The 71,092-nt window shown below is 47.8% G+C and overlaps 3 protein-coding genes, 2 non-coding genes and 1 pseudogene across 5 annotated transcripts; 2 read left to right on the top strand and 4 right to left on the bottom strand.

Annotated features, from left to right (window-relative positions):
• Positions 1-207: 207 nt before the first annotated feature.
• Positions 208-3,802, bottom strand: LOC144174097 (uncharacterized). The gene is made up of 6 exons (XM_077702545.1): positions 3,510-3,802; positions 2,629-2,725; positions 1,731-1,816; positions 1,549-1,650; positions 813-863; positions 208-745 (listed from the first exon to the last, which is right to left on the bottom strand). Exons 1-6 carry the CDS (start codon positions 3,600-3,602, stop codon positions 662-664), a joined length of 513 nt encoding a protein of 170 aa, XP_077558671.1. The 5' UTR covers positions 3,603-3,802; the 3' UTR covers positions 208-661.
• A 254-nt stretch (positions 3,803-4,056) lies between these two features.
• Tfb5 (transcription factor B5) lies at positions 4,057-4,627 on the bottom strand. Its single transcript, XM_077702548.1, has one exon. The coding sequence runs from the start codon at positions 4,481-4,483 to the stop codon at positions 4,268-4,270; it is 216 nt and encodes a 71-aa protein (XP_077558674.1). The 5' UTR covers positions 4,484-4,627; the 3' UTR covers positions 4,057-4,267.
• Positions 4,628-11,017: 6,390 nt separating this feature from the next.
• Positions 11,018-11,090, top strand: Trnat-cgu (transfer RNA threonine (anticodon CGU)). Its single transcript has one exon. It is a non-coding gene; the product is annotated as a tRNA-Thr (tRNA).
• A 16,935-nt stretch (positions 11,091-28,025) lies between these two features.
• Positions 28,026-64,004, top strand: LOC144173188 (homeobox protein Hox-A3-like). The gene is made up of 2 exons (XM_077701694.1): positions 28,026-28,238; positions 62,658-64,004. The coding sequence occupies exon 2, from the start codon at positions 62,807-62,809 to the stop codon at positions 63,155-63,157; it is 351 nt and encodes a 116-aa protein (XP_077557820.1). The 5' UTR covers positions 28,026-28,238; positions 62,658-62,806; the 3' UTR covers positions 63,158-64,004.
• On the bottom strand, positions 59,684-59,781 carry Trnar-ucg (transfer RNA arginine (anticodon UCG)). The gene has a single exon. It is a non-coding gene; the product is annotated as a tRNA-Arg (tRNA).
• Positions 64,005-66,252: 2,248 nt separating the features above from the next.
• On the bottom strand, positions 66,253-67,656 carry LOC144173186 (uncharacterized; annotated as a pseudogene).
• Positions 67,657-71,092: the final 3,436 nt, after the last annotated feature.

The following is a 71,092-nucleotide window of genomic DNA, read 5'->3' as shown; positions in this document are numbered from 1 at the left end:
TGCAATAAAGTGCTTGAATCGCAAAGCCCTAAATGTCATGACTACACATATGTGAGATTCAAAGAGAAAAATGATATTCTTTTTCGGCAGTACAAAAGTTGCTGCCTTCACTTTCCAGAGATTAATTCCAGGGAGCTGATTTGGTCACGCTCAAAGGGGAAGGAGGACAAGAAATTTTTTTTGCTCCCACAATTAAAAAAGAGGTAGTATAGTTCGATCAGATCTGTTAAAGCTTTTTTGGAAGCATTGCAAAGCTTCACCGGTAAGCTTCCAAGAAGTGCTTAGTGTAAGCTGCCAGAATACATTCCTAAAATGTTCTTCAGAAATTGAAAGCAAAGCTCAACCACAGAGGCAATCAAAATGAACTGTGAAAAACGAGTGCTGCACTCACACTGATTGCTAAAAGATTTCATCTCCCGTACACACAATGGACGGAATGGCAATAAGTTGTGGCACCAACCCAACAGCACGAGCAAGACCAAAGGTGAGCATCGCAGTTTCCACACCACCTTTGCATTGTGTAGTGCCTGCGGGTAGCACGGGCTTGGTGCATCGACTACATAGTGCAGTGCACTCTGACCTAACGGTACAGTGGCCTGAAAAGCGGCAGTAATCCTGCCTGCTCAGTTTCGCCTTCAGCTGAGATGGTTGGGGCACAAACTCATGGGTACAGAATCTGGAACTTTGGCTCTTGTAGGTCCCGAACCACTTGGTAGTGCGACACCACACACATGAAGCAGTACACCTGCCAAAGAAGAGTCATCGGGCATCAGCGCCAGCGCTAGGACACGCAATGAAGTAACATGACTCACGTGGACACCGTCGATGCACCACAGGATGATCGCTGCTAACACGGAGTAGAGCTGAAACGGAACAAATGAAGAAGACATTAGTTTCTACACTGTAGTTGCCCAAAACTGGATGTAGAGCTGTTGGTAGATCAGGTCGTTCGTGCCTGCATTACATAAGAAGTGCAACCGACTGCTAGAGAAGAATTTCAACTTCTCTTGCTCGGTAAAAGTCACCTCTATAAAGCTTGATAATGACTGCAACAGAGCATTACTGGGATGGGGAGGTCAATCAGCTGAATAGATGTGCTTGTAACCTCAATTGTACTAGGCAGGGGGAAAGAGTATAGATACTTAGAGTATAGAAAGAGTATAAACAATTGAGGCGACATTGAGAGAAACAATAACATACAATTTTTTCGGACACTAAAACTTCAGATTTACCAAATGTTCAAAAATTTGCAGGACAAAGATCGTTTCCCCGTTTCTTTTTTGCCTCTTATGCAACACTGCGAACTCTTGAGTAGCCAATGGCACTGAATTATAACTGCACCAAAGTGCTGCCGTTTTTTTCCCCCTATAAACGCAGCACAAAAAGTCTGTAGTAATTTTGAGTGTGTACAAGAACCGCCAACTTTTTAACACAAAACTTTCTCTCTTTGTGGCATAACTGAGAACAACCCAAGCACCCTCCAAATTGCGTTGTGGTAGACATCGGCACACACATCTACGGTCGATATAGTATTTCGTGGGCACTCACATTTCTGTAGTAGCGCCCGATGTACCAAAGCCCAATGGCAATCATGAGAAGAATCTCGATGACGACAAATATCATCCAAGGAAAGAAGAGGCAACGGTTGTCCTACAAAAGCAAAATGCAAGGTTTTCCTCAAGATGTCCCATTTTTCAGAAATTGACATTAGAAATTTTTAGTCAACTTACACGTCTGATGCCGAGGACAAGCATCAAGGCGAACATAAGAAATAGGACTCCGAATCCCATGGTGAAACCAGCCGCAACGTGTGTTCCTGAAAATGAACATGAATTTTTAGAATTCGACAGCATCATTTTACTACCCACCTTCCAAGAAATTTAATGAGTGCATCATACACCATATCTTTATAAGCAATTATTAACTTCACTATCACTGAATTCATTAAGGAAACACTGAAGTGAATTGTAAACATTGTTCAATCACTTTGGCAGACTGGAATGCATAGACTTCGTTTCAAGTTATTACGGCTGACTATGTGCATTCTTTTCGACAAAAATAACATGCCTCGAAAACAGTTTTTCTCACACCAACTTCCAGGGAATTTTCTGATGTCGGTGGTGGTGGCACACTGGCGATTCCACAGGGCTAAGCTTAGTTTATTGTTAGAATGTTTATCCCACAATACATAAGCGTGACCACCCAAAAAGTCGATATCAACCATAAAATGGGTGAAAATCATTAGCTTGAAAGCTGAGATGGTATACTTTGCAAGCCAGTGGGATGTCAGTGCGGTACTTGGTGTGGTGGCTGCAATGGTGCATATAGTATGTAGAATGCGCAATAGTATGTGAAAATGCAGAGGGGAAAATTAAGAAGAGTTTCTATAAGCTCCGGTTGCAGCAAAACACCATGACAACACACAATTTGGACCCAATTCAGTAAACATGCATTCAGGATGTCACTACTTATAATGAAATATTATTCATAAAGAATTTTTCTCCGTGTGCAAGACAGAAAAAAAAGGTGGAGGGGAAGAAATACCACACTGGGCGATTTTACATGCTTAGGACCGCAGATTTTCTACGCGATGGTGACAATGCAACCGCACAACCTAAGGGAACTCACCTTTAATGGAAAGCTCAAAGTATGGGCTGAAGAAGTAGTCTGTCCTTCCTCCCGAGACAGCATATATTGCATAGAATATGAACAGAACGTGGAACACCTGTGAATTTAAAAAGAAAAACGTGATTTTTGGGTTGCTGTGCCAATGTGGGCACAGTGCTAGGTAATTTTATGTAACCACCTGTATGTTTAAAGCCGAACTGAAGGAAAAAAGAAAGTTTTACACAGATAAAATGCACGTGCACATAATTAACCAACAAGTGTTTAAACAAGTGCATTCAAGGAAAAAAATAGTTTATTCAGTGAGGTGAACCAGGGCGTTTTGTAGAACCCATCTTTCACATACGAAACATGGGCCGCTTTCTAGATCCTCGTGCAAATTGAAATAGTAACATATTCTACGCACTATAGAGTAACGCATAACCAGGTGCACACGTGTCTGGCGAGTTTCGTTTCTTTCCTGCGTGATAACAGGTGACAAAGTGCCCCTGTTTTCGGGCGTGCTCCCGTTGCCCCAGAACGGGTCATGCGCCAGAGAGCGCGGAGCGCGAGATCAACAACCTGCGGTCGGTTCATGTAACCACACGGATCCGGCTTCGCTTTTGATTTTGTTTGTTTGTGCGCGAGTACCGCGCGCCACAACGCGTGGTGACACCCGCAAACTTTTCTTTGCGAAAAACGCCGATGTATTTTGGAATCAGGCAGCCGCCTAATAAATCACAGTGGCTGGCGACGCACTAACTTCACGCGAACAACGCTTCGGCTCATGGCAACGCCCAAGCGGTTAGTCGAGACGCCACGCATAACGCTTTGATGAACTCGCATCCGCCCAAATGTTAACGGCACAGAAAAGTGATAATATCGCTGATTCAGTTCCTACTTACAGCTGTGTACATCGCGGCGTATAGGCTTCCATAACGAAGGTTGGTCCAGTGATACAGCAGGAAAGGTGTCCAGCAACGGCTTAGAAGGGGCATAATTACGCTTCTGGTACGGTAGACGTTTCCAATGTTTTCTCAAACACCGCGCACCCTGAATGCAGAGACTACGCTTACGACCAGATGGTCGTAGCCACGCATCCGTTGCGGCGTAACATAACACGGGCGATCTTTTGTGGTCCTTTGTTGACGCTCGACTTCGAAATTGTACGCTTCTTGTACACGCCGTCGCTAGAGGCGTTGCCTAGTGTCACTATATACGTGCGTTGCCCATTCCGCATACCTTAGGTCACCTGCTACGAACCAGCCAATCAGAGGCGCCATTGTATACCGGTTACCTGTCCGCAAAATGCTGCTCGCCAAGCCGTTCTTTTCGATCTGCTTGTTTGATTATCGAACCTCACGATGCACTCGCAGCGAGGAACAACACATAAAACCGTCAATTAGGTGAGTGTCCGGAGCAACAAGCTAGTCAAAATAAATGAGATACGCAACGACTACACGCCGTATCACTTTTATTTGGTGATCAAGGTGTAAACGCACTCAGTAACGATGGCCAAACGCCGAAGTTTTTGCAAAATAGTCAGATGACAAAACATGATCACAGAGCCACTGCACCTCAAGTCGCACAACAACATTCAATGCGCGCGGCAAGAGCACTGCATGCCGATGAACCGGCGAGCCGTGCTGCAACACAGTCCGCTCTATTTCTCAGTCAGAGGGAACGAAATCTGGTCCATTATGTCGTCGATTTTGTTCTGCAATGTCTCCAGGATTTCTGCAGTTATGAACACGTGCGTTTCGTCCAAATCTTGGATGATGAACTTCTGTCCGAGAGCATTGGTGTCGTCCAAATGAAGCAGGAACTGCTTCATTGCTGGGTCGCACTCGACAAGGATGCCTTTCATAACGTGCACCATTTTGAGCTCGTAGATGTAGTGACGAAGCTCAATTCGAACTTTTTAAAATCAATAAAATAAAGCTCAAGCTCTTAGACCGTGCACTAGAATCAGCGAAAACGCCGCTTTGTTGACAAGTTCGCAATGACGGCAATGATGATAATAGCCGCACGTTCTAATGGTGTTTTATGGGTTTTATAAATAAATAAGTTAGGCAAAACTAATAAAAGGGATCTCTTCTTTCTCTATGCATACACGATGAAAACAATGAAATTTAATTTCACAAGATATAAATATCAGCTAGCTCAAACATTTGTCAGTTCTCGCCTCCGCCGCTCCCCTGCGCTGCCATTCAACGTTTGCACAGAGCGTCGTCTGCTAGCATGGAAGGAATGTCTGCCAGCGCGTGGCGTTGCTTGGCGAAGAGAAGCAAATTTATCCAAAGCTGCACTACAAAATGCTCCACTTCCTGTCTTATAGCTTGTGTTATCTTTACGCCTTAGCATGATGGAAAAATTACCGAGCGTAGTGAGTATACCGCCACTTTGGCACTCGACCGGGTATTTGTTAACAATTAATACTACCGAAGATGCAGCGAAACGGCGCCTTTGGACTTTGTGCTACTCGGTAACCTGCAATTGACAATTGGACTCACGCCCACAACTGCGCCCTATGCATTTACAATGGGGCATCAGATAGAACGGCCTTCAGGAGGCCTTTGAAACGGCCGTGCAGCCATAGGCGTGTGAAACTGGTGGACCCCTTCAACGCCAGCGGAGGTCCGAAGGCGTTGAAGGGGTCCACATTTGAAGGGGTCCACACCACATTTGCCTGTTTTAAGTTGCCTAATGCATAATAAAATCTTTTCCTGTGCTTTCCAGTCGTGTTGGCTTTCTTGCTGCCTGCGTGACCGTTGTTGTGTAGAAATTCTTTCGCAGTAATTTAGGTAAGACTGTTTGTTCTGCCTAATTTTTTAAATGCGGATGTACTTGCATGTTCATTACCTTCACTCGGAAGCACTTTGCCTTAGTACAATGTTCTTCTTTTGCACTGTACCGTGCGTCCCATCTGGGTACGTAACCCGAGCCCTGAAAAATACTAGCAGAAAATGCAGCAGGAAATCGTATCATTTCAAGCTGGAAATGCAGCCTGGAAGTCCAAGATTTCCAGCTGGATTATGGAACCGGAAATCTCTTCCAGCTAGGAAACATTCCAGCTGGAAATGCGAAATTTCCACCCGGAGTTTCCAGGTGGATTATGGAACCGGAAATTTCTTCCAGCTGGGAAACATTCCAGGTGGAAAGCAAATTTCTAGCTGGGATATTTCCCAGCTGGAAGAGATTTCCAGTTCCATAATCCAGCTGGAAATGGAAACCTTTTTCACCTGGGAGGTTTGCCAGTACGTTTTTCAAGTACAATTTCTCCGCCATCCTTCAAGAGGTCTGTTGTTATCTGCTATGCCCCCATTCATTTCTTTCAAAGCCTTCCTTACTTCTTCGGTCAGGGTACGCCAGAGTACGTTATCAGAGTACGTCAACTATAATCTTGCGGCAAACCCAACTTCGCGGTAAATGCTCTGTAGACTTTAATGTCCGGTGGTGCAAGTTACGCCAGGCGAAGGGGGTGTGCCCGTCACGCCATGTGAAGGTAGATTGCTGGGACACGCTGTTGGGCAAATTGGTGCGTATTTGGTAAAAAGTGCCCATCTCCCCGCGAGGGGGACTCGAGTAAATGCGTCGCATAGGGGGTGGGTGTATTGCGGTAACGTTTAGTGTTTGGGGAGTTGGTGGTAGTGAATGCGTTGTATCAGCAGCTTCTTGACGTAGTTTAAATGGTCAAGGATATAAGGCGCGTTCGTAGCCTTTCATTCTGTGTCGGTTTTGTGGCGCAGTGGGAAGAGCACCATGTACCTTGCGTTCCGCCCGCAGGGTCGTGGGATCGAAACCAGGCGCCGGTAAGTATTATTTTTTTATATAGTGTAGGGGGAGGGGTGCGGACCTGTTGTTGAGAGCGAGGAGGGTAGCGTGATGCGGGAGAGGAGGAGTGGGGGAGAGGGTGCACCTGGAACGGCTGTTGCGGACGCCGAGGCACGCCAACGCCGACAACGCCGGGTGACATCGTGAGTTAAAGAAATGCTCTGCATTTAAAACTTAGAGCGCGACTCAACAAGGATGACAGAAAGTTTGTCGTCTTTCTGTCGTCCTTGCTGAATTGCGCTCGTTACCAAGTACATTGCTGGGCCGACAGATGGCGCCACCGCCTCGACGACCATTCATTGCGCGCAGACGAAGGTACCCTGCTGGGCTGACAGATGGAGCCAACGCCTCGACGGCCGCCCGGTACACGATTTCCGCTCGCGCGCCGAGGTTGAGAGGAGGCGGGGGAGGAAAAGAGAGATTTGGCAGTGCGGCCTTCAGGCGTGCTTTCCCTGCATAGACGCCAAAGGGCTGGACCACGGAGCAAGATGCTCCGTGGGCTGGACAGTTCCAGCAGTCCGAGTGCGCTTGCGGGTGATCTCCCGCTCGGAAACAGCCGACGCAGAAGGGCTAGAACGTCAGCGTTTGGTCGCACGTGAAAGCCCACAGGTCCACTGTTTCATCAGATTTCACGAGCGTGGAACTGGCTTAAATTTTTATACTTCGTTAGCGCCTACCGAGAAGTACTTACGTGCACTAACATGGTTGGGGTATAGTAAAAGCGCAGCAAATCAACGGCCCGTTACCCGATGAGCCATTGTGTTTTGGGGGACTAAGCTTTGTGAAGTACTCCTGAATGGCCATTGGTGCCAAATAGCTGCTCAGAGTGCGCCTTGCGAGGACATACATTCCAACAGAACAATCTAAAAATTCCTCTGGGAGCATTAATTGCAGTCGAGCAACATAGACAAATTCACAGTGTGGGTTTCGATGTCATCGTTACGTTACATGCAGCGGCATCTAATACATGAAGCCAAGCTGGACACTTTTTGAAGTTCTATGACCTGATGAAAAGGTGTCTAGCGTTCTCGTTTTTCATACGTTACAGAAATGGGCATTCGAACGAAACGAAATTCCGATCCTTCCCCTCCTCCCACATTCCCCCCTCAAACTTTGATTATTTCTTTGGTACACTCATGATCACTGCGGGGATTTCTTGCAGCTATAATTTTGTAACTTTTTGCTTGCACATGAATTTTTCAGCGAAGTTGTCTATGGCAATAGGATCCAACAGATCGTCTGCGGCGACAGGCTGAGCGTAGATCAACAATTTCCAGCCTATAAAAAAACTCATAAAAATAATAAAAAAAAATGGCACAGCTTGCACTAGTGGTGCAAGGCTGAAGAAACAGCGGATTTGGCGGTCGATCCAGCTTCTTCAGGTTTTGCTAAGCTTTGCTAGGTTTTGTTAAGAAGTTTTGTTAGGTTTTGCGATGTTCTTGTTAGGCTATAGGCTAAGCGTTGAGGGGTGAGGCAACGTTTAGCCGGATTTTACAAGGCCGTTCCGCTCGGTCCCCCACAGTGACAGCGAATCCCAGGGGGGAAGAAGCTAAGTCGACCCCGCTCCGCTGTTCCTCCAGACTTGCACCACTACTGCAAGCTGCGGCAATTTCTTGCGTTCTAGTAGCTAAAAAAAGGCTATCACCTTTAAAATGATATAGTAAGGGGTGCGCATACGCATATGCCCCTTGTGCTGAGACTCGAGAAGGCGCGAAAGCTGGCTTCACTGTTAAAGTGCCCTATCTGCGGTAATGCACCCTTTACAGGTGGCGCAGTTTTTTTCTTGTTATTTCTTTTCCTAACGCCACCGGGCGAAGCTCGAGCTTAAACAGCTTCGAGGTTAAAAGGTCCAGGGCACTTCATATTTTGATATAGGATGGTTTATATTGCCCCTACAAAATGTTTTCTTGGCAATTCCCTTGTGTTTAGAGGTGAAGCCGACTTAAGACATTGGAGTGAGCTTGGCCACGGTAAGCTGGCGTTCCCACACTGTAAGTTGCACACCGAAGCATGACCATCCGCGGAGTTGTTGATGAACACGTTGATGTCACATTTTAATGCCGATCTAAGGCTGCTGTGAGCAATTATGGTCACAGTGGTTACAGCCCCACTTCATACTCCTCTCCACCGCCACCGCTTTGCTTTAAGGTCATTATGGTGGGAGGGGGGGGGGGGGGAGAGGGAGGAATGGGGCCCGAAACTGTCTGACTGGGAGACTGTCGACACCTTATGCTTCCCGAGTCGTGTATACTGCTTGCCACGCACGGTGTCTTTCTTCCCCCTGCCATTTTTAGGCACGCATTAGGGGCGGGAGCGGGAAGATTGGGAGAGATTGGGAGATTGTAGAGGGGCGTGCACGCGCAGGCAGGCTTCACGCGCTCACCGTTGACATAACCATTCTGCTTGGGTGTAGTAGTAGTAGAAAAAGATATTTTGGCCCAGGATGAGGTCAAGGGAAGAAGAGTGGGGATATCCTCTCTTGTCTTCTTCCCCCTTCAGGCGGCGGCCAGGAATCTTTGGACTATGGCGGCGACTTGAGCCATCCGGACAAGTTGGACTTGCACGTCCGGGTCAGAACTGAGCGGCGCGGTCTCCCACTGCTCCGTGGTTATAGTTTTTAATAAACATTGATCTCTCTTTCTGTCTTCACTCCCGTTTTTAAGCGGGCACGACCAAGACACGTGTTGCAAATCCACCCTGCCTCCACAAATTTTTTATGGGTCCATATAGTCCTTAGCATAGTCCTGAGTAGCAACGGCTGTAGGGCACGGGGTTGGGAAATGTGTTAATCTGGAGAAGCCGCCATGCCACTGACTGCCACCTGGTGAGGGTTCTGTGTGCTGCAGGGTACTTGGCCCTCCCTTGTCTGTCTGTAATGGTCTACTACGTCCCGATCGGACACCAGCCTGTCCCTGCTCGACCTGCGGAACCAGTGACCGCAAATGATGGAAAGGTTGACGTCGTTTCAGTTGGTTAGACCTCGAGCCGAATTGTGCGAGTTCTCATTTTTCGGGAGGCCAGAGTGGGCCGGCGCCCAGACGATCCGGACCACTCTGACTCGGTCTCCGCGGAAACCGGCCAGCAGAATTTTGAACGCTTCGGACGACACGCAGCCCCTCACGAAATTTAGGATGGCCGACTTGGAGCCGCTTGCTAATAATTTGCACTAGGGGGATGCCGTCATTGTCTGGGCAATGGTCGCCTAATCCCCGACTTCCAAGGACGTGGTGAGGATCATGCCGGAAGTGATTGAGTCGCCCTGTTGGTTCACTACTGCAACTGTCATGGCGTCACGGTCACCGTAACCAAGACTGCCAGAACCGAGACTCTCGCAAAGATGTAGCGAATCCGAAAGGGAAATGAGGGGCTCGTTGAATTACTACAGAAATAAGGATAGACAGTCAAGAACGCCAGAAGTCTAGGTTCTGGAAGTCTTGGGACCATACGTAGCTTAAGAGGGTTCAACGCTAGTCGTCCGCTGTCGACATTTCGTAGACGCTCGAGTCACGGCCCTGGGGTAAAAAGAAGGTCCCCTTCATCCCGAGTAGGCGGAGTGGCGCTGGCTACCACGCCCAAGCGCAGGAAACAATTACCTTAAAGGGACAGACAACCGACTTTTGTCGAGTATATATTCTCTATCCCAAATGAAAGGGTATCACTTAAAGCACCTTGACGAGAAACGGTTTTGCTGATGACGCCCTAGAACTTTTTAAATCGAATTTTTTTATCTACGAGCCGTATGTGTCCCTCCCAAAACTAATGCCAGCAACCATGACATCAAGTAGCTCGGCAACATACTTTTGTCTGTATGCGAAATAAAAAACAATATTTAAAAACTTGTTCCCAGCTAAAAAAGTTTGAATCGCAGGCTTTCCTGTTCCTGTATGTGTTTTTTTTAATGCAACGGTCTATTTTGCACGAATGCGCCATCTGTTGGGATAGACGATAGATAGAATCTGGCTTCACGTCGTGGAGGCGGGAAGTTCGATTCTCCCCGGGCGCGACGTTCTTTTTTTTTTTTTTTTTTAAGCTGCCGTTGGCGTATTTGGAAACTGAAATCAAATATTTTGGCAGAACAAACGCCTCTGCCTCAGGCAGAATCGTCAAAGCTCCTTCACCGGGTCTGTTTACTGAACGCTGCCGTTGATTCTGGGCATGGAGGCTCAGTTAGCCACACTGAGAGCAACCCAGCGGCGGCGGGCGGCGTGTCTAAAAAAATTTCAAAATAATGCTAAAAAATACATATGCAATTTAACCTTATACAAATACTTGTGTTAAAAGGTTTTCAATACGTAAATAAACGTTTTAGCAGTTACAGTAGCTGCTAGGTTTGCAGGTCACGTGACAGGGATACATATTGTAGTTCCAAGTTTCGACACTACGAACCGCCACCCTTCCGTTTTCAGGAAGTTTGCTGCCAAATTAAAATTATTTCCGCCAGTTTGTTTAGAAATTGCTTGTGGTTACCGGGCTATATAAAACGCTGGCTTTCATATGAGCTAGAGAACATATACGCGACAAAAATCGGTTGTCTCTCCCTTTAACGTAAATACCTCAGAAAGTGGAGGGGAGCACAGCCCCGCTGGTAGCGCAGTGGTCATCGCTCCAGACGCGTATTCTGGAGGTCGTGGGTTCGGATCCCACCCGGCGGGCATGTTTTTCTCCCCTTTCTTTCTTTCTTTCTTTCTTTCTTTCTTTCTTTCTTTCTATCAATACTCTGTACCTGTTTCAACGATTATAATAGACCTACCACATTCTCCTCTTGTCTTTTCTTGGTGTTCTTGACTGGTTACCCTTATTTATGTAGCAATTCAACGAGCCCCTAATTTCCCCTTCTAATTCGCTACATGCATAGCGAGGGTCTCGGCTCCGGCAGTCTTGGTGCCATGGGTAGCTTAAGAGGGTTCAACGCTGGTCGACCACTCCCGATATGTCGTACACGTTCGATTCATGGCCCGGGGGGTTAAAAATAAGGTCCCCTTCACCCAGAGTAGTCGTAGAGGCACTGGCTACCCACCCAAGCGCAGAAAACAACACTTTTACCTTTATCTTTATCTTTATATTTAGCCTGGTTATGTCCACTGCAGGAGGAAGGCTTCTCCCAAAGGATCTGCAGCCACGCCTATCGAGTGCCTGAATGCCGATAGTGTGATTGAATAATCATTGGGAGGTTGTCAGCCAATGTACTCAACGAGGGTTGATAAATCCTTGTCTGGTGAGGGAATGCTGCTTGCGTCCCAAGGAGCCTCACCTAGCATGGTTGAACCTATCTAGTACAGCCTCCCGTGGTATCCGGTAGCGTTATATACCGGACCAAGCAGTATTTCGAACCTGGAACAACGCTGCAGGACGGCGCTTTGTGGCAGGTGGATTGCAAGGAGAGCAGCAAGGCTTCCTCTGCGCTTACTCTGCCCCGAAGCGTTATGTATAGGCCAAAATTTGGACAAGGTAGCGGCCGGACTCCAGTGCCAGCGTTTCGACAGGAAGTCTTGCGTACTTCATGAAGCTACCATGGTCATCCCCAGTTGGCATGCTCTACAAAGAGGCGGCAGGTCCCCTCAGAGACGGAGTGAGCAAGAAGGGGGCTTTGGCGAGAGAGAAGCAGCGTGCGAAAGCAGAATCTGATTGAGGTGAGTGCTTTATTTAATGACCATGGTTGCCCTAAGGCAGGCAATTCTTGGCGAAACGTCAGCACAGGCACAGGACTGAGGCTGCTACATTGTCCACAGTTTTGCCTCATTCGCCTACCATATTCGTCTTGTTGCATATCATACGGCGTAGACTAGCTAGAGTGAAGACGTTTCTACGCACATGCGTACAGACATACTTCGGGGTGACTCACTCCACGGAAGGGCGCCAGCTCTAAATCACAGAACCATCATTAGATGCCTGACTAAGGAATGCGGGAATCGCGCTCACTCACAATTGCGTTCGTCCCCCCAAAGCGCTCCCATGAAGTCGGCGGGTCCCTAGCTCCGCGCAGCTGCCACGACTACTCCGAGCGCTCACCGATCTGCAGAGAAGGGGCACCTAATGAACGCCGCGGACACAGGCCGCTCCACCTCCAAGAGCCGGGGTGGGTCGCCCCGAGTGTGTGGGTCACTGCGTCCATTCAAGCCCCGGCCGCATCACTCTCTGGCTGGCTCCACCGGCCTTCGGTTGGACGAGTGCAGGTGCGGGCAGTGGGTGTTCTGCGCGGCGTGCGCTGCGTCACCACCACAGCTCCCTGAGCGGATCTGGGGTCGTTGGCAGTCAACAACGGCGGTACTACTGCGTACACGTTCAAGGCGCGAGTAAGATGCGGGCGTGTCGTGTTGGGTTTGCTTTCAGGTCCACTCACGAACTAATTGTTCAACGGCGACAAGTGAGAACATTGTAGAGGTATTATTATTAATATTGATTACAGCAGAGTTGTTTAAGCTTAAGCTTGGTCCGTTCGCGTTAGCAAAAAAAAAAAAAAAACCCAAGGAAAACTCCCCCGGCGCGAGGTACCCGGCACGACGTTCGCGCAGTAGCTTTAGCACAAAAAAAAAAAAAAAAAAAAAACGAGCGCACGTGAGGAGCTTCCGGCGTACCGCAATAGATGAGTGGGAAGGCGTCCAAATGATCTTGACTGTTCTTTCAGGAGGGTTTTGGGTCAGGATTCGTAGGGCTTTTTTGAGTCCTGGACTGAGTCCTGGACTGAAGACTCCGTCCATATACCAGCTCGATCTCACTGTTAAATAAAGGTTTCTCCTCCTCCTCCTCCTACGCCTCCTCCTCCTCCTCCTCCTCAGCATACGGAAAAAGTTATACAACATTAAAGAAAGGTCCAAGGGCCTTCATATTTTAATATGACTGCTTACAGTTCCCCCCAAAATACGTCTTCTCAACAATGCATCTGCGTTCAGAGGTGAAACCACCGCTCAGCAGGTAAAAAACAAGCAAATGCCTGCGCTCGTGTGCGCGTGCCTCGCGGCGACCGCCCAGCGTTACCGGCGAATGTCTGTCAAGCCAAGCATACCCACTTAGGAAGACTGATAAAAAACTCCCACCTCCCCTCGCGGGAACCCCTGTGTAGATGCGACGCATAGGTGGAGCGGCGAAGGGACCGCGTTTTATAGCGCGCATAACGTTGAGGGGACTGCGTAAGCCGGTCCCAGTCGATGACGACGTTGGCGTACTTGTAAAGCGGCGTGGACTCTAGGTGTTTGAGCCAAGCGTGGATGTTGCTTCGCCGGAGAACGGCACACCGGTTATATGCGCAGCGCGCCCGAAGGAGAGGAAACCGCGGAAGAGAGAGTACTGCACATGCGCCGGCCCCAGCGCGTCTGCCGCGGCTATGACGCAACGTGCCGCGGCTATGACGCAACACAATCCAACACAATCCACTTTAATCCAATCCAATCCAATCAAAATCCAAGCCAAGCCAATCCAATCGAATCCAATCCAATGCCCCTCGCGAGATAGTGTTCGCTATCGGAGAGGAGAGGGGGGTGAGCGGCGGAGAGTGCAGCTGGCGTGGCGAGGAGAATGGGGAGGGGTGGACAACGCCGACGACAACTACGACGACGCCGGAGGGACAAGGCGAGTGAATCAGATGCTCTGCATCTAAAACACCAGTGTTCGCCGTAAGCGTGGCAACACTTGCTTGGAACGAGACAGACTCCATCGTTCGCCGTAATAGCGGCAACAATTGCTCAGAACGAGAAAGACACGTCATAGCGCACGCCCCTCCAAGGTGATGTCCAATGATTATCACGTCAAAAAAAAAAAAAATCACGCCATATCCACGGAATGAATGATGATAAGTGGGGCGAAGCTCGAGAGGGGGAGATCATCGGTAACCGTAACTCTCCCGTGAAAGTTCGCCCATTACATCATTAAGAAAGACGTAAGACTGTGTGCGTACATTGTACAAATCAACTTTTATTTTCGGAGTCAATGCTCCCAGGCCCAGACCTGGTGAAAGACCCCGCGCCATCGAGGACCACCCCGCAGCTCCACCACAATTTGTCACGTAGGATGGGGACACAACGGTAAAGAAAGAACTTTTATTTAGGGCGAACTTGTCCCCCCCCCCCCCCCCCCCCCCCCCCCCCCCCACCACCCCCCCCCCCCCCCCCCCCCACCCCCCCCCCCCCCCCCCCCCCCCCACCCCCCCCCCCCCCCCCCCCCCCCCCCACCCCCCCCCAGACAAGAGGAAACGAGCAAAGGTCCTTGCGTCTCGTTCGATCTCCGAGAACGAATGCCTGCGTTCGTGGCGTGTGATCTCCCTCTCGCAGTGCACGTGCGCTCGCGCCTCCGTTGGCGAACGCAGACAAGCTCGCGCTCCCGGTGCCGAGTTTGCGCCGGTTGCAGCCGGTTCTTGCGCGTGCAACGCGGCCCACTTTGCGACATCTCCGAAAGCATGAGGCGGTCACGTACCACGAGACACAAGGGATGGACAGACCCATGGCTTCAGGAGCTTCGCCCCTAAAAAAAAATGAAGAAGGCTGACACCTGCAGCAACAATGATGGAGTAAAGGACGTCGCAGCAGCGAAGAAGAAGCAAATCGGCTGCAGTCGTGACTTAAACAGTCGTGATGGCGGTGAGGGTTGCGTACAGCTTCACTTCCTTCAAGTCGTACACGCTAATGTGAGCTTCCTTCTTTTTTTTATTTTATTATTATTATTTTTTTTCACTTTGTTCTCCACTGCTGGTCTTAACTACGCCTACTCATTTTTCCCTCTCCTTCTTTCACCACAGAGTAGCATGTTGGCGAACTCATGTCGGCGAACCTCTCTACGTTTTCCTCTTCGATAAAGTCTGCCTCTCTCTCTCTCTCTCTCTGGTTACAGCCTCACTTTATACTCATCTCCATCGCCACCACCTCTTTAACGAGTGACTTACACTGCTCGCCAAGCGCGGCGCAGCCAAGCGCATGCCTTCACATGGGGGCATACACGTGCAGGCAGGCTTCTCGTGCTCATCGCTGACGTACCCGTTCTGCTGGGGGGGGGGATTTAAGTGTGGAAGTCTCACGGCCCGATGCGACCTGACTGCTGTCCTATGCGGTCGAGCGGTATAGATGTGTTACACAGACAGTAAGATGCCTACGATGTGGGAGGCAAGCGGACAGCGCGGTGTTTGTCCCCTAGAGTAAAGCTCTAGTCCTCCAAAATTTCATTCCGTTAATTAGCTAGAAAGTAAGTAAGCTCAATCGCAAATTATGAAAACGTGTCTTGTTTCGTGCACGCCTTTGACTGCGCCCAGCTTCGCTGATCACCCTTTTAACAGCAGAGCTGTTTGAGCTCTTGGCTGCGCCGTGCATAAACAAACAAACAAAAAAAAGAACAAGAAAATACCAAGCGCACGTGAGCGTTCACCTGGAATCGTCCAACTCGACCTTCGAGAACACTCTGCCCAGCGTTCGGGGCGTGATCTCTCGCGTACTATTCTCTTCGCCAGTTCACTTGCGTTCGCGCCTGAAGTGGGGAGCACAGAGCAGCTCGCGCTGCAGACACCGAGTTCGCGAAGCCTGTTGCCGCCGGTTCTAGCATCTGCTAACTCCATGCACCGTGCACATGGGGGGATGGGGCGACAAAAGAAGATCCAGACGTCCGACGAAGAGGCGGCCTATCAGGAAGCGCACCGCGCTGCCACGCGAGAATGCAAACGGCGACGACGAGCCGAGGACCCCTAACGGGTGCGTGCCAGTGAGCGTTTGAGCAAACAGCGTAGCCGACAAAACGACCACGGCTACTGAGTCACGGACAACTTTCAGCGTCAGGTCCATCGGTCCCTGGGCGGCGCGAACGGCCGCTTTCAGCGAGAATTCCTGGGCATAGAGTTCGGGAACAGCTGCCGCGTCTGCGACCGGCTTTGGTTCGACGTGAACTTGTCTAGCATAAGCTCCGTGCGCAGCGCTGAGCAAAAGGAGGTGGCCTTGCAAGTTTTACGCGAAGCCTTTCCGTCCGTTCAGAAGTCCGAAGAGATTGACGTGTGCAGGACGTGCCGGGACTCCCTACCGAAAGGCAATTTGCCCCAGTTCAGTACCACGAACGGGTTACTTTACTCTGCGTTTGATTTGTTCTTCTGTCCGAATGCCGCCTGGCAAAAGTATTTAACAATTTTTTGTTAAACAGTTTGACACACCCCTTGATACGGCAGATATTTTAGAAATAGCCCAATCAGCTAGTGAGCAACAGAGCATGTTTCTGTGTCCAATAAACGACCAGGACGTTTTGTCTGCAATCTTAAATAAAAAAAGCAGCGTGTGTGACGTAGACGACATAAAAGTAGCCCCTATCAAATATATTGCTGACGTGATAGCACGTCACCTAGTGCATATATCAAATCTTATACTGTCCTTAGGAGTCTTTCCTAAGAAGTTGAAAATCGGGAAAGGCACGATAACCAACCAGAACTTTAACCAGCTTATCCTAGCCCCCTTCCCCCCCCCCCCCCCCCCCCCCGAAAAAAGAAAACGTTGCAAGGATAATAGCAAATGTGCCATTTAATTTCCAGACGCCCGAACTTTTCAAGAAATTTAAAATGTATGAAGATTGCAATTACTACGAATACCGGTTGGCCCAGTCATATCTTGCAGCTATAAAAAATAACACCCGCTTTCACGAGGGCTTAGCGAAATTAAAGAAAAATATTACAGCATACAACACACGCAATCCAGACACATGGTAAACTCCTACACCCCACAACAACTACGACAGTCAATCTATAATATTCACTTTACCCAAATTGAATAACTTTACAAGTAACTCAGTTGAGATTGGTAAATTTTCTAAATCGGAATTGAAGGAATATTTTTGTAACACGTGTTACATATCTGTTGTATTTTTGTTGTTGTAAGTACCTGTGACATGCACCTGTTGTTCATTTTGCTGCATCTGTTACCCTGCTAACCATGACTTTTTAGCACTTTTTGTTACATTTACTTGACACGTGTTTCAAGCTTTCTTTTTTTTCTTTTTCCTGTTCCCTTTGATCTGTTCGACGACGTTGCTGTCAACCACATGGGGGCTTCCGCTCCGTCAAGCTGTTCCGTGCAGCTTTTTGTGGCTACTCCTGTCCCTGTACCTATCTGTAAGGCAAATAAAGTTGATTTGATTGAGGTATTCATTGATTGTGCTGACGAGCGCCATATTTACACACAGGGTAAATGGTTCTCAGTGACTTATATCACGCTTGTCGAGTTTACATACTGAGATGAACACAGGTCCGCCGTGACAGGCTTGCACCGCTGTGTGAACTGGCTGTGATTGGATTGGATTGGAAAATCCAATTACAGCCAGTTTGCACAGCGGTGCAAGCCTGATTTTTTTTTTTTCATGGAGTCGAAGGGCACTGATTTATTTTGCTTTGTAAATGAATAATATTTGTGCGCCCAAAATAGAAGATGCATGCAACGGACAGTCGAGCCCTTAGCGGCAGATTATGAGCTTTCGGTATATCCGATGGTGCTTCAGCTTCGTCTCAATCACATTTGCGTCTTGCTTGTCATCAACTTCCCCCTCGTCTACGTCGTGCCCCGGCCGCTGGACGAGAGCGTGCGCCTTTCATCCAGCGCACGCGACGCCGAGAAGCTCCTCTTCCCGCGCGCTGCTGCCGTTCGCATTCCCGTCGAGTCGCCTCCCGCTGTCTGCGACGCGTTCTCCCGACTGGACCTTTCACCACCATTAGCTGCCTCTAACCGCAGAGAAAGACTCTCCAACTGTTTGCGCTTTCACTCGGAGCGCTCGGCCGTGTGCTTCGGGGCGCCGCGCGTGATCGCGTGGGTGGACTCCCGCTTTCGTGTGCTGTGGGTGGCAATTATTTGTTTGTTTGTCTGTTTGTCTTGTGGCGTCCCTCGTAGCTTTATCCTCCTTCCCCCTCTCCGTTCACATGTTCTCTTGCGTGGGCCGCTAATGAATTCCACCGCCCTCAAGTGTGTTGTGTACTATGGCGCACTGGTCGCCACTGGGATGCCGCATGGGAAAGTGCTAAGCACGATTTTCTGGCTATGAGTCCGCGCCGATGCGTGAAGGGGGCGGAGTGGGCATTAATGGCGCGTTCATAGCGGGACGGGGGGTCGCCGTCTCTCGCGGCTCGCCGCAGAGCGCGGTTGTGGCGACACCTTCAACGGCAATAGCAGCGCAGAGAAGTAAAACAGGCATTCGCGCACCATTTTATGCAGCGTCATTGCGCTTGATGCAGTTGCGGTGTGATTTAGACACGGCCAAGGCATTGGCGACATTGTTGTTTCCAAGGGTGCGTTCGCATGCATGCGATACTACTGTTACAAAATCAACCAGTCCACCACGCCATTGTGCCGAGAGTGTGATGTGCGTGAAGATCTGAAACACCTAATATGTGACTGTGCGCAATTCAGTACGCAGAGTGCGTCTCGCAGTATCTCTGGGCCGGTCGCTCTCCGTAGGTCTAGAACTAAGGGACGTATTAGGTCTGTGGAATTCTTCCAAACGTGCCTGTCGTGCTACAAGAGCTTTATTGACCTATCTAAAAGCCAAAAGCCTTGAGCAGCCTTTATAAATAGTTAATATCATGTGTGTTCCTCTTCATAATTATAATAATCATTTTCCTACCGCATTCATCTGGCGTAGCAAGCCAGGCGGCTTAGCTCGGCTGACATCGCCAGACTCATTAAAGATTGTTCTCTCTCTCTCCAAGGGTGCGTTGTAAGGAAACGATTAAAAACAAAAATTGTTGCACACCTAAGCGCACTCTATGCGAAAGCATTAGTGGTCAATTGCGAAGCGGATATGGTGGATTGGAGTGCAACGCCATTTTTGTCGGCCTACCACCCACAGTGGAACGATCTTAGAGATTGCTAAGCAGTCCATTCAAACGAGACTGGGGCAGGTGATACCGACTGCATGGGGGAAACACTTAAAGGCAAGCAAGGAATTTTTAACGCGTTCCTCCAGTCTCCGGCCGGAATATTATGTTGTATACTGATCGGACATGAAGTTGTTTACGGTCGAAATCCAAAGTTCAACGCCACCGCCAATTTTAAAGGGGTTATGAAGACGAAATACAAGTTTCTTTTATTCAAAAGCTTTAGTGTTTTTAAAAAGTACCTTCACTTATTTTCCTGCAGCACATGATGCATCCTGCAGCACTGGGAAATTAAACAATTTAGGCCAAAATTTCAATTCTCCCGTTGCATCATACGTTAAGTGACGTCAGTAATGACGCGTCCAGGGCAGGTGCCCTAAATGAAAGTATGGTGACCGGCGCTGCCGCCATCTCACAGACGTCCATTTTGTTGCCTTGTTTATTGTCTGTTTTCATAGATGGCGCAGCGATAGCGTACTGAAACTGCTGTTCGCTTTTTTTTTTCTGACCGGACTTGAATACCTGCGGTATTTTCGTCACGGTTAATAGTAGTCGCTACGTGAAACATCAGGTATGACTAGTCAAACATGGCCACGTAAGTGGCCGTGTCGCTGATTTCAGTAGGACAGTGCCGTGTCAGACAAACCCGGACAAATCAGGAGCCCTCCACTATGGCACGCCTCATCACCTGTGTAGAATCGGCGCGTTAAACATCATCATCAAGATTCATCATCATCATCATGAGCCTACGCAGGTCCACTGCAGTAAAAAGGCCTCTCTCACTGACCTCCAACAGCTCCTGTCCTCGTCAATCATGAGTCAATAACGTCCGTTGGATTTGCAAACCGTTCGCTCACTTTTAGCTAAATTTAGCGTAAAAAAATTAGTTTTTTGATTGGCTGGTTCACTGCGGGGCGTGGTCCCGTCGCTTTGACGGAACGGAAACTTAGAGCTCGGCTTCTCGTCGCCGTCGCACCATCTTCGGCGAGAAATCGCCCGAGAAACCGTCGCCTATGACGGAAGACGGTGACGTGACGGTGACTTGACAGGGTGAAAAACGGCTGTGTGAATGATGGCTTAGGTGTCCCAACAAATGCGAAAAGTGAGCGCAGTCGTTTTCGTTGTCGGCGGCGTCGACACAAATGGTTCTAAAATGGCCGCCGCTGCGAAGTGAAACTAGGTTGGGTTTGTATGGAATTTGAACCCGGGTGGCCAGAGCAGCGGCCGGTTGCACTAATCCGGAACCCTGCCAGATTTGAGCAAGAACCACCCCGATGCGTGTCCGTGACAGGTGCACGGGGAGGCACGTGCGTAGAACGGGTGCGCGCTGAGGACAGCCCTGCCCGGGGTGCGGGAAGCTGCCATGCGAATTGCGGCTGTGGCCTTCCTGTCGGAGAAAGTCGCGTCAAAAGACGAAAAAACTGGTTGATTCCTCTGTCATAGGAATCAGTAAAACTCGAAAGTGAAATGTGCAGCGAAATCTGCAGCTGAGCATGATTTGCGGGCCGGCGGCTGTCTTGTGGATGTGCTTGGCGAGCGACGTCCTGCTGGCGGGTCGCTTCGGCAAAAGTGTACTGGCGTCATTTCTTGCTGTATACCGGCATAAATCTTGGCGTACACCGGCACAAAACGCTTTCTTGTTAAAATATAAAACCCGAAAACGAACAACCATGAGTATAACGTACTCTTTAGTACTAAAGGTTGCTTCCCCGCACGAAGACCCTTTGTACCGAAATGCACCCTGTAAAGGCCGCTTGCTTAGTTATGCAGGCGTCACTTCCGTGACGGATATGACGACAGCGAAATCTTCGTGTATCCGGGAATAAAACACTTTCGTGTTAAAAACAAAAGCGAAAAAAAAAAAGTCCGCGTTTCATTTCGTTGTAAATGTCAAAGAAAGACGATAGTCAGGTGGCGCCCCTGCCAAGTAAAGGCCTCCCTTATCTTTCCTGCTCCCCTCTCATGCTGTTCCTCTCCCGCCTCGTTACCCCCAAGATAACACGCTAGAGGTTTGCTCAAGTCAATTTAAATTTACCGCGTTCCACTGCTCCAACTCGGGTGCTTCGATGCCTGCGCTGCCGTATTGCGGAGACGCGTGTGAATCGAGGTACCCTCCTGCCATGTTGCCCTACCACGTTGCCCTACCACGTTGCCCTACTCCTTTACTCCACGAGCGTTTCAAGCGGAACGTGGAACCTATCTCGTGGAACCTTGCTGTTGCCTTTGATTTCTTAAATGCCACCAGGAGCGGTAGTAGCGCGGGTAACAGCAGGCGACGGTTTTCGCAGTTGATGTAGTATTGCATTTGTTATCGCAAAAACCAAGCATCCATAAATTTTTCAATAGACGACAACTGCAAATATCACTTAGGTATGGATTTTATGTTTTATATCCGTATAATTTCCTGTTCTAGTTCAACAATGTGGACAAGCATAAACATTGAAACCGGACTCAGACATTTAGATTTGGCTGTGGGTATATAAGACTATTGCGCAGCTTCTGTTTCTCTTTGGCCTGGTGGCTGAATCGAGTCACAGACAGACAGAAAACAGACATACACACAGACCAAAATGTATGCATTTAAGTAGCCCAAGAAAGACTACCGTCTGTAAAAAATACGCTAACGCGATGAAGCAGTAAAGACGTCTTGATAATCGCTAGAATTTCGCCTAGCGGTTATTATTTTTTTATTCAACTACTGGCTGTATGAGCAGTACCGAAATGCCTGCGGACACCGGCTTTGTATTCTACCCCAGCAACATCGCGGGCGCCTGGGCGGGAAATCGATCTTACAGCCACGTGCCAAGTACCACAATGCGTTACTCAACGCGGCGGACAGCAGCGGGTAAAAAATCGAAATAGACACGTCGCCGGTTTGTTAAAACCGACCTTATTTTTTACTTTGCGCCAGAAAGCAATGCCAGTGCTCTCCGCGATAGCTTTTATATATAGTGGTGTGCGTTTGGACGGACCAGTGTTTCCGCGCAAATATACCGAGACGCGCTGCTTGGAAACGCTTACCTCAGGAAAAGAGCTCTTTGCCACAAAGGAAAAATAACAGAAAAATGTTGGGCCTCTTTTCGGTTGAAGCAGTCTTCGTCGAAGACACTATAGTATATTCCATCCTTCCCGCTATTCAAGCACTATGCTTAGTTCGGAGGTCGGTCTTTAAGGTGATTTCTGAAAACTTTTTTTTTTAAATCTTGAGTCCCGCGCAAAACAAGAGAAAAGAAAGAAACTGTTAGACCTCTGCCGCAGAGGAAGCTGGCCTACCCTTCTAAAGAATGACCACCGCAAAAGGTCGCACCGAGAACGGGGTAACCATAATGACGCCAAGGGTGCATCAACAAAAAAGTTGATGCTCCCTTTTAGGTTCCTTTCGTCTAGGGTTTTACCACGTGCAATTTCGACTACCCGCATGCCTTCGTATGTTTCTGTTAAATAAACTCTATCATTTGGTTTGTGATCTATCAGTTAGTTTTATACAGTAACGTAAAATAACGACGTTACTTTTTTACAGTAAGTGTAACTGCAACAAGCTACTTTTGGAAACTCGGTAACTAACTCGGTAGAGTTACTTTGTTGGCTGAGGTAACTGTTACCATGACCCTGTTACTTTTTACTGGTCACATGCCCATAACTGGATGCTGGTAGGTCTTAGCTGCGAGTGAATCTTGGCAGCAAGACACTTCCCGTCTGCTTTGGGCGTCGTCCAGTCTTAGTTCGGGACGAAAGCTTGAGGCCTGCCACCCTCTTTCGCGTGTCTCTTCTAGGTCCAAACAAACCCAGGCAGGTGAATGGTAGTCGGAGTCGCTTGCGTGTTGCGAGAGGTGCAAGTGACCTTCAAGGCGCGTCCCATGGTGCATTGCGAGGTGCAGTGTCGCAAGCGCGCAACCACGCCATCGGCGTTGGCGAAACCTGTTGGTGATGTAATGCGAAATGTCTACGCCTTACACGGGTAGCATGAATAAATTCGTCGTCAGAGGATCCGCTCTACCGAGATCATCTCGCAAAGCAGGTGGCTGCGTAAGTTTTCTTTTATGTTTCGTTGGAGACTGGCGTACTTGCGTTATAAACGACTTCGTCAATCCGGTAACGCTCACCGAATTCTCAGTCCGTAAAATGCTGCAAACACGCCGTTACAAACACGGTACGCCTTCCGTCGCGATCTGTTGCTTTGAAAATTTGTGTTCGATGCACGAGGCAACATTGGTAACTTTGCTTATACTTATCTAAGTGCGACTCTTACTCAAGTAACTAAACAGTTGTTGCGTAGCAGACGACAGAAATGCGCTGTGCGAGTGCCTGCCTTCTTATTGTACAAAACAGCTTGCTCCCAGCCATCCATCAAGGGAGGGAGCACGAGTCGTCTCTCCGGCGACTCTTCTCAGCGCAAGCAGCGCTGACACCCGGTCTTCTTCACAGGCGCGACATCTGGTTATCAGCGACAAGTAAGTCGCCGGCGGCACTCAGTGAGCATTCCACGTCTACAGTGCACGTTCCATTCCCTTCTCTTCTTGGCGCTTTGTTGTCCAAATGTCTTCTTTTCTTTATCCCCCCTGCATTACAGTGTGAAAGAGGCAGGCATAACCTTGTTCTCGGCTTCTTTTCTGCACGGCTTTTGTACGAAAATACGTTAACACGAAAGTGTTTTATTCCGGGATACACAAACACTTCACTGACGTCATATCCGTCACGGAACTGGCGCCAATACAACAAAGCAAGCGGCCTGTAAAGGGTGCACCCCTGCACACAGGGTCTTCATGTGGGGAAGCAAGCTTTAGTACTAAAGAGTACGTTATACTTACCTTACTTACCTTTAGAACTAAAGAGTACGTTATACTTACGGTTGTTCGTTTTCGGGTTTTATATTATAACACGAAAGTGTTTTATGCCGGGATACACCAAGGTTTCACTGACGTAATATTCGTCACGGAAATGACGCCAGTACATATTTGCCGAAACGACCCGCCAGCAGGACATCGCTCGCCAAGCACACCTACATGACAGCCGCCGACCCGCAAATCATGCTCAGCTGCAGATTTCGCTGCACATTTTTCTTTCGCTTTTTATTGATTGTTATGACAGAGGAAGGAACCACATTTTTTTAATTTAGCGTAATAACGAGCGTAGTCAGCGGAATCGCCTCAAGCGTTGCACATAGTGCCTATCACCGCCGCCGCCAAGGGCCAGAAGAGAATTAAGAATACGCACTGGCGTATACAGACATTGACATGGCAGATTCTACAGAGTCTACCAATCATAGAGAACTTGGTGAGGTGACGAGAAGAAGCGTTGGTCTTCTGCGTAGTTTTTTTCTTTACTAGCGTGTTGCCTGGTCAACTTGCTTTCACACCATAGTGCATCCGGAGTTTGGTGCACGTCCATTGAAGGTTAAAACGTTGCTTATAATTCGAAAGATGACAGTGCGACTAAAGGGTTAATTTTTCAGCATGGCTTAACGTGTTCGTCAAACGGATCAATAGTAGCACAAAAGAACTTGCCGACCTCACAATTTTCAGTGGTTCTTATTTTATCACACTAATACAAATCCTGCGCGACGGCAGTCCGCGCGAAATCGTCCCGTCGAAGAAATCCCGCCCGCCTCAGGCCACCGGAGCTCCTTTCTTTCTTTCTTTCTTTTACACTGCGGTGGCATGACCGTTGTAATTATTGGCTGACGATGTCTGTTTATCACGCAAGTCTCGCATTTCCAAACGGCTGACTATGGTTAGTGGAAGCGGCACATCGCGCGAACTCACGCTTCGGGGGAACCGTGCATGAATCGCCCACACCTGTCGCCTAATGCTGTCGCCAGGTGAATTAGGTGCACAAGCATGTCGTGTACGCACCATAACACGCATTCATGCCCGGTTCGAAGTAAGCTGCGGAGTCACCACATTGTCATTGACAAAATATAAAAGCCCATGCATGCCGTAATCACGTACTCAGGGTCATTTTGGTATTTCGCCGCCGTCACGTATAGCGTGTATTCACTGGCGAGGGCCGCATGCAGGCAACCATGTGAGTGCGCCGTAACTGGTTACGTCGGGCTCCGCGGGATGGCGGTACTTGTTCGTGCTAAGCACATGATGCGTGTGTGTGATGTTCCAAACTCTACCCCAACGAACGCTAAGTAATGCCTCGAGTCCAATGTGAGTGCGATTAATAACATCTCTGTTGACACTACCGTTGAGAAGCGGGTTGAAACGGAGCAGACGACGCAGGCCGGTGCTTTTTTTTCTTCGGTGTGCGGTCGCAGTGACACAAGCCGCGCACTGTCAGTGGTGCATCGGCCATGTTTGTGGCCGTTTCCAATGTTGCCTAGCGAAGAAATTGACAGCTAAACTTTTCAATGAATACCACCTATACATCTTCTGCAGCTGAGGATAGAACTCTCAGCAACTGAACCGCTGAATGGCAATAGCGAGTAGGGCGGAGTCGCGCGCATGCATGCTCATAATAGCCGCTATTGGCGACCGCATTATCTACCATTTCGGTGCATAGCTTCTCCCTCTTCTGTCTTGAGATTTAAAGCTGCTTATAGGCTTAAAAAAAGGAAGCAATACCTGCACATGATATGACTGCACTAACCACGGCGGACTTGCACCGATTCGTAATAGGCAGGGCTGCCTGCGAACAAAATAATTGAGAAAACAATATCGATAATAGAAAATTAGCTGGGCGCTTGGGAGGTTAATCTGGCATCCGGCAAGGTCCCGCGCTCGAACCGCTTTTCTTTCTAATTTTTATTCATGACATCAATGTCGAAGTGTTCGTGCAGATAAAACGGTTTACTGACGACTGCACCCTATATAAACCGTACGAAAGGATAACGCAGGTTAATGCTTCTCAATTCCGCTCCTATCAAGTTAGACGTATTGTGCTCCACGTGGCAATCGTTTTATTTATGTCTTGTCAGTCAATCCCCACAGACCGGAAAGGAAATTTTAACAATTGATATAAATTAAAGCAGCAAGCCTAGAAAGGGTGGTCGGATTAGTGGTGTTAGGTTCAGAGATTGATGTACTGGAAGCGCGAAACCGGTTGAAGAACAAAAAATTGAGGGTTAAACAAACAAAAACAAAAAGAAACGGGACGTACTTTTGTAACAAACACGAAAACGGCATTCTTCGCACTCTTCATATTCTGTTATTTATCACTGTCTTTAGAGCGTTTAAAATAATAAATATTTGAGCATTATACTCACGGATGACTTAGTTGGAACGAAAAAGTTTTTTAAATAGAAAATAGGCCATGCCTACGGGGCTTCGAGGGCGGCCACTGCAGAGATGTTGCAGGTGGTGGCATACAAATCGGTTATTAGGCCAATCCTTTAACACGCCTCGAGGATCTCTATATAGACGCAAGTATATATTTACACTGCAGAGCGTGAATAGAAAGCCAACCAAGTTTCAGTCGCCTCTATTCCCAGGGTGGCGCTCTTCTCCCGCAGGGCTGCCAAGAATAGCTAGCTGAGCCTGATACCTTGCAAGAAAAGGAGATACGATCAACTCAAATATTTGCATCTGCCTTGTCAGTGTAATCTCTGTTTAGATAAGGCAATTTATGCTACACGTGTTGAACAGCGCTCCGTGGCAGTGTACCAAAATGGCAGGGATTTCAGGCAGAACAAGCGCCTTTTGCAACTAGTTCTATTTTCAATGGGCTATTCGTGGAAGAGACTGCCAGCCTGGCATATTGCCCAACTGCGGCATGTTCTGTGCGGGGCTCAAATAATTTTAAATATCCCATTCAGGATCACATTCTGTCCTTCCTCTTTTTTTTCTGCCGCCATGCTCTTGATATATCATTGCAATGCGATTCATTTTCTTTTAACCGATGGAGCACAGTATGACTCCCCGCATCCACAAACTCCGCGGATCGATATGCACTGTCCTCCTATGTTCTTAGGACGCACGCCGTGTAAGTTACCATACATTACTTATTCAAAGCTTCTTTTTTCCTGATTGTGTTTAGGGGTTCCTGTCTAAACCCGGTCATGCTGTACCTTCCCAGCCACGCGAAGGTATCGCGGGGGTTATTTGCATGAGTTGACAACGTACGGCCTCGATATGTATAGGTTACCTTTTTTGTTGCTATTTTTTTTTTCTGGCGAGGAACGCACGTGTCTTTAGGAGTTCTTATTCCTGCATCTTTGCTCTTGTTTTCGCTCTCCAAGCGGTATTTGTTGTCAACCTTAGCAAGAGCGTAGAAAAAGAAACGGAGGAACCGGCGCTCTCGCCCAGGATGTCAGACAGTGAAAGCTCCTCCGGCTCCTGCTGCCCTTCTGCATGTGCCCACTGTTAAAGCGGAAGTATGGGAGGCGGAGGAAGAAGAAGAACGTAGAAAAAAATTAGCAGTGGCTTAGGTCGGCTATGCCAGGATATACGTAGCGTGAGCTAAGGTTGAGCTGGTTATTCTTAGGTTTCCTGGTTGTCTAGGATTAGCTGTTTATTATGCTTACTACTGCTAAAACGATTTTCAATCCAATTTAATCGGCGGCGGCGGCTCCGGCGCGCCAGCTGTGCACCGTGTGACTTCACTGCTCCTCGCGCATGCGCGGCATGGCTCTCCAGGAGCCACGCGAAACTGCTCAACCTCGGGCAGTGTAGCTCGCGCTACAAAGAGCTGGTCCGTCGCGTCTTTATCTATACGACTTGCATGGTGACGTCGGTGGCGGGTTCTTTCCCTCTCCCGTCCGCTCCCACGGCCTGCGGTCGGCGGCGACGCCATGCTTCAGTGCGTGACCGGGGTCAGTCTCTGCGAGTGGTCCCGCCGGGACATATTAGACTCCGTCGGCGGCCAGTGTTTATCACCTGGATGGCCAGTGTGTCGGGCGTGTGCGCGGGGCAGCCAGTCGCGTCGCCGCTGGGCTATATGCCGACGGCACGCGCGCCCGCCGCCGAAACGGGAGCGCGTCACGAAAACACTTAGCGCGGCGTCCTGGGACCTGCTCCGGCGTCGGCCCCGGATTCGAGCTGTTAAGTGCCCGTTCTTTACACCGCTATCGCTGTGCGGCGGGGGCTGCCGGCGCGGACAACGATGTTTGCCCGGTGCTCATCGCTGATCGCCTGCTAACTTGCGAAATAACGATGATTGCCAGGGCGTCGCTCGTTAGCGGCCCGCCTGACGCCTGAGTCACGGCCAGGTCGTCGGAGCCGAGGCCCACCCAATATTGACGACAGGAGGGGGAGGAAAGGAGGGCTGGTTAGCTGGAGCAGCGTTGTTTATGGTCGTGTCCGCATGCGGTGAAATTGGATTCAGAGTTGGCTTTGGCAGAGTTACGAGATAGCTGTATCCGTGACCTGTCATTGGTTACGGTTCGCAGGTGCTTTGATGCGGCTAGTCACTTTCTACATCAACTTACTGCTCTGAAATCCACGTACTGCCGGAAGGTTAACAAATTGGCCTAATTTTTTCCCTGGGAGCAGGGAAACGTAAAGAATATGAGCGGGAATATGAGCGGGAAAACGTAAAGAACTGAAACTGGACCGTGTGCCACAAATTTTAGGCAAAGCAAATAATAAAATACACATCTACAAAAGGGGTGACTGCCGGATCAAGACTTCTTGTCCACTCAGCGGGAAAATACTATAAAAAAAGCGACACGCAACTCTCGCTCGTGTAATTCTTTTTTCTCGCGCGGGCGACGATCAAACGAGCAAGAGAGTTAGCGTCTATCTTCCTCTCGTTAGCTTCTTTCCGCTCCGTTCGTTGTTCACGGGAGTTCCTTATTCTCCTCCTTGGCCAGTTCCGCTTAGTTTTATTGTCTTGGTACGTCTCCTCTCTTTACTATCTCCCCCCGCAGCAATCGCTTAGCGCCCGGCTCAGGATGCAACGAATCCTAGATAACAAGGGGTAGAGACACTCTGCGTCTTTCTTTCCCGAGATATACCATATGAAAAGGAGCACCCGCATTGCATGAAAAGGTGATTTAGGCGGAGACGATGACCCAGTTCCCCGCAGGCCGTATGATGACGAAGTCGACACTCCGTCTGCCCCTTCATACTGCGGGCCTCCACACAGACGAGCCTCTATCGCGCCGCGTCAATGCCCCGAGTAATCTGAGTAACCGCGCTGCATGCGGGCCTATGTACACATACGCTGGATGCCGCTGCCGCGGTATAGGTAGTCCAGCTGAGACCCGCTGCCTTGATGAGCCCTTTGAAGTATATGACTACTTAGGATCCCCTCAGGCGCCACTTACGGAGGTTACGTAAGCCATGCGAAGCAATATGCGCATCGCCCAAGCGGCACAAACGAATAAGCTATGCTTGATGGCGGCTTTCGGTAGAGTTGGTTTCACGGCGTGCCGCTGATAACGTTATCATCTTGGTAGATTCACGCACTACTACCGAAAAAGAGAGCGTCTTTTAGTCCCACTGACCATGCGAATCAAAGTGTTTAAGTAAACACAAACAAGACAACGAACACGTAAGCATGAATAAAAAGATATAAAGGGCAGGCTACTGACGCGAACCGAGCACGTTCCTTGTTTTTTGATTTGATTGATTGTCGGGTTTAACGCGCCGACGCTTCACAGGCGATGCGGCGGGCCGTATTGGAGGGCTCCGGATTAATTTGGACCCCTTCGAGATCTTTAACGTGCGCCGAAATCTCGAACAGACAGGCGTTTTCGCTTTTCGCCTCCATCAGAAAAGCGGCCGCCGCAGCCGGGAATCGAACCCGCGTCCTCGTGCTCAGTAGCAACAATGCCTTAGCCACTGAGCCACCGCTGCGGGTCATTCCTTCTTTCTGCTTTTTTCGTATAGTGATTTTTCGGTGCGCATTTTTACCCAAGTGATGCAACGTTCTGACAATATTTGAAAGCTGACACAGACCATAAGAAGTACGTAAAAACTATCATCGTTGATGTCAGTGCTTCCGTCATGCTCTTGATTTGATGCGGCGTACTCAATATTGATTTCGTTAGCTTCATTTCTTGTCAGACGTTTGATAACATATTGCTGTCAATAACTGGGAATGGAGACATTTTTCAAAAGCGAGAAAAAAACAGCTGTATTTCTCGCTTATCAATCTAGGCGCCGCGTTGTTCCCTTCTCTGGCGTATGCGAAGCCAAGCGCAGCCTTTACACCCGAGGCAGCCGAATTGCCCTCGAGCACGATTCGACGCACAAGCAGGGAGAGCACTTTACGATTTCACTTTCAGCGATGTTTCAATCCGCTTCAACTTAAGTGCTGCCCACACGGAAGCCACGCGAATGCGGAGAAACAGCGGTAAATAAGAGATATACGAGCCCGTTGAATAACAACTCGGCCGCTTTGTGCGGCCGCAGAGGGGTTTCCTTTCTCTCTCTCTCTCTCTCCTTTCGCCGAGCGAAGAGTACCGTTGTTCGCCGTGGCGTAACACCGGCCACTGGCGCTGCCCCAGCTGACCGGTCAACAACGCGTGAATGTCCTTCCCGGCTTACGGCGGCGACTCGACTGTGCTCGCACAATGCCAGCCGGGCATGCCGTAGGCCAGCGTCAACAACAAGTAGGAACCGCTCGGGAGGTTCTTTGCAACGCTGTGCACGGACGGGAAGTGTTACTTAAACAGGTCGCCAACTGCGGAGCGTTGATTTTGGTTGTACGCAGCTCGGAGGTGGGACATTATTTGTTACAGAATTGAATATACGCTTGCAACCATGGACGAAAATTCACCCGTATACACGTCGTAAAACCTCTCCGCCCAGACTACCTTCAGCACTTTTCATGATTATCAAGCGAACCGGTTAGGTGTCGGGCCTCTCCGAAAAGTGACGAAATTATATTACCATTGTTAGGAATTTTTAACCCTATGCGTTGTTGTTGTTTGATCCAGTTACTGCTGTAAATAAGAAATGAACCGTCGTGTATGTGTGTCCATTCTTTGTGACGTCACAATACCGCTCTTCATTGAACGTTACTCAGGTTACGTTAAATCAGCGCTCAAAACAAATTTTGTCGTGAGCTTTCTGTTATAAGGCAGTTCCTCCTAATTTTTTTTTTCAAAATACGTTTGTGGCGTGAGTGACCGCCTTATTGTTCCAGTTTCAGTCAGGATGCAACTAAAATGAACGCCTAGCAACTTGTCATGTACTTTATTTCAGCTTCCCTCCGACCAGTTCACTTGGGCTCTTTTTACAAGGGCCCCCGGGTGCGGAACGCCACCAGATCTCTGGGAGTCCGCGATTTCCTTCTTTCACTTCTGTTCCCGGTCCGACTTCTCCGAACTTCCATTTATGCGCGAAATTTTAGTTTGGCGGTGGAATTCGTGGAATTCGTATATCGGTTCTGAAATTGATTCTACACGTGTAAAGCTTTTCTCTGGGAGGCTCAAAGTAAGGTGCAATTTTATTTTATTGCGTAAGCATCCGTTGGTGACTCCGCGTCAAACCCTGCCGGTGTGTTCGTCCGTCCGTCGGTTAGGAAAGCTTGGCACGATGTTCTTTCGGTAGTCTCACGTGGGCCATAAGGGACATTTAATAAAAGGTCCGTTACGTAAATGCGTAGGTTCGGAGGTGAGCCCTTATATATAGAAGGGATGTTTACGCACTATCCTCCGATTCCCAGTCTCTAATTTCTGCCATTGTATTGTGCTTATGTTTTAGCGGAAAATATACTGGTGTCGCTTTCTCGTAGTCCCAATGGCAGTCCCACACGTGTCGTATCATGCCTTTGAAAGTGTTATTTCCAGTCATATTTCGAGTCGCTTTTCCTCAGTACATATTTTGTGACAGCTATGCTTGTCGCTGATGTTGACATAAAAAAAAAAAAAAAAACTTCGAAAATATAGATGTGATTGGGCAGGTTGGCTCGTAGTGCGGAAATAGCTCAAAAGAGTCGAGAAGTGGGCTAGTTGCTACAGATTAATTGCGGTGAAAATAGTTCAGCGCCAGCAATAAAACACACAAAAAGAAACGACGGACACAGACTCATCTTGTTCTACCTTCTGTATGTGTTTTTGTCTACCTGTTATTTTTGCGAGGAATGGGGCAGCTTTGCAACTAAGAACACAGATGCCCATTCGCTGGTTCACTGCTAAGCTTCGATGTGTGCAAAATAAAATGTCCTGTTACGAAGCGGCAAGACTGTCCGGGCCGTAGTCAAAGGGCATATATAAGGGACAATACTCGAAAAGAACTTTGAACCAGATTGCAAACCATGTCCAATCTTTTTACGAGGCTAAAGTTTACCGACTGCGAAGCGGCAGAGACTAAGCCCATGCCCCAGTCAGAGGCATATAACGCAAAAAAAAAAATTTTAAAGGACATTGAAGCAAATTGAAAACATTTGCCAAACACTAAATGAGGTTGAAGTTTACCTACTACGAAGCGGCAAAGATTAAATTGATGCTGTAGTCAAGCATACAGCGAACAATATTTGCAGGACACCGAAGAGAGTTGCAAGCATCGTCCAATCACCTAATTGAGTGCAAGTTCACGTTTACCTACTGCGAAGCGGCAAGCATTAAACTGTGGATCTAGTCAACAAAGAGATACAGTGAAAATTATTTTAATGGACACTGAAGAAAGGAGAAAACATTGTCTAATCACTTTATGAGGTTATAGTTTGCCCTGTATATGTCATTAGCTTCTCCGGCCAAATCAAACGCACTTTTTACGAAGAAATCTCGTTTAAAAAAAGCCGTTTACCTTGCACCATGTGACTTGTCGGTTTACTGTGATGGCGCACCTGCGAACACACGAGGGAACATTTAAACGCTTGCACACGAGCTTATCTCATGTAAACTGCGCTCGAACAAATACAAAGTCGATATGAAACATTAAAACGATCGCAACCGAAATTCCAAATGTTGAGATGGCTTGAAAATACGCTGCACGCGAATTTAACATCGATGTGGCAGTTGGGAAGCCGCGGGAGCGTCGTGTATTGTCTATAGTTTTGCGCAGATTAACTGACTTACTCTATCCTCATGTTAAATATTAAGGTGACATATTCAATGAGTTTAAATGTCAATGCATTTTGAAATAAGCATTATGAATATTTAATTCGGTGTCCGTTTAATTTAATAAAACGCTTGTGTGTTCGAAGGATAAGCTGCAAAGGGAGCTTAATTTTTTTTGTGTGTGGTTGATGCGCATCTAGCTGGTTCTTCTGAGGTGCAACAAACTGAAGCAGAAAACGCGCTTCTGCCACTCCAGGAGTCAACACCAGCGCGCCTCTACGTTGGACTCGTCTATGAACCGAATGGGGCTCGCGTAAATCTCCAGTGTCAACTTCCGAGCGCGATCGGATTGAAGGGGTTGAAGCCCGCACGCACACCACCCGCGCCGTGCACCGGTCAGGGCGAAAACCACGAGCGCCAGAAATCCTCCGGCATGGTCTGAAGGATATGCGCGGCTATTGGCTGTAATGACACGGCACCCCTTTCTGAACGGACCCCGGTCGCATTTGTCACGCCGAACCCGCTTCTATCGGAACCGCCGCCAACGGCGCAGCGGGCCTTTCCCGAATAAGTGCGCCAACCCCTCCCGTATTCTTGAGAACGTTTCCTCTCCACCGATCTCCCGCAGCGGGTCGCGCTTTTTCGAGTGGGTGACAAATTGCGTTCGTTCGGCGCGCCTTTCCGCGCGCAACAGTGTTTGTCCACACGCTTCTGTGCCAAAGTGTGCCCCCGTGTGAGCTCCCGTACGTGTGCATGTGTGTATACGTATGCTTTCACGCGCGTAGGAGGTTATTTCTGGCACTGCCTGTGCTCACCGAAATCGAAGCCTGTACGGATGGGGTGAATCGACGCGGCTGCGTGCGGCCTGGGCTTCCCTTGGAGGCTCCGAAGTTGTGGGGAAAGGCTTAGAGGGGAAAAAAAAAAACAGGATTAGGCGCTGTCGCTCCGCTCAGGCGCGCATTTATGCACTGCTGGTTGGCGTAGCTAATGGGCTTTCTCGCGCGCCGTGCCGGTGGACGAGACGAGAATTCGACGCCGTGATGAGGTCGGATGAGTTCAGGGACGAAAATTACGCGTCGATCGGGTTTCATGTACGCAAAAACGCGGTTTCTTGGAAATTACCCAGAACGAGCTTTTATGCCTTTTACGCGCAGACGCAATAAATGATCGATTAGCTTAGTAGGGTGAAAGACATCTCTGATGCTTGAATATGTTGTGGCTGTGACAATTACGCCCACGGTCCGTTGCAAGAGATTCCAGGTATGGAGGCGGCCGAAGATAATTGAGCTTCTAAAATATAATCGTTGGGCGAGAACGGGAACAACGGTGCTTTTTTTGTGTGTTGCCGATTCGTTGTCAAGCATTATCAGCTGTTTTGCGCAGGGCATTAGCTATTGTGGCCTGGTAAGAATTGAGGCAAGATGAAAAGGATAACTTAAAGTACCCCTTAGCTTTGTCTGCCCGCCTACGGTAGAAAATGGGTACTTGTACATACCAAACTAAAAAGAAAGACCCGCTAAACTTTCTTAGCTTTCACCTTCCACCATTGATAAGGAAAACAAGATAGTATCACGGTTACATTTATGGGACAGATACTTGGCGCCTTTACTAAGAGCCCCTAAGGACAACTTGGGTCTGTACAACGAACAATGGCTAGAAGATAGATATGAGTAACCCTTAGGGATAGGAAACCAGCATTCGATATCAGAGAACAAACGCGGGTGGAGAGAAATACAGGTCAAATTAAGAGGAAGTGGACTTGGGCTAGATGTTTAATTCGGAGATCTGAATACTTCTGAACCACCAGGGTAATAAAGTGGCTATCGATGGTCGGGTCTACAAGGACAGGAAGACCATAAACTCGGTGGAGGGAAGAAATGAGCAAAAAAAAAAAAAATGTTTCACTCTCCCCATCCTGCACCATTAAGCTCCAAATTAAAGATGTTTATCTTCTCTTCTCCAACGACGACAATGGTTGAACGTGAAACTTTCTCATAAGGGATTTCTTGGTTGTCGCCTGTGCTTTAATTAATTAATTAATTAATTAATTAATTAATTAATTAATTAATTAATTAATTTATTTATTTATTTATTTATTTATTTATTTATTTATTTATTTATTTATTTATTTATTTATTTATTAAATAATTAATTAATTAATTAATTAATTAATTAATTAATTAATTAATTAATTAATTAATTAATTAATTAATTAATTAATTAATTAATTGATTGATTGATTGATTGATTGATTGATTGATTGATTGATTGATTGATTGATTGATTGATTGTAAGGTTTAACGCGCCGACGCTACACAGGCGATATGAGGCGGGCCGTAGTGGAGGGCTCCGGATTAAATTTGACCACCTGGGAATATTTAACGTGCATCGAAATCTCTCTGAAAAGCGGCGCCGGGTCTGGAATCGAACTTGAGTATGAGCTTTGACTCGTTGAGATTTGACTTTGACTCGCACGCAGTTCGGTCTTTTGATCGCAGTGGCTTCTACTTTGACCCTTCTCCATTTGACTTCGCGTGCAATTCCATCGTCATTGGATGGAGAGGTGCATGATTTTTCTGTATAATTTAGCACGACCATTCACCTCTATCTAAATCCAAACTGCTTCGACCGTGTCGGAATGGCGGAATCGGATAGACGTTGGCTTTGTGACGTGACGGAACCAGGTTCGGTTCCGACCATAGGTAGCCTTTTTTTTTTCTTTCACTTCATTCGCGTTTGTTATTTAGTTTGTTATCATCATCGCTAGAGAAAGTCAGCTTTCCTGCAGTGCGTTTTTGACGCGACATACGTCATCAGTAAGACCGAGAAAGCTTCGATTTAATTGGGCGGCGAAGAATGGACTCGGGTATCGCAAAACGGGAACGGTTGAAGAAACACGGGAGGGGCCTTCGTCCTGGGGCCCTATTCTCGACTCCGCGTGAATTCGCCGAGAACTAGCCTTGTCTGATTGGCTTTCAGTTTTGCTCACGTTTAACCAGATGACAAAGCGGATGTGGGTACTTTCGCCATTTTGACGTTTAATGACAGATACTAGCCCCAGTTTTAAAGTTCCCTTATTTCTCTCTACTGAAAGCGCATAATTCTTGGCTGGCAATAAAAACTAGACCAAATGCAGCAGCCATGACAACGTAGGCCTGTATCTGCTATCCAACAACTATATGGCTTGTATGTCACGCCCTCTCTGTGATTGGCTCAGAAGACGTGACGTAATATAAACAGTTGGCGGGAACGTTTACGTCGCACATTCACAACTTCAGCCTGCGTAAAAGCGACGTTATTTTATGTAACAGCTTGCAAATGGCGGCTGACATCGCCGTGAAATGGGGCAAAAAAATTCGCCGGCCTTTGGCACCGGGAAATCCCCGTGAATTTGCAGCAGGCGCAGTTTCGCATGATGCAATATTTAAAACGGTCTTCTAAAGAAGAAATCATAGTTTTGACTGTTTCAAAGTCAGCCGTAACGGAGAGAAAAGATGACATCCCGTATTTTGTTTTTATGCTTGGCAACAAAATAACAACTATTTATTTCGCGTAGCTAACAACAACATGAGAGGGCAGTACAAGCCTTTTCATTGCAAAGAACTCCACGTATGGCATTTGTCCACACTCCTAAGCAAGTGGGTCGCATGATCGAATTCAAGAGAAAAATAACAAAGAAAACTGAGTTTTATTTATTGCCGCGCTTATCGAGTACAAGCTTGACGAATGAGTGAATCGGAGGCATCAGTACACTCTGCCGTTATTTGGCGTAGCGCTTCGCTATCCTTACCGCGTCATACAACCGATGGTCACGGCCGTCTTTTTCTGTGGTCACACCATAAACTTGTAACATAACAGCAGACGAAATCGTGGCGGTGGTGACGGGCGGGAAAGTGATAACGCAACAAAGCTTGCATATTGAAGCAGAGCGCTCAACTATGTTACTAAAAGCGATTGAAAGAAATAGATACGGCAAAAAAGATTGTGTGGTGTTATTTGGCTTAACGCACGCCTTTCGCTCGCTTTTATAGCTTTTGGATCCACGTTACTTGAGCGCTTTGCGTTGTTGACGCCAATTTTAACCTTAAGCAATGTGTTTCTCTTGCCAGCCTCAGCTGCCGTCCTAATTTTTATAAGACATGCCAAATGTTTTTATATGTTTAATATCTTTTGATAGCTTGGTTGTGATCTGTATAAGCTAAGCGTCAAATTACACTACATGTCATCACAGCTACACATGCACACGTCAATGATTACTTGCGTTTTGCTTACGCAAAAAACGGGACGAATTGACGGTGAATTTACGAAGTCGAGAATAGGGCCCCTGCAGTGGAGAGAAACGGGATGATGATGGTGATGACGACGACGATGATGAAACCACAGTCAAGACGACAGACGTTCAAGAGCCCGTGTCGTAGAGCGCTTCCTGTGACTGCCTGCTCACAGTGACTGGGCACACTGCATGTGTGCGCGTGCGTGTGCGGGTACTTAATGCGGCTTTTGAAAGGGGGAATTAGGATAACTATATAATCCCACACTCAGTTCCACATTTTTAACGCGCCATACATGACTTTAATACAATTATTTCGCCTCACAACAGTGTATTTTGAACGTGGTCAATTTAGAGTAATTCCATAATTGCAAAACGCAAAATAGAATGACGGATACACCAAAAATTCTGGCCATATTTTTTTAAATATTTGTTTCTATGAAAGTAAAATGGCCATACGATACTTTAGTTCCTGGCTGATGAAAAAAGCTGCAGAAATTCAGAGAATTTTCTAATGATGCGTAGCATTCCTGTGCCGCTTGTCTTGAGTGTGAGTTCTTTAGAGCCAATTTATTTTTATTTTTAGAAATCCTGTCCGACCAATTGCTTTCATTTAAGCTAAGGATTACAGGTGTTACTTGCGCCAAATCTGCATGATTGTGGAAATGCATGGAGTTACACGGCTCGTGATTTTCCGTATTTTTATACTTTTCTATTTTTTATTTTTCCAAAATTTTGTTCGACCAATTATCTTAATTTACACTATTATAACGATTTCAGTTGGAACTTCCGCGAATTTAGTTCTACCAGTTATCTCCACTTACGCTATTATAACGATTACAGGTGGTACGTTCGCGAAGTCTGCATTATTGTGGAAATGCAGGGCGTTACGCGGTTCGCCATTTCCTGTAATTATGCTATATTTTCTTACATTTTAGTTTTTCAAAATTTCGTCCGACCAATCATCTTCATTTACACTATTATAGCGGTTAAAGGTAAACGTTCGCGAAATCTGCATTATTGGGGAAATGCCAGGTGTTATACGCTTCGCCATTTTCCGTAATGCGGTACTCGGCAAAGAATGATACGCATTAAAGACGACCGAAAGGATGCTCACGCTGAACGGATCCCCGAGGCGCCCTTTTGCCACGAATCTTTTACGTCCTTCGGAACCCTAACGTTCCATTCCGTTATATTGATTGTAGGGTTTAACGCGCCGACGCAACGCAGGCGATGAGGCGCGCCGTAGTGGAGGGCTCCGGATTAATTTTGACCACCTGGGGATCTTTAACGTGCGCCGAAATCTCGTGCACACGGGCGTTTTTGCTTTTCGCCTCCATCAGAAAAGCGGCCGCCGCGGCCGGGAATCGAACCCGCGACCTCGTGGTCAGCAGCGCAACGCCTTAGCCACTGAGCCACCGCGGCGGGTCCATTCCGTTATATCAGAGTTTGTCGCTGAGGAGTTCGCACTTGGTCTGCTCTGTAAACAGCGAGAGGCGCTGAATGATTTATAATGTAATGTGTCATGATGGCATTAATTATAACGGAGCGAGTGGCTCGAAAATTCTGCCTAAATCCTTCATTAAGACTCTAACGATTCGCCATCGGTAACTATCCAAGGAACTAGAAAGATTTCCTATACAATGATTCAGCGAGTTAAAATTAGAAAAAAAAAATGGAGTGCCAACGCATGAAAATGTCCAGGATGCAGCGATTAGCAACAATGTTTTGAGTCATCTTCGTTTGATGGCGGGAGCGCGAATGTAAGGTGAAGCTTGAACATTGCTCGTCTTTTATGTCGCGAAAGGCCGCTTCTTCCTGCTTACGTTTCCTGAGGCGAACTCTAATATTAATTAGCACTACGTCGTCACACCCGTCGGTTTAGTTACGCCGTGAGAAGAAATTAAATGGCTGCAGCCACGCCACAATGAGTTACAGGGGGAACAGAGATTGCCTGTAGGTCCTTGCAACACCTTTATGACCATGTAACCGCTTGCTTTATTCTAATGACTAAAATCACGTTTGATGAAAAGAGATGGCGATTTTGAAAGTGTAAATTCGCCTATTTTTTGTTTTGTTGTTTTGTTTGAAGACACACTGGGATAAGCCTACCCGACGGCTGTGCAACAGCGCCTGATAATTGAATCAGTTGTGGCTCCATTATTTGTGAGTTTAGGCGGCACGGTTCTGAGTAGCGTGCTCCGAAACAGACCGATACATTTTAAAGCACCCTTCTTGTACTTGTTATATCAATCTAGCACAATTTCTGTTCCAGCTGCTTGCGTTATGCACGGGCAAATTTCTAGCAAATTCGTGGGCGGTCTTATTGTATTAATGTCACTTTTTATTTGCTGTACTTTCTGGCGCACGTCTTGTCGAATAGTTCATTCGTCTGTATAAGTGCCTCAAATAACAGCCACACTGGAGCCCATTTCCCAAAAGTTTCTTCATTTTTCTTCGTTTCTCGTTTTTGCTTTTTTTTTCTCGCATTCTTTTCCTTTTTCTGTCTCCTTAACTTTCACATCCATTTTTAAAACTTTGTCCTGTTCCTGTTTTTATTTATTTGTTCTTTCGTTTTCTTTTTCTCAGCATCTCTTCTTTTACCCTTACATTCGCTTTCGTTGCTTTCTCCATTTTTTTCATGATACAGCTCCGCCTCTGGATATCTCCGCTTTCGCAACGTTTTCCCTGTGGGAGGCCCTTTGCCGCGACGCGCACTTGTCCGTATTCTGCCGCTTCTGGCGCCTCCCGCGCCGTCAAGTGGTTCCCGACAAACTCAGTTCACCGCAGGAGGCGAGGGAAGTTTGACAAGCGGCTAGGCATGTTAACACACCTTGCAAATCAGGCCTTTAACGTGAAGGCGCTTCACAAATGCTTTTGCGAAACATTTTAGTTCCGCTCTGTCGCCTTATGTGCTTTTTTTTTCGTCTTTTTAAACGGGATTGAGATAGAGTGCACCATTTTTGTATAAGGATTCCTACCAGTGGCCCACTTACTCTTAAGCAAGCACTGTACCAGGCGTTAGAGCTTTATTCCCATTCTCACATGCATCCGCAACACTGCAAGGATTTCGTCAAAGCATATATGGGATCACGTGAAACGCGGTTCGCTCCAGAACAGCGCTCTATAGCTTTTGGGGTTTGGCTACCGTATAAGTAAGAGTATACTTGTCTAGGTTCTGAATTTCTGAATTCTGTAAGGCCTTTTTGTGAGTATTCATGTTCTTTGGGCCTGCTTTAGGTTACGCACGATCATTTGCTTTTTTGTCAGGTTTGCTTGCAAACTTTAACGCTTTGGTAGGCTTTTAACGGTTTAAAATGCTTCGCCCGTGTTACGTGCGCTGTTCACCGTTAAAAAATTTCCCAAGACCACTTGTTTCGCAGGCTAAGCACCTGCGAAGCTCCCTTCAATAAATGAAAAAGACGCCCTTCTTCATCCTGAAGCGGGCCACACACAGAGCTTGAATCGACCTTAGAAGGTTTCCTCCGGTGGGTTTCAATATCTTAAAGGGGCCTGCGCGCATATTGGTTCGAACTACCTTTTGCGAGTCAACTACACGGGCTTCTGAAAGGCTTGGGCCGAGCGCCGCGCCCCTCATCTTGCCCAGTCGGTGTTCAGCGCGCAGACAACGGGGAGTGAAGTATATTCCGCCGTGAACAGCCGGCGCTCACAATCTGCCGTGAATAGGGAAGCAGATAAAAGAGAAAAGACGCGCAGCCGCCTCTGGGAACCCCCGGGAAGGGAGAGGCAGGAAAGGACGCGCGCGCATTTTCAAAGTCGCGGGTCCCGCATCACGTCACTCCCTATCGTGTTCTACTCGACTGATCACTGTATCGGACGAATCCCGCGGCAGGGCGAAGGGAAATCAGTGCCAGAACGCGTATATGTACTACACGTGCACACTGTACACACGCGCAGGCCGTACACGCACGCAGCGCGATGTTCTTGCTGAACGGGCGCGGTGGTGGTGGTGACGGCGAGCGCGACGGCCCGCCTCACCAGGAAGAGGGCTGCTGTCAGTCAAGGAACTGAGACGACGACATTGCCGGCCTGCAAAAGACAGCACGCATACAGGGGCCTGAGGGAGAGGGGGGGAGGCCCGGTGCGTCTTTTCGCGTCTCGCTCTTCCTGTCGCGCAGCGATATGGACCGCGTGCGGCGACAGGGAATCGGTTTCAAAGGTGCGCTCGCACGCTGGGAGTTGTCCATTAGCATAAACACACGCTCCGTTGGCTCGCTACAGTACGTTTTGGCGGCGGTCGCAGAGTAGCTGGAGCGGAGACCGCGATCGATGTCGATCACGCTCCCGTCACGCCTCGAATGGCATCGTCTTTCCTCGGCGCCTCCCGCCCTGTCTCCGATGCCCCGTCTTCTCTCCATCAACTAGTATAAAGACGGGTGCGTGCCTTTTCCGGCGACTCCCTTTTTTTTCCGTAGCCGCTTGCTTCCATTTACTGCGTCCCTTATTTTGTTCTTCGCGCTTGACTTTGCTCGTACTGCTTCAGAGATTGTACTAATAAAGCGGCGAAAAGAGAAGCGATGCACTTCTCTTGTACTCGCCACTTCCCCGTAGTGTTTTGCTCGCTGTTCCGTCGGCATTGCTCCTGCGCTTTCTTTTCACGGTGCCCCAATATCGACGCATTCATAGCCACCCTGGAAGATGAAGGATCGACAATTAAGGGTCCACGTAACTTTGACCTGCTAGGTTCAGTGGCCTAATGGCAGAGGAAGTTAATAAAAGCCTTAGAAATTTTCGTTCATCATCATCATCATCACCATCATCATCATCATCATCATCATCATCATCATCATCATCATCATAGGCCTGTTTATGAACTTGAATTCAAACTATGCTGGTAGTAGTGTGCCAACTAGGCAGCCGTCTGCAAATAATGAAACGGTGAGAATAAAGCGAACGCTATCCGAAATGTCGTTGGTATAACTCAGGGAAAGGGAAGGGCCGAGCGCACAACCCTAGGGAAGCCGGACTCTTAATATTTCCCGTTTTGTTCCGCTAAGTTATACAAACAGGAGGGTTAACTCTGAGGGGAAGTTGTATTGGTGAAAGCTCTCCGTGCAGAAACAAGTAAATCGTCTTTGACAAATATAATCGAGCATATTGCACCAACGGGACTTCTGTAAATTGTTTTTAAAGCCTTGCAAAAAAAAATCGTGCGCTGTTTCTAAATAGTGAGTTCTGATTGATATTAGGTATCAGGATCAACTCCGGCTGGGATAAAAAAATATAAACCTTTCTAACTGTAATGCTTTGGATAGTACAGGTGACAAAAAATAAACGGAGCATGGTTTGGAAATTTTGAGGGGATATCTCCGCCATGCGCCTAGCCAGTAACCTCGAAATGACTTTTTAAGAAAGGCATTCTAAGATAAAATCCGGCCGCATGTGCTCCATTTATGCTGGTAGCCGCATAAAATACAAATTATCTAAATTCACGAAGCCACCTGCCGCTGTGGCTAGAGATTAAGGCGTTGTGCTGCTGAGCACGAAGACGCGGGTTCGATTCCCGGCCGGGGTGGCCGCTTTCTGATGGAGGCGAAAAGCAAAAACGCCCGTGTTTACAGGATTTCGGCGCATTATAAAGATCCCCAGGTGGTCAAAATTAATCCGGAGCCCTCCACTATGGCGCGCCTCATCGCCTGCGTTGCTTCGGCGTGTTAAACCCTACAATCAATCAATCTCACGAATTCGTGCTCCGTTTATTTTTTGTTGCACCTCTACATGTACGAGAACCTATGGTAGTGGGCTAGACTTTAACTTTAGCAAGCTTTTGTTTGTCTCCAGACTTGTAAATAGCCGCATATCTCAGCTCCAACCAAATAGTGGAGCAAGACATAGTTTTAACGATGCTCCAGATATGCTTAGTAAGGGCTTATACACTTTGCATATAAATACTTCCAAACTCAATCGCACGCCTCTTTTGCATCGAATGTTAAACAAAAGTCATCTGTGCATTTTATCGTTCTGTAACTCCTTTATAACACGTTTTACAAGTAGAATTTGAGTCGAAAAACAACCCATATATGCTTCACATCACTTTAGCGTTCCTTTCAAGTATTTCTTCATAAACTCTTTTTTTTTTTTTGCGCTCGTGTTTTTTTGTTTTTTTGCGCAGTTTAGTATTTTACCTTCTGCGTTGCTCGTAGTTAGGCAAATTTGTTTCAGCTTGGATGGAGAATCTTCAAAAGTTGCCTAGTCTCCTTGTTTTGAAAAAAGCAAGTAGGTACTGGAAACCAATGCACCCGGCCCACCCCTTTCACTTTATTTGTGCGACTTGCCTTCTCTGTTTTATACCGGACCTTGGTGGTCTGCACATATACCTATGTCGCGGGTTCGATTCCCGGCCGTGGTGGCCGCTCTTTTCTGATGGAGGAGAAAAGCAAAACCTCCCGTGTGTACGAGATTTCGGCGCACGTTAAATATCCCCAGGCGGTCAAAATTAATCCGGAGCCCTCCACTACGGCGTGCCTCATCGCCTGCGTTGCGTCGGTGCGTTAAGCCCTACAATCAATCAATGCACATATACCTGGGTTGTAAGTACCATTAAAGGTAAAGAACGAGCATTTTGGAACCGTAAATCCATCGTGATACACGTGCGCACACAAGCGATCTTGTCAACCGTAGTAGTTCTGCAGCAGAGTGGACCGAATATCACCACGGGATGGCGCATGCGCGTTATTTTATACTGTCTTAATTCGCCTGAGAACATCAGTGTGCGACGACTCGTGCAGTGGCTCCTTGTTTACTCGACGGAGCATTCGCCAATTTGGATACAGCCGCAGTAAAAACTTCATTATAGAGCAGGGGGAGGCTACTTTGGAGAGATTACGATCCCTTGTACTACAGTGGCTAGCCGAGTCTCACATGTATACACACTCTCGATTAGCCTGCAGCGACGCCTGTTGCCTGTCCGTGTTTGCATCTCGATGCGGCTTTCGCTGACGGAGAGCGAAGCGCGAAGATAGCATCTACCGGACGTCGGCACGAGTCGACTAGGTGAGATACAGTCAGCAAACCGCGCCCAACAGAGCGTGCATATACGGCGGCGACGCGTACCCCACGCATGCTCTGTTTCTGAAGTCTTTCTCGCGTTGGCCCGTGGTTGGCGGGACGTGACTCAGAGGGGCATGTTTTTGCATTTCCTCATTTGTTAACAGCGGCCGCAGAAAATTATGGTTTATCCTTAAGTAACCCGGAGGCAAAAGTTAAAGAAAGGGGATCGGAAGGCGGTTAGCATTTTTTCAAGCAAAAGTCAAATGGCCATTCGTATATTGGCCCCAAAATTAGTTTTTTGCTTTGTCATACGTGTACGTTTTTATATTACATCAGATATGAAGTATATATAACAGGTATTTACCATGTCTGCAATATCGCTTCCTAAATGCAGTTGACAGAGTTACACATATATATATATATATTACACTTGACCATACCTGACATTCAATAGGCCTAACTGCGCGCCGCACTTGAGATGTGTGTTTTTGACATAACTGTAGCTGCTTTTAGGAGATGTGTCAAGCCGGCTGAGAAGGCTGTATGCATGACCTGGACTCAGGGGGGGATTTCACCTATTATGAAAGTTGAGGCTGTTTGACGACGAGCTACTTCAAATACAGCAATATATAGCGGAAACGTATGCATTGACACCCTCATATGGTCTTTAACAATTGTTTTCTAAAATGCTTAGGTATCCATCAAAAACTTTTCTGGGATTTTATACTTTTCTCCTATGTATAACTGGCAGGCAACATTATTTATTTATTTATTTATTTATTTATTTATTTATTTATTTATTTATTTATTTGTACCCTGGGGTATTTCTTTACGGAGGGGAGTAGGTTTAGGGGGGGAGAAAGCATCAAAACAGGCAGGTGTTTTAAAAAACAAGCTGGCTCAAGCACTGTGACCAGAAAAAACAACATTTCTAAAGACATACAAATTGCACACATATGTACATTTCGGGAGTAATACACAAATGTAAGTACGTATCATGGGTAAAAAAGTATGTATGCACAAAAGAAAAATTATTCAAGTAACACTACACAATGCAGAGCGAAACAAATTGATACCGTTAATTTCAAAAGTGTCTCGTGGAAGGTGGTTACACTCATTGGATGTACGCGGAATGAATGAATTAAAAAAGCCTGAGTAGTACAACTGATGGCGCCAACTTTGCGCGAGTGATCCAGACGCGATGAGACATATCAGGGCGGAGTTATTAAACAATCTCGTGAAGTGGTGTGGAAAAAAAACACGTTATGAAATAGGCGGAGGCGTGCGATTTTGTGACGTGAACTTAATAGTGGAAGGCCCAAATTGTGTTTCATTGCGAGGGTTGTTGTTTTTCATTGTGAGGGTTACTCTCCTCAATCAGCTGCCCTTTTTCGCCATCTAAAGGTGACGGCTTTTCCAAGAAAGGCTAAATTTTCCGCCCTCTGCTGGACCGTCAAAGCAATGCAGGCTATGTGGACGTCATGCATGTTGTTTTGGGCCCCAGTACAAATGGGGATTCCCCACATGTTTTGTTTGGCCTATCATGGTTTGTTGTTATTTGAAATTAGCTACGTTACGAAATTAACGGTGTCGCGTGGGTGTTGGTATATACGCTTACGTCGACAAAATTCTATATGTTAAATGATCGGCACATGGAACTATTTTACAATCCTTTTGTAGTTCCGTACATTTGGGTTAGTCGGCAGTGAGTTATGTTGCATACTGGGGCACCGCAGTATGAAATCGTGCTATACTCGGCAACGGAAGTTGCCGCTGTGCCTCGTCACCGCAGCCGGATGTTACTCCGCGCGGCGCAAGTAGCGCGTTACTGGGAATATTTTTGAGCATGGCACGAGCCACTTCCATGATCTTTCTTTACTTAATATGCTTTTAAACTACTGCAGCGACGACAAACAAACTACGTGAGAAAAGGCAGACGATATCGCGCATTCGTAGCGGTCTCCTTTTGAACGCGCGCGCCCGCCGACATCCGGGTCCGTCGCTTAGGCGGAGTGATACCGTACATGAACTATTGTCGGTGTTAACTTGTTCCCGAGTATAGGAAGTAGTTGAGACTGCCTGTAAAAAGGTTGAATACAAATCAAAACTGCTTCGCAGACCCATCCCAGCAGCATGGTGGGAGAGGCGGAACACTTTCATAAGAATTTAATACACACAATATTAAAATGAAAACTGCCAAGGCAACTTCGTCGTCATCTGGAAGCTCTAAATTCCTTTTTATCACAATGTTTTATTTTATTTCATTTGTTCATTTGCCGCCAATGTCATCGCGGGCGTCACAAAGGGGGTATGCGGTTCATTGGAACAAATAAAAACAGACAAGAAAAAGCAAGAAGACTGCAGTGGGGTATATGCTTACCTTTTTTTCCCCTTCCAGCACGACAATTTACAATAGAACAAACTGCCGCAAAGGCAAGCCTGACACGGAATATCAAATACGTTCCTCACAGGTCTCAAACATGCCTCTTTTAGGCTGCCTTGCGAAGAGACAATCTTGCATAAATACAATTGCACTTGAAAAACTATTGATTTTCGTAGCTGCCTAAGTACACTGGCAAAGCATTCACTTCGGGTCACTTTGGATCTCGCTGTGCACTTTAGAGAGTGGGTCTCGCTCTTAATTCGTGGCCCCAGAAAATCGATTATAATAATCAGCACATTTCTTTACGTTTAACTGCACAGCTTTAGCAGTGTTAACGACTAGAACAGTAGTTACTTACGAGAACACGGGGTTTGGTTATGTTAGGGTCTCAGCCTTAGCTTCTTATACCCGTGCTACACGAGCGTTTGGAAGGACATTTCAGTCGAAGGACCTTCGAAATTTCAAATGCCATTCGAACTGGAAGGAGTTTCGCCGACCTACACGGCGATTCTCAAAGGCAGTTGAAAGTTTCCGCGTTCGCCCGCCATGTTTTGGTGTCGCCACTGCTGCCATGTTTCGTTCTTGGCGAAAATGTAATTTTAGAGTTAAAATGGGCAAAAAAGCAATTATTAGAGACCAAATTGATAACTATCTACAAGCGCGAACAAAACATGCACAAGGCAGCCAGCTTCTTTTTGTCTTTTTTCGCACCGCCGGTGTTGAGAGTACCAAGTCACCTCGTAGTCGTAGAGCGAGTGGGAAAGAACGAAAACAAGCGAACAAGTGAAAAATTATTAAGATCTTGCACTTCAAACACAAAGTTTTTCTCGTAAATAATTGGTTTTGTTATTACGGCTTGCAGAAACTGAGCCCGAGGGTACGACCGTTCGCGTTTCAAAGGCCTTTGAGTCTCTCAAAGGTCAGTTGTCGTGCTCCTTTGACTCAAATGGCATTTGAACCAAAGGCCTTTGAAAAACGTCGTGTAGCAGCTCAAAGGTGTCATTTGAGTCAAAGGACATTCGACTCAAAGGCCTTCGAAACGCTCGTGTAGCACGGGTATTATAAGAGTGAGGAGAGCACACGTGCTAGTCATTTCTGACGAGGGAGACATGAACGCAAAACAAGGTCTAAAATTACGGGAAAAAAACATTAACTGTTTGTTTAAGCTGCCTGATATCGCATAATAATTCACGAAACTGTCTACCAATAGGCCCAGCAGGCAGTTAGTCCACACAGAGGGGATCGGTGGCGGTGCACAGCACACGAACCATATTGCCGATCGAGGGCCGATTGCTACCGCTCGGCTTTCCGCGGGGCAATTTAAGGACGACCGTTTCAATTGCCCTCTGCGCAACTGAAGCATGGAGAGCCAACTCTTTGATAAACCGCCCGATCCAGTGGAAGTAAATACTCGGAATGACTCTAAACGTTTTCCGACTGCTTCGACACTTATCTAACGCTCGAACCCTGTATGGGCCCTGCCTAAGCGGTATAAAGTAGCGTAACTTTCGCTGGAGCGTCCAATAAGCGGACGGGATGGTAGCGCGTGGGAGGCGCATGTCAGCGTCGCCCCCTCTCCTGTCGCTCCCCTTTCCGCAATAATTGTCAGTCATTATTATCCCAATCTGTTTGGGAGAGGAGGGCCCGTTGGGAGCGGAGAGGATGGCCGCCGAAGGCAAGCGAGCCCACTACTTAGGGAGCTCTTCTTTTTAGCCTCCTCTCCGTATTGTCGGGAGCTTTTGTGTCGCGTCGCGTGTCCCGATTCTCTGGCGGGCCCTTTTCGCGTCCCCCGCTCCTTTCACCGCACTTCGGTGGGGGGCTCAGCGGGGCGAAGCACGCCCCCCCTCCCCCCCCTCCTTTCATGGCCGACCCCCTTCCCCTCTTCCGCCTCGGCGTCCCGATTGGACCGTGGGGAGAGATTTGACGGAATAGGTTTACGTTGGACCCCCGCGCGACATCGCATGTCTGTGCGTACTTTGTTTCGCCCAAAGCGGTCTCGCAACAGGTATCTGGGGATTGACTCGACCCGAAGGAGAGGGAGCGGGGGCCAGGCCCCGGACTCGAGTCGGCAGCTCTGCAAAGAAACCAGCTCGGTCGTCGCGCACAACTGCACTCGGGCTCGTGGTGGTTGAGGTCGCCGCTGCGCGTGTTGCTCTTGGACGTCCCGCAGGGGGCGGGTGGCGCTCTTTCCGGGAAGGCACGTGTCGCACCGCGCGACGTCGGCGGGCAGGGAAAATTGGAACGGTTTACGTAGGGCGAGATACAGACATTTTCCGGAGCCAGTGCCTTCGTCCCATGAACATCCACGTGCTTATTAATGTCCGTCGCAATGTCGTGATGTGTAAGCTAAGTACGGCAAGATTGTATGCCCTGGTCGATCCACCCATCGAGTAGGCTACTGTTCCCGAGTCTGCCATGTATTAAATTGCCCTTTCGACCGGTACTTGCCGCGTATGAGATTGTTAGAGGAGGCGCCATGAGGACGGATCTTTCTGACAGCCACAGCAGAGTTTAATGAGGAGACAACAACCCGGAGCACTTCCGAAAGCGGAGTCATTCGGAGCAAGATCACCGATGCCTTCCTCCAAGTCGTTCTACGTGGACTCCCTGCTGACCAAGTCCTCGAAGTCGTCCCGGGACCATCGTCCGAGGTCCCGTGGGGCAGCTGCCGCTGCAGTCTCGAGCTGGTTCGCACCCATGCTGCCGCCGGCGCCCCTGCTCATGCAACACCATGGCGCCACCGGGACGCACCAGCAGCACCTGTTCTGCCGGAGATCGGACCCGTCGGCTCTGCTGCCCTCCTGGTTTCCCTGCTGCGCGCTGTGCGTGCGAGGACCGCAGGTCGGCGCGACCACGCTTCCCGCCACAACGCTGCTGGTGTCGGGGTCGCCCGTGCAGCGCGCTGCCGTAGATTTTCCGGCGTCCGTCTTCCAGCCGCATCACCACGGCCTCGAACATTACGCCGCCTCTGCTAGCGCGGGCCTAACGACCCCTACGGAGGATTCGCGGAGGACTGCGCGAGTGAATGGCGACAGTTCACTCTCTCCCGTGTCCCAAGGAGCAGGCGGCAAAGTCAAAAGCGAGAATGGTGAGTTGGTGTTCCTGGTATTTCTGACGTTGTATCAAACATGATTAGCTTTGTCGCCAAGGAGTCTCTGGATAATTAAAAATTGATCTATAAATTTAAAATTCGTACTAATTCCTCTGACGGGCAGCAAGAATAGTTAAGCGTCCTATACCTCATGCGTGACGACTGCGGAAAGAACTTTATCGTCCTCAGATTGACTAGCGCATTGCCTGCAGTTATAAAGCTTGCCGGTCCGCATGCACACGTGTGCGTTGTCTCTCGCAGGCTTGCTTGTGTGCGCCCGGCACAATACAGACTTCACTGTTTATGCGTGAGGCAACCTATCCGGAAGGTTTTCTTCTGGGAGATAATGAATATTCTTTTTACCAATTTTTGACAATGCATAAATAAACAAGTCAGTGCTGCTCGCGGCACACACTTACATATACGCTAAGCTTGTTCCGTGAACCACAACATCTACTGGACATCGGGCCTTCGTGATGTTATGCATGTGCATCCGCAAACCTTTATGCGGAATGCCTTCTGTGGTACTTACGTCGTTCCCGAACGGAGGCACGCCGACACCAACTGTGCTTTGAGCTTCGAAAGTAGGCTAATCAGGGTGCACATTCACCATAAGTATCAATCGCGAGAGATTTCAATGTTATCTGTCGTGTTTGTACAGCGTAATTCGACCTAAGATGCGTCTGCCCTCAAAAAGTTGTTAAAGCAATTAGCAACCAATAATCGTATTCGCAAACAAAACTTAAACTCCTTAAACGACTGTAACCTTATAACAAAAATGTGGTGGGTAACACCGAATAGGCTGTGCATACGCGGCGACAGCTTTGCAGGATATATACTGCGCTGTTGTGCTACATAAGATTTTTAACAATAAAGCTAAACACTATAAAGTTCGTACAAACAAAGTGGCAAATACTCCGCAACTGTATGGCAGTAAAGATAAAAATGTTAGCCGATCCTTGCTCCATACTGCCGTTAATATACTATAACGCTGCAATCATCAGGGACTGCGTGAGACACAAAATTATGGCATCCGCTACTAATCCCGTTCTGTTGTAATGACTGTGAGGGTAAGTGATAAGGTTGAGCAAATATTTCTTCTAGGACAATTAAGGTTGTTTATGATCCCATTCTTCAACATGTCAGTTTCTTGTTTTCAAGGGCCACGAAGACACCAGTAGACGTAGTGTGTTTCTATATAGGTATGCTATGAACTTTTTCTCCTGCCCTGCAATTTTTGTCGTCTCAAGTCCCGAAAGATTCATTCAGGGTGTACGTTGAAACAATGTGCTAGCGAAATGTCGCCAATGAGTCCATTTTTCTGGGCATTAACATGAAAGTGGGATTCTTGCCTTAACGTGTGAAAGGAGACACGTTCAGGTTGTGATCAGGAAATTATCATTGCGCAAACATGGACGGCCTACTAAGAAACGTCAATAGAGATGAGGGCCGATACAAAGGTCATATCTGAATCCTACGTGTAGCACCATCGCTGCGGAGACAATCAGTTGAAAGAACAGTCGACGGGCGCCCACGGGAAAACTCTGCGGCTGCTCCAAATAAATTCTGACCAGCTTAAAACAAAGATACGAAGGTTAAGGTAGATTAATATCGAAAAACAACACTGACTACCCACATAATAATGTGAATAGCATTAAACGCGAAGTTTCGCTCAGCCAAAGTATTAATACGCCACACGCGATCTTAACGTGACTTCTTGCGGCGCCCCGTGACGGTGTGTGCGATCAATTGAACCGAAGTGTTACATTTTTCAACGAATTTCAATTGGAGCTGCGCGATTTCGCCGAACATGCGCTTACACGTAAAGGATTGCAAAGACACCACCTTAACGATCGTATACTGGCTGAACGTGGCGTCAGTTTTCTGCAAAGTGTGAGCACCTAGCCTGACATATGAACGCTTCAAGAAAATTGTTCATGGACCTTAACCACTCGACGCTTGAATGATCTTCTATTTGCCTTTTCTGTACATCGCTACTCTTTACCATCTTCACTATTGTAATTGAATCCCCGTTCCCACTTTTACCAGCTCTTATTGTCGCCCACGCTGCGCTATCGTCGTCACCCTCTTGTCGCTGTCTTCAAAAATATTTCTATTTTTATATCTCCTGATCGCTGCCCTCATCACTCACCTCTGTTGCCGGAGTCTTCATCCAACCTTATGGTTGCGTGTGGAGCTCCTTGTCAATTGCTCCTCTAAAACAATGTCACTCCCGCCTCTCGTCGTCACATTCTTCACCATTCCGCCTCTCGGACTTTATGTCGCGTTTCATATCAAGGCACGTTTCGCCTCTCCTCACAAAAGTGTAAAAAGACGCCGACATCGAGGCACCATAATCATTATTGTTATCCACCGCAGGACGAAGTCCTCTGACATAGACTTCCAACAGCTCCTATCCTGTGCTGCTCGAGTCCATTCCGTACCCAAAAATATTCTTATAAGGTGCTACTGCCACTTCTTCTCGTCAGTTAGCTTGTTTTTATACTTGTGTTGTTTTCACTCGTTTTGTACTAGTCTAAACCACTGAACCCTTTATCGCACCGTTATTCCACCTAGTAGATATAGGAGGTCCCCCCGACAGTCGCTGACTTTTGGACCTCCTCCTGTAATGCTTTCATCGTGTATTTTTATTTATGCTGAAATAAATTCAATTAAAGTCAATTCCCATTTTCGGTTGCCCAATGGCGCTTTTAGCTCCTAATTTAAGCTAGGATATGTTCCACGCGTTTGCTGTCTAATCTAAGGCGCTCGTTTCATACCCTTACTCGTTTCTTACTCGCACCCTCATTCTTTCTTTGGCTGTTTTAAGATGACCTAAGTTCCCTTCTGAGGTGATTAATTAGTCACCATGTTTCTGCCTCTAGAATCAACACTTGTGATACACATTTATTGTCTACTATCACTGTCACTAACAGGGTAGCCTACTTTATTTGTTTATTTCAGAAAACCTGCTGCGCCGTAAGGCATTTTTACAAGGCGAGAGGGGTGCAAACAACAACGCACAAGAGCAGAAACAATAAATTTGGCAGGCATAAACAGAAATCTAGTCACATCGCGAATCACATCACATTGATAGTGTTTGCCGGATGTGCCCCGGCACATGCTTTTCACGCCTCGTTTCTTCCTCAGGAATTCGATTAGCACAGAAAACTTGTACAAGATAGTCATATTCATTCAGTTCTCGTTTTCTATTACTTAAGTGGGAGCGGGGCTTTCTGCAAGCTTCTTTAACAATACTTTTCGTTACTTTATATTTATCTTCAGCCTTACGTCCGAGCTTACAGAGCATAATTCCTACAGCAACCTTTACAGGCCATCTCCCGGCTCGCCGAACAAGACGGTGTCATTTGCAAATCTCAAGTGGCTTAAACATTCTCCAGTTACTCGTGCCCCTGACTCCTTCCAATCAATATCGCTAATTACCCTCTAGGCAGGCCTTACATAACATCGGAGAAGAGGTGCCTCCTTACCTGACGCTCTTCCTGGTAGGGAACTTCCCACTTTTCTAATTGAGGTTTATTGTACCCGCTCATCCTTCGCACGTATCCTCGGTTAGCTTTATGTAAGTATCGTTACTCCTTGGTATATCAATGCTTCCATTACTGAGGCAGTGCTAACTTACTCAAACGCTTTTTCGTATTATGTCACTTTAACGCATGTATTGTTCTCCGCGGATTTATTCATTACCTGATTGATGTTGTCGGGTTGGTTCTGCGTTTATTCGTGCCGGTTTTTCATGCGTTTTTTTCATGTTTTGTTTCCTTCAGTTTCGTTTATATTTGGCGTCATTCGAGAAAATAAAATCCAGTTGTAAATCAGCGCTTTGTGTGTCCTCTTGCTATCGTCCTGTGTCTTGCTGTTTGCGCTGTGGTTCAACACGCATCACCAACTCGCTCAAGTTTCGCTTTACTAACCTGGTTGATGGCACGAATAGGATTGAAATTTGAGTAGCCGTTGTTAAATACTGCTTCTTTCCTACGTTGTTGGGAATCTAGAGTGTCGTTTACACGGTTAACTAATAGCTTAGTGAACAACTTGTACACGAGATTAGGATGACGGATATGTTATTATTTAACTGTTTGACATTTCTTCCCTTGTCGATTAGAATTATGTTAGCGTTCTTTTAGGGATGCCTTAAATGTCCTTAAGAGGTCTGAGAATAATTTTTAGAGAGAGAGAGAGAGAGAGAGAGAGAGAGAGAGAGAGAGAGAGAGAGAGAGAGAGAGAGAGAGAGAGAGAGAGAGAGAGAGAGAGAGAGAGAGAGAGAGAGAGAGAGAACAAAGTTTCTTTAGAGACTCAAGTCTAGCTTTTATAGCGCAGTGTTCTCCGTCCTTTAGAAGACTCCCAGCTGTCGTCTGCTGCGTCTTTCCCTCTCTTCAGCACTTCGAGCGCCTCCTAGCCGCGTCTTCAGTCGCTATTTGTACCTTGCGAACGGAAACTCTTCTCAGCAATGTTTCCCGGTCTAACGTTGATAGCGCGCAAACGTAGCTTTCCGCTACTTTCTTAATATGATCCATGTTGTTCACTATATTGCCAGTTTTCGTCTCTGAATACATACATTTATTTTAACCTAATCTTTGGCTGCATATTGCAGTGTAACTTCCTGGAGTAACTTATGTAATTTGCAATATGACTTTTTAGCGGAAGCCTATACAGTCGTAGTTTACTTGTGATAGGCTGCAGAAAAAAAAAAAAAAACCAGGTGCCATTCGCGACGGCCACAGCGGCGCCGCGACGCCTCACTTATTATGTGTTTCAATGATTTCTCAACCGTCAAAACGTTATTTTTTTCCCTCGCTCGCAAATCGCTAAATTTAGCCGCGCGGATTTCCCAGTGCGTCGTCCAATCCGGCGTTAGAAAACCAGCAGGTAGGTTGGTGAGGCAGGGGCGGCACATTAGATCGCACTTTTCTCGTTTAAAAGTACATTTGAATCGGCCGGATAAATTTGGAGCATGGCTTACGAGTTTTAGGCATGCGTAAGGTGTGTAGGCAATCATTTACAACTCGCTTCAGTGTCCTTTCGAAGTCCTGCCCCGGTTTGATGCCTCTCCATTTTTTGCATCTTGTATGCGCGTATGTCACTATATATATATATATATATATATATATATATATATATATATATATATATATATATATATATATATATATATATATATATATATATATATATATATATATATATATATATATATAGCCTTGTTTCGCAACTGCGCGAATTCGATTTACATTTTTATTTTATCGGTTATCGGTTGCGATAAACATTTTTTTTTCTCCTCATTCGTTCCTGACACTTTATGTTCCTGCGCTTCTTACTAAGTTTCTTAGTTTTCTCAGATGGTTTACCAGTTTATTTTCTCTATTTTTCCCGCCTACAGCGACTGCTAATTATGTGAGTACCGTAGTTAGATTGTCGTTAATTATGTGCACGCTTTCGCCACCACCATATGTTTTAAGATTGGAAATTCTTTCTGGAACGTTAATCGTAACTCCTGCTCCATATCCATTACTGACGGCGAGTTTGATTTCCTAGTTTTTATTAGTTTCGTCCTTTGCTTTCTAAAATCTACACAGGACCGGCTTACATCGGCTCCGCACAATCTTGAGATCAATGCTCTTGATCTTGCATAGAAAATAAACATCCCATACAATACCCGACTGTCACTTGGAATGCAGGCGACTTTAATCTTCATTCAGGACGCAAAATTGTGAGTCCTGTCATATTAGCCGCTTTGACCATGCGTTGAATGCCCCGGATGACTGTTTTTGTGTGTGTGTTTTCAAGAAAGGACTCCGTACTGTAGGGACTTACTCTCTGTGTTGTTAGCTGCCGTTGTGTTTTTAGCTTTGTGTCGTTAATACTCACGATGCTGCAGTGATGTGCTTTTTTGTAATACTGCCTGGGATTGTGCTTGATTGCACCGTGTGGCACTTCGGACACATGTCTGAGGCATAGTCGGTTTCATTTTTTTTTTATTTATTGATAGCGTTACATCAAACAGCTGACTCAATTTCAGGCCAACGACTCCAGATTTTTTCAGTAAACAAAAAAATGACTCAACAACAGCTGCAGGCTTCCCTCCTCTGTACGCTGAACAAACGCCAGGCGCTACATGTTTTCAATGCACGTCTCGGCCAAAAACAATCAGCGGTAGAAGTATAAGCTTGAGCAGTATCGGCGGTCACCACTGAGATGTTATTGCTCGCTGGTGCGTGACTTGCATTGAGAAGAAAGGAAAGTTCACGCAACACGAGGCGAAGCGTGGGGAAACTTCTGGTTTGGGGTATTACTACGAACGAAGCTGGTGTGGGCCTCCGACGCCACAAGAATCTGAGCGCGAAGCGCGAAATGAGAAACATCGCAAGACGGATTGCAGTGGCCGCGTTTTACGAGGCCGCAATGTTGTGTGGCGAATTTCGGCTATTGGGGCCGCTTGCACAGATCTCTTCTCTACAAAATTCAAGCAAACACATTTGTGCACCTAAAACTTCGGGGTGCTTGTTTTACCGTTTTTGGTAAGCTATCGGTCTCCATTCGGTTAAACTCCATGTTGATGGGTTGTGAAGCGTAAGTTTGAGCCCGTATATTTATATCGGAACGTTTGGTTAACGGGAAATCGAAAAACTAAGCTATATAAAGAAAGAATACGGCTAAACGATCATTTCTTTGCTATAAATGAAAACTTGTAGGGTCACCGCGTTTTTGTATAAATAATAAAAATAAATCTAACAAAGCTATTCACCACAAATTTATGGCCCGTTGGAATTTATGCCTAATGAGTGCAAGTGTCTCAGTTGTTGAAGAACGGCGATAAAAAGATGTGGAGGCAGTTTAGAGAGGTTCTCACTCAACGCCTTGTTTTGTCTTTTTCATGTTTCTCTGTCACCGAATATTTCTGCCTTTCCTCAAGAAAACCGCTACCAGACCAACTTAGTATAACGCTGAAGGCTTTTTTTTTTAATTTGGTATGATGATTATTTATTTAGCTGAACGCTTCGCAATTTGACGACCTTTTGCAAAAATACTCATGAACACACAAAATGGAAAAACCGGTTGTGGATCACAGGTAGCCAGAGAAAATTATTCTTGCACGCTGAAAGCGCACCAAGAGCACTGAAAAAAGGAAGAGGGGCTGTCTAGCAGGCTACACTTGAAGCTTCGCTCGGCTCGAATTTCGAAGGAAGACTAGTGTCATGTAGTTCTCCTTTTCGTTTATGCCGACTAAGCCTGGGAATGCGCTAGAAGCTTCGAGGTGGCCTGGCTGCTATGAATGGACGGTGTAGGCGCACCGAATCTCTCTCCGTCCCGGCATGTCTTGCGCCGTTGGCCTCTCCGGATATTCGGCGTGAGGTTGGAGGACACAGACTAGATTAAAAACCTATCTTAATGTTGGTTGGAACATCGCCTTTTTAATGAGATAAGCAGCGCTAAATACAGAATGGAGGGTAGTAGCGGACATGCACAGCGCTGCCTTTAATATTTGTGTCGTTTTCGGCTCCGTCAATGCCAAACAGCCACCACGTGGACTAACCAGCAGCTCTTATTCCATGTCTTGAGACACAGTTCTTGTGCGTCGGGCACGGACCTAGTTTTACTCGTTCTTCGTCATCGGTGTGAACCGTTGCGTTTATTCTGCGTTCATCTTTAACGCTATTTCTGTCACTTTATTAAAGTCAACATGGACCGTTCTTTCTTTCATTCTTCTAGGTGCGAAGTACCTTGGGACCGCACAGTGTCCGCCCGCGTGCGTGCGCATAGCATTTTACAATCACAAAAAATTCACATAGGCATTGGCAGGATTAGAGCCTGTGCGTGGTAGACCAGACAGAGTTAGTGTCAGTCGTCTTACCCATTGGCCTACTCCCTCGCCTGTAACGGCGCGGAGTGCCTTAGGACCTCCCAGTGTCTGTCCGCGTCCATCCGCGCGCACACCACCATCAAGGGAAAATCAAGCGAAACTCGATTTTAACCGTGAGTTGCAGTTTCATTTAGGGAATAATCAAGGTGCAACTCACGGCTCAAATAGAATGATGGTCGGGGTGCAAATCGGATGTCACTCGGGGCTCAACTTGGATGTCATTTCGAGACCCCATACTCCGCACCCTCGCCGTCATCCACGGGGTGGAGATGGTTGGTTGGTTGGTTGGAGCCATAACAAGAATGGCAGTTACCCACTCTGGGGGATTGGCAAAGTCTGACTGTGTTTTGTCTTTCTTTCTTTCTTTCTTTCTTTCTTTCTTTCTTTCTTTCTTTCTTTCTTTCTTTTTTTTCTGCGTTTTCCTTTTTTCCTCTCTCTCTCTCTCTCTCTCTCTCTCTCTCTTTCTCTCTCAGTCCCTCTTTATTGCTGCAGGCGTTGCTGCTCGTTGTGAGCCTATCACACTTCTCACCATTACTGCACAATGGTCGTTCATCCGAGACCGTCCAATGCGCCCACTGCACTGGCCGACTCTTCAGTTTTACCCTCTTAATAAGTTCGAATTTACTGCATCCCCTGCGAAAGTCCGATATACGGACCCGCTCGTCAAATGAAAACAGCGGGCTGCGTTTGCGAACGCGAACACTGACGAATATGCTCACATGTATTACAACAAATGCTGAATTTTTGTAGTGTCTTCATCATTGTGCAACCAATATTTGTGTACACCGAAACGTTTTTGTAGCCATAACACACCTTCACGCGTAAGAAGGCGACTGCTAAAGCTCTATAAGCTCCGAAATCAATTGCTAGGATCTTGCATCCACTCCCCCCCCCCCCCCCCCCCCCCCCCCAAAAAAAGGGAGAGAGAACATAACAACTCGTAAAGAACCAAAAAAAAATCTTCCTCCTGAGTTTACGACAAATCAAATTTAAAATTGAAGAACCTACTTATGGGCACTGAACCATATCACTCTGCTATAATATTGTTTTAAGTACCGCCTGAAAACGTAACCGCAATAAAAAAATTTACCATCCCTTCCTACAAAAAAGGTTGAAAGCAGTGCAAAAGCCTTCTCACGTCAAAACTGCGTCAAAAGGGCGTCAAAACCTTCGCTAGACGTGCATCCAACCTGCACCGAGAGTGCGTCCCATCGATCGTCAAATCTCCGAAGACCGAAATCGCAAACGAAGAACAATCCCATGCGATGATTTTTCGCGGACTAAGTAAACGCATCTACGAACGATCTAAATGTATACCGATTCGTGGCTTATGAGAAAAAGGTATACTTTTGTACTCCTTCTTTGTGATCGATGCGTGTGTTGTGTTATCTAGAACCGCTCCTTTTTCGCAATTTTCCTGTAACCGTTTGGACACAATGGAAGCGGTTTCACACATGCGTAGGCTGCCCAGAGGTCTTATCTAAACTTTTAGGTCGACCGATCGGTCTACGGGAAAATGCATTAGTTTTCTGACAGGACGCCACCAGTCCCACTAAGACAGCCTTACAACTCCTTCCCATCCAGCGTAAATGCTTATTAATTATGATCAAATGTAATTTTTTTTAGAATTCTCATTAAAGTTATTAGAGATCTTCCGCTGATAACTCTGTTGCAAACTTCACCGCACTGTCCTTGTGCTTGTTGTGAGCTACGCTTTCAAGGGACTGCAGTGAACACAACGTACTCTTTTTATAATTCGCTCAAAATCACTCTCTCGCTGCACGACGCTGTCTTCACGAAACCAAGGTGTCACTAATATTGGCTTTTTTTGAATTCCCTTACACGTGGCGTTAGCAATGAAGTTAATGATAAGGGAAAAAAAAAAAAAACGACACAGCGTCCGCGACAGGACTCGAACCTGCAGTCTTCTGATCCGAAGTCAGACGCCTTATCCATTATTCAAAAAAAAAAAAAAAAAAAATAGGCCACGCGGACGGGGGGTGAAACGGCAGGCGAATTCTGAAGGCCAAGCAAGGCAGTTGACTAACAGAACAATTGCCATGACTATGCTGGCATAAGGTAAACGTCGGTGCCGTTTCACGTATTAAATGACGAGTCCCATTGAGGTCACGAGCAGAAAATTTGAGTTACAGCCCACTACCACTCAATGTACACGCCGTAGTTATAAACATAATAAATAATTAAAATATTGGATCATAAAATTTATTATTTCCAGAAAAAAACAATCTATATAACGGGCTAATCGATGTTATTTAATTAGCTGGTTTAGTAGACCTTCTCCTATCCCCCCTTTAGGTGCCATGCATGCATTCGACAGACTGCAGAACTTCAATTCTATAAATACCTTTTGGTAGGGACCTCCCTGCAAGACACCAGGCGACTGAATTTATGAGGCACTCGCCAAGGTGGCTCAGTGGCTAAGGCGTTGCGCTGCTGAGCACGACGTCGCGGGTTCGATTCCCGGCCGCGGCGGCCGCTTTTCTGATGGAGGCGAAAAGCAAAAACGCCCGTGTGTACGAGATTTCGGCGCACGTTAAAGATCCCCAGGTGGTCAAAATTAATCCGGAGCCCTCCACTACGGCGCGCCTCATCGCCTGCATTGCGTCGGCGCGTTAAACCCTACAATCAATCAATCAATTTATGAGGCGGCTGTTTTATTAATGTTGCGCTGCTGAGCACGAGGTCGCGGGTTCGATTCCCGGCCGCGGCGGCCGCTTTTCTGATGGAGGCGAAAAGCAAAAACGCCCGTGTGTACGAGATTTTGGCGCACGATAAAGATCCCAAGGTGGTCAAAATTAATCCGGAGCCCTCCACTACGGCGCGCCTCATCGTCTGCGTTGCGTCGGCGCGTTAAACCCCACAATCAGATCTGTTTTATTAATGGCGATATCGTTGTTTAAAGAGAAATGGTGGGCCGAACCATTCAAGTGGGGGCGAGTTCCCAAGCAAAGCTGGTTCGGTTTTTTAACAGCGAAGCTGTTGTTGCTGTCCGTATACTGTGTGCGGTGTGCGGCGTCATCAGAAAACTGGTTCATGGACACTTCCGCCGTTTACCGCCCACGTGAGCACGTGCCTCATGAGGGTCGTCAAGGCTTGCGCGTGGCGCTCGCAAAAAAATACCAAGAAAACAGTTCACGCGCGTCCACGCCTCAAGGGATGAGAACAAGACAGCACGCGCTTCAGACGCCCAGTTCGCGAATACGGTTGCCGCCGGTTCTAGCGCGTGCTGCTGCGTTCCACCACGAGGAAGACGAACTATATAGATGGGTATGCGATGACTACTACTACCACAGTGAAAGCAACGACTGAACATGTAAATAAACATGTTCAAACATAACTCAATGCGTGATGGTGTGGCCTTCAGTGCTTGCATAGAAAGAAATCCACCAGCTTCGCCGTGGTTCAAGCCTTCCTTGCGCGATTTTGTGCAAGCTTGGCCAATTTTGGGGTTATAGGCTCACTCACGAAGCGAAACACGACTGACCGGGGCGCTGTCCATGCAATTGGCGGCGGGAGGGTCTGTATGGCGTTTGACACCACTCTCTCTTCCATCCCCCGCGTTTCTGGTGCTGCTGCGGTGCGCCTTCTCCCCCTCTCCGCCGAGCACAGCACCGACGCCACACCCCTCCCGCACCGCGAGCTCTCTCCTTACCTCGTATTCTGCTTTTTAGAGCGAAAGCTCTGCTACCCTACATATTCGAAGGTCATTATTCATCGCGCCACCAATGGCCTTCCGCAACCGGCGCGCAAGCTGCACCTTTCTTTCTTCTCGCTTTGCTCGCTCGGTGCCTCGCTGCTGCGGTACCGTATGACTGGGTGAGAGTGAAACGGCTGCTTCGCCAGCGCTTGATCTCACAGCGCCGGCTGGGCCGTCAGTGCGTACGCTTCAGCGCAAGCGAACCACGTGACAGGGCGTGAGTTTACCGGAAGCCTCACCGGCGCTTGGTCCCTCAGTCTCGCCATCGATGGCGGGCGGGCTGGGCTGTCTGGGCGTGCTCTTGAGCGCAATCAAAAGGCTGAATCCAGTAATACCGTAGATATAGCTAGACGGCAGGCTGCGAAATCTCAAACAAAGGCAAACTCTCACGAAACAGTGTGTGCATGGTCGTTGCTTCCGCTCGAGATAACTAGGTTTACAAGTGTTAAAGCTGCGCCAATTTTTTCGACAGAATTATTTGTCTTAGTCGTTTTTCGCCATCTGTCATTTTAGAAGCCGTTGCGCTGCTACAGACTCAGAACGGCGGCTTCTCTGCGAACAGCTTCGGGCCCATCAAAAAATGGCAACGCGAATACTTAGTAATATAGCGGGAGAGTCCTCAACCCCAGGCAAGATACGCACGTCCGTACATCAGCCGTCACTGTGGGCTGTGACGCCTTGAGGTGTCCGCATGAGGTCCTTTTTTAATTTCTATAATTTCACTGTGACTGTCATGCCTGTTGTCTCGTCTTACGCTGTCTTGGATGTGCAGCCCTATTTGTAGAAAACCAACGAGAAGAAGCGAAGAAGTGAAGAAGAAGAAGTCACCACATGCACGTTCCAGTTGTAGTCATCATCATGCTTTTCTAGAATAAATATGTGTTCGTCGCAACGTCGCCTCCGCCTCAGCGATTCCTTCGTCTCACTATTCTCAAGCCATTTAATGCACTATTTGAAAGACTAGAGGAAAATGAATGTCCCCTAAAACAGTTCTGGGAGGAATTTTTTGCAGCAGCGCCCATTCCGCGCGTGTGCTGCTGTAACGCAATGGTAACGCCCATACGTGCGTTACTTTCAAGCAGTCTGAACGGCACGCTACCGACGTTTTTCTTTCTTGCAAGAGAATGAAACGTGCTCTTCTTTTTCGGCGCAGGTAGCTGTCCCTTGGGCGGTACGGCAGCGACCTCCACGTTCACGGCGGGTGACGGCGGCGACAGCGGCTCGAGCACGAGCGGCAAGCGCGTGCGCACCGCCTTCACGAGCACGCAGCTGCTGGAGCTGGAGCGCGAGTTCACCTCCAACATGTACCTGTCGCGGCTGCGGCGGATCGAGATCGCCACCTACCTCAAGCTGTCCGAGAAGCAGGTCAAGATCTGGTTTCAGAACAGGCGCGTCAAGTACAAGAAGGAGGGACACCACCACGGACGCCGCACACCGGGGCACCACCAGTGCCGCTGCAGCGCTGCCCTGAGGAGCACCGCCGGCGACACCGCTCCGAGCAGCAGGGGCAAGGCGCGCCGGGACGCGTACTCGCCCCAGCCCCCGTGCGGAGACAGCGACGACGGCGAGCTGAACGTGTGCAGCTCCTCCCAGGACCTGGAGGACGCGGACTCTCCGCGAGCCACCAACACAGACGGCGAAAGCGACGGTTGACGCGCTTTGGGGGCAACCCACGGACGATGATGGTGAAACGCTTTACTGTCGCCTCTGTTCAGACAGACTCACTCTTTGGGAGTGATAGTGACCTCGCCCCTTCAGACGGCGGTCAGAAACCCACGGGCCCTGCGCTTCACATCTGCTGGGACGATGTACTGTCGCTGCCTGGAGGCATCCCTGTGGACAAGCCCCCTTGCAGGCGTAACCAACTTGCAAAAAGTGTGAAAGAGTGAACGCGGAGTGTTCAAACAGAAAACGATCGTGATACAATCGCCAAAGATTGTTCGAGACTGAACTGTGTTAAGTCTTGACCCAACACGAGGAGAATATATTGCACGGATGCTTTCGGGATTCGAAATGGCACGCTTACTTTTTCTACCCCACTTCACAATTCATTTCAGTGTGAGCTGCCACCATGATTCCTGCTTTTGTTATACGAAATAATCCTCTGTTTCCCATACATGAAACACGCGCGCGCGCACACACAGAGACACACACCATTGTATCTACACAGCAGGAACTGATGCCTGCATTGCAAAATCCGGCACGGGGATTGAGGGGTGAACAAGGGAAGGCGAGTTCAACTGTAACTTCCGATAGTGCCTAGTTTTGTTTGTGCGCCGGAACAACGAAAAAAAAAAAGAATTTCCTGAGCAGAAAGAAACGTGTAGCTGCACTAATTTAATTGGTATCGCGGTTCAACGAATTTAGCGGCACGCTCGTTTGACGCACAATAAATTTGGCATAGTATTGTTTGCGCCTCACAAACCGTCGGTGAAATCTCTATACGAGCTTGCTATTCTGCTCATTTGCCTATGCTAATAAACTTTGAGGTAATAAAGGTGTGCGCAATGCTCATGCGTCTGTCACTGACCTGCATGGCGACGTGAAATCTGATTCCCTATGGGTTGCAGCGGCATAATTATTCTCCACCGAAAACAGTTCGGGTTTGCATAACGCTTTCTTTTTTTTTTTTTTTTTTGAGAGCCATGAAAAAAAAAGATCATATCTCAATCCAACAAAGAGTGCGTAAATAAAAGTAAGCGGGCTCATTACTTTGATCTTGGCAAGACTTTCAGGCAAGCTTATGAGGAAAATCTGGGCAATACACTGGTGCTATGATTAAGTCCAGAAGCAGAAACCCAATTTCGAAGACCTCATCTAGGAGCACAGAGTGAGCTCATGTTTATCTTGCGTAACATTTGCATTGCCCTTTTTGTTGGGACCTTTTTATGGCGTTACAGGATTCTGCAAACATCATTCGCCCGAGGAAATGAACGAAACGAGCTACTCGCTGCACTGTGTGGACATGCTGTCGCTGTCGTGTTGTCGCAGCATAAAAAAAGACGGAAGGCAACCACTGCGTCACAAATGCCGCTAATCCTTTCCTCACTCGTCCTTTCCTTACTCGGTGTGTTTCGTCTTCTTTACGGTGTATCAGGCTGACTTTATTCTCAGTAGGGCAAACTCTCGTTCTGATTCAAGCCGTTGCTAACATTACTAGAGGGAAATCTGGCGCCACTGTCTACCTAGGGGAACTGCGCTTCAGCGAGCGTTCCGTCATGCACCGGGCAGGCACGGCAGGCACGTTCCCTTGTCCTTGGCATGGCTCACGAACAGGCTGGAAAATTGCCTCTGGCTGCAAAAAGCCAACAATATTACTGGAAAAGATTAACTAAATTTGTTTTTTTATATATAATTGAAGCTCCAAAAAGATTTAGTTGTCAGTAATTATTTAGAAGCATCATGCAGGATGAAGAAGAAAAAGATGTCTTTTGTTGATTTTGGCTCCGAGACAAAAAAAGAAGCCCTGTGGCTAGCTAAACCAAGTAGGCTAGGAACGTCGCTAGCGGCAATGGCGCCGCCCACGGCGGCCCGCGACTGCCGCGACAGATTTCCCTCTAGTATATATATTAGTATGAAACTCTATGGTTGCTTAGTTTTAATGGGAGTTTTCTGGCTCCGGAGATACACCTGGCCTATATGGCGCGCCCGATCGAGGACTATAAATTAATTTAAACCACCAGGGGATCTTTTACGGGCGCCGAAAGCTCGCACACGGGCGCTCTCGTCTTCAGCCTGCATCTAAAAAAAGAAAAATGAAGGAAGCTAGAACAAACGCGTGAGAGTGGAAGGTAGCGAAGCTGTACGAAACCTTCACGACCATCACGACGGTTTAAAACTTTAAGTCCATGGTGGCAGCCGATTTGCTTCTTCACTGCCGCAACGACCTTTACTCCATCACTAGTGTTGCTGTAAGTGTGAGCTCCCTTAATTTTTGGGAAAGTGATATTCATTGGACATCACCTTGGAGGGGCGAGCACTATGACGTGTCTTTCTCGTTCCGAGCAAGTGTTGCCACCACTACGGCGAACGTTGAAGTCTTTCTCATTTCGAGAAAGTGTTGCCACGATTACGGTGAATGCTAGAGTTCTTTTGGGTGCCAATTTTACGCTTGGCACCGGGGACGCTGGGCGGTCGCCACGAGGCACGTACACTCGAGCGCTCGCCATTTTCTTGCTTTTTTTAACAGCGGCAACGAAAAATAACGATTTGCTAAGCAGCTTCGCTGTTTAAAAAATACCGCAGCTTGCACCAGGGGTGAAAGGCCGAAGAAACATCAGAGCTGACGGTCCCTAGCTCTCCCTTCGTCGGAGACCCGGCTGTTGCACCTCACATGAATTTCCGAACTTCCCGCTGAAAGTTCTCCATCCCTGGCAGGCCCAGATCGTCTTGCCAACAGCCTTTCACATCTCTGTCAATGTGGACCGCGTTAGCAAGCGCTAGAACGGGCGGCAAACAGGTTCGCGAACTCTGCGTACGTAGCGCGAGCTCGGCGTCTGTGCTCCATACTTCAGGCGCGAGCGCACGTGAACTGGCCAGGAGAACCGCACGCGATTACGTCACGAACGCTAGGCAGAGGGTTCTCGAAGGTCGAGCTGGTCGTCGCCGGGGCTCCTGACGAGGAATAAATGAATGAAACCACGTTTATTCCGCATTATAATGTGCCGAGGGCACTGCGGTGGAAAGGACTACGGTGTTATAGAAGAGAGAAAGGGTTGGGCTGCCTCCGTTTTTTTAACGGACGCATTGGAGGCAGCTAAGTGGGGGCCGCTTGAATCTTGTGGCTGTCGAGGAACCGATCACCAACCGGTGGCGCCGCCGGGTCTTGAAGGAACAGGAGGAGTGCTCGCCAGAGCTCGGTGGCTCGATCCGGAGGCTTGGGATCCGGACAGGCCCATGTCCGGAGAGAAGAAGGCCAGGGTCCCCGTTTTATGGTGGCCAGGGCACGAAGTCTAGCTGGAATGTAAAGGGAGCACTCCCAACACAGGTGGTCGAGATCAGAGCGGCAGTTGCACGGGGAGCAGGTGCCAGTTACAGGCGGTGGTGTGTCACCTCTGTGGAAACGGTTCAGCAAAAAAGGAGTAAGGAGTGTGCCTGTCCGAATTCTTCGAAGCAGGGCAGACTCTCGCTGTGTGAATATCTTCGAGGGGAGTGGTGTTATCAAGAGTAGATTGCCAACTGCTGTGAGGTAGGCCGCACGTTGTTGTTTTATCAAATACTTGTCTGTCATCGGATCTGCTAGCTCGCGTGGGGTAGCTAGGAGAGGAAAAGGACTATCGGAGGCTCTGACTAGCGCGGTTAAAGGTGAGCGCGCGCTAATCTATGAGCCTTCTCGTTTCCGGGGATACCACAATGCGCGGGGACCCAGAGGATGGTAACATCGTGACCGCGTTCACGGAGTAGGCACGCCTGGTGTCGGATCTTCTGCATCACATGATCTGTCTAAAGAACATTAGCGCATGCTCGATGGGCAGCCTGAGAATCAGTGTACACACGATGATGAATGGGGTCAGTTTCAGATGAAGTTTCGAGGGCCCACTCCAAATAATCTAGAATGGCCATTAACTCTGCGTGGGTGCTGTAAATCGCCTCTGTTGATACATGATGGCGTCGGTTCTGGCACCCATTTGTCTGGTCGTACCACGCGGTGGCATAGCAAGTGTTGCTGGTACCATCTACCGGAAGTGCAGCGTCCGTGTATACGATGCGTTCAGTCAAGGGGAGGGAGCTCGTAGCCTTAGCATGCATCTTGGCATAGGCAAGGCGCCGCACTCGCTGAGTGGGGTCCATATTAAGCGGAAGTGGCTTGCCATCGGTGAGTGCAGTGACTTCCCACGGCGGTGTTTTGTTGGGCAGAGTGGGCAATGTGTGGATGCCTTACCCGTGGAGCATGTGCGTGTACCGCCCGGCATTTGTCGCGCGAAGCCTTGTTTCCTGTGTGCGGATGTGCATGTCGACGAGCTCAGAAATGTTTTTGAGCTTGCTACAGCTCTTGAGCGCATCGAGGCGTGTGTACCTTGGAAGGCCAGTAACAATGCGTTTGGCCTCGTTAAGAGCCGATCGAGCGCGAGCATTTGCGTGCGGTTGACCGGATGATACGGCAGTCCATACATGATACGGAAAACGAGAAAAGCTTGAGCAAACTGTCGCATTTCACGTTCGTTTACTCCACGAGTGCGGTTAGAGATTCTGCGTAAAGCGTGCAGGATTTGTTTGCTGGTCCTCGTAACGCGTTGGAACCAAGTGCTCGCTGTGCAGTTCTCGTCAAGGTGCGTACCGAGTATTCGGATAGTAGATTTCCGAGTTATGGGTCGATCACCGATTGTTTTGCCAATTTTTTTTCTTCTGTTTTTCTTCCTGTTTGAGAGGGGTTTGTCGGCCACCATGAATGACGACGAACTCGGTTTTGTCTGCGGCGTTGTGTAAACCTGTTTCCGTCGCGTAGTCGTGAATAATGTTAAGGGCTCTTTGTAAGACGTCCTCCTGCTCACCGCTGGATCCTTGATGCGTCCACACTGTGACATCGTCAGCATACACCGCGTGTTCAGGCCCGGTACGTCCGCAAGGCGTCTTGGCAGCTGATGCATAGCTATATTAAACAGGGTCGGTGATATCACCGAGCCTTGCGGCACGCCTAGCTGGTTGACTCGTACAGCACTGGCATCTTGGCCAATTTCGACTTGGTAGCATCGCCCTTCTAGAAAGCCCGCTATGAAGTTGTACATTTTCCCTCTGATGCCAAGGGCACGTGCTTTGGTCATGATGGTAGTGTGTGGAACGCCATCAAATGCCTTGCGTATGTCCACTCCAACAACAGCTCGTGGGTGCACTGAATTAGAGTCGAGAACATCCTTTTTTAGGCGGAGGAGCACATCTTGTATTGATAGCCCAGGGCGGAATCCGTACATTGTAGGAGCCAAAAGGTCGCGATCTTCAAGGTACCACAGCAAGCGTGTGTTGACCATGCTCTCCATTACTTTACAAACACATGAAGTTAAGAGATCGGACGGATGTTTGATAAGGTATGTGGTGGCTTGCCAGGCTTCGGAATGGGTTTGACAACAGAAAACTTCCATGCGGATGGCAGTACCCCTGTTACCCAAACACGGTTGAACTCGACGAGAAGAGCGTGCTTGTACTCGTCATATTGCGTAAATGAGCAACGCACATTCCATCGGTTCCTGGAGTACTACGTGCGTTAGGGTGCTGCAAGGCGTGCTCCAGATCGAACATGGTGAAGGGACTATTAAATGGCTCGCTGTCCTCAGAACTTGCATCCTTCTGGTACGTGGTGTCTGTAGGGCGAGTCGTCTGAGGGAAAAACACTTGAGCGGCCTGTTCGGCGAGCTCCTGAGCGCTAATGCCTTCCCGGAGGGCCCCACGAGCCGCGCCGTTGTAGGTCTTGCGCTGACCGAGGAGAGAGCGCAGTGTGGCCTATACCTTGGACGTGTGAGTCTGCCCATTGATAGATTCACAAATTTCCATCCAGTGGTCTGACGAGGCGCACGCTCACATACGCTCGGTATTTTAGCCGCGGAGCTGTTGTTACTGGCCGTAAGCTCGCCGTTGCAGGAAAAGATACCAAGAAAATGCCGAGCGCTCGTGAGCGCGTGCCTCGCTGCGACCGCCGAGCGTCCTCGGCACGCGCAGTGGCTTTAACAACAACAACAAAAAAGACAGCTCCAGCGCTGTCGTCAAGCGCTACAGCGCATGTAAAAAGAAACTCCAGCGCTAATGCTTAAGTGGAAAACAAACCCTGCTTGGGAGAGGTCACCGCGGCCGCCGCATTCTCTAGAAGCCATTATGGATAATTGGAGACATGGCTACGAGTGTGCAAATCCTCGTCGAGACGACTTGCAGATCCCGCCACCGCTGCCTCGAGTCGATGATAAAGAGCGGTGGAACTCGACAACGCTGAGGATGACTTTGCATCCACCACTCGCCTCTTCGATGCACATGACGACGATTAGGAGCACCGCGAATATGGAAATAAGCAATGGTACCATGACTTACCTATGTGTCCGGCGATGCTCACCTACAGCAGCTCTGCCGTTCAATTCTTGCATGCGCTTGAGTGCAAGCTTCCCTGAATTTTTTCTTTGTATTTTTTGCGAGCGCGCTGACGTGAACCCACCCCACCGAGTGACGGCTCAACCACCCCCGTCTGCTCTAATAAATGTTTCTTCTCTCTCTCTCCTCACGCGGCGCAAGCCCACGGGCAAAACTTGACGACGCCGGGAGCTCCTCACGAGGCGCACGCGCACGTGCGGCCTGCCGGGTTGAGTTTTCTCGTTACGCTGCATGGCGGAACTAAAAGCTTAAACAGCTTAAAACATCCGCCGTGGCTTGGGTCGAACGAAAGACCTCGCGCTAAGCAGCACAACGCACTAACCCCTGAACCATCGTTTGTTGCTAAGCTATGACGCGTCGACGTTATTTCTCCGGCGGTACACATGACGTGGCGCAATCTGACCTGTTTGAGCGACATTGAATTGGATTAAAGCTTCAAACCCCTTCACCAATATACAGGGTGTCCCAGCTATCATGCACCAAGATTTAAAAAAAGAGAAATGGCGTAACTCGAAGAAAACCTAGTGCATAATGTTTGCAGTACTGTGAAGAAGCGGAGAGTAATTTTTTCGTTAATGAGACTTAATTAATTATTGTAATTAATTATCTAACTCAATAAATACTGTCCTAATCACTAAAGTGTCAATGGGGCACTTGTAGGTAACCAGGAGGGGCATCTAACTGCGCTATTTTCAGCGACGAACTAATTGCGTACTCATTTATTCTGACTGATAAAGGAAACCCGCGAAATATGAAAAATACCACGTGACGACGCTTACGCGCGCATTGTAAAGCAGCGTCCCCAAACAAAGCTGATTGAAAGCAACTGCTTCGCGTGTTACCCGCCCGAAGAGACAGCGCATCACCTTGATAATAGCATGCATGGAAGGAGCAGCAGCAGCAAGATTCGCGGGACGCGTGTGCAGATAAGCAACAAACTCGGTTGCGATTTCTTCTTTGTTTCTTTTGTCTATTTCATCCTGGCTAACTCAGAGGCAGCCTGTTTGAGGGCGTTGCTTTACGGTGCGCGCGGAGGCGCCGTCACGTGGTATTTTTCATATTTCGCGGGTTTCCTTTATCAGTCAGAATAAATGAGTACGCAATTAGTTCGTCGCTGAAAATAGCGCAGTTAGATGCCCCTCGTGGTTATCTACAAGTTCCTCATTGACACTTTAGTGATTAGGACAGTATTTCTCGAGTTAGATAATTAATTACAATTAGTTAATTAAGTCTCATTAACGAAAAAATTACTATCCGCTTCTTCACAGTACTGCAAACATTATGCACTAGGTTTTCTTCGAGTTACGCCTTTACTCTTTTTTTAAATCTTGGTGCATGATAGCTGGGACACCCTGTATACTCCTTGGGTATGGTTTCCGCACGCTTCTTTTATATTGCGCTTTCTCAAATCACACCAGGCACATGGGTGTGCCCGTGCACGCGTGTGTGAGTGCGTGTGTGTGTGTGTGTGTGTGTGTGTGTGTGTGTGTGTGTGTGTGTGTGTGTGTGTGTGTGTGT

The sequence above is a fragment of the Haemaphysalis longicornis genome, unplaced genomic scaffold, assembly GCF_048455015.1.
Source record: "Haemaphysalis longicornis isolate Haplotype H1 unplaced genomic scaffold, Haemaphysalis longicornis Haplotype H1 scaffold_3, whole genome shotgun sequence".
NCBI lineage: Eukaryota > Metazoa > Arthropoda > Arachnida > Ixodida > Ixodidae > Haemaphysalis > Haemaphysalis longicornis.
This window is presented reverse-complemented; position numbering and strand designations above follow the sequence as displayed.

Bases quoted from the DNA above. Each gene is read 5' to 3' on its own strand.
- LOC144174097 (XM_077702545.1), bottom strand. From the start codon at position 3,602: ATGCCCCTTCTAAGCCGTTGCTGGACACCTTTCCTGCTGTATCACTGG. The intron at 1,817-2,628 runs GTGAGTTCCCTT...GTTCATTTTCAG, and splicing joins CTTTGAGCTTTCCATTAAAG to GAACACACGTTGCGGCTGGT. The intron at 746-812 runs GTGAGTCATGTT...CTTCTTTGGCAG, and splicing joins GGTGCATCGACGGTGTCCAC to GTGTACTGCTTCATGTGTGT.
- LOC144173188 (XM_077701694.1), top strand. From the start codon at position 62,807: ATGTACCTGTCGCGGCTGCGGCGGATCGAGATCGCCACCTACCTCAAG.
- Tfb5 (XM_077702548.1), bottom strand. From the start codon at position 4,483: ATGGTGCACGTTATGAAAGGCATCCTTGTCGAGTGCGACCCAGCAATG.